This window comes from Chelon labrosus, assembly GCF_963514085.1.
Source record: "Chelon labrosus genome assembly, chromosome: 4".
NCBI lineage: Eukaryota > Metazoa > Chordata > Actinopteri > Mugiliformes > Mugilidae > Chelon > Chelon labrosus.
This window is the reverse complement of record NC_140340.1, coordinates 7,407,328-7,461,663: the sequence shown is the minus strand read 5'-3', so window position 1 is coordinate 7,461,663 and position 54,336 is coordinate 7,407,328. Positions and strand designations below refer to the sequence as shown.

Genomic DNA, 54,336 nt, shown 5'->3' with positions numbered 1-54,336 from the left:
ATCTTTAAGTAGCAGTCAGGGCTATTGCATACTGCAGCAGCTGTTTTCCCAAGCAGATGGGGAGAGAGGCAGGCTCAGGCTCAAGTCCAAAATGACTTGGTGTGTATAATAATCTGAGAACTTTCCAAGAACGGCCTGTTCTGTCATCCGCCGAGAGTTTTGGATGATTGAACTGTTTGGTTTAAAGGAGTCGCACACGAGCATCAGTCAGAAATGTTCCCAGAGGAAGCGCAGACGACGTTTTACAGACAGCTTTTTAATGTGTTTCACCGCAGCAACTAGATGATGCAGCATCCTCTAAGCGGCGTGTACACGTACCAATGTCCTGCATGCTGCACCCACTTTCATCTTTCCACAGTAAAGTCAAAATCCAAAGCTTTGGACGATCGTCCTGGCAGAAGTTGGCTGTTTTTCTTTTCCTCTTCTTCTTCTTCTTTTTTTTTTTTTTAAACAAAACCCACTTTCTCATTGCTTATGCAGAGCAAACAGATATTCTCTGACTCGTTAATCATCTTAACCATTGCAGAAATTACATTAGTACTGAATTAATCACAAAGAAACGTCACTTAAAACAATGCAGAGTGTTTATGGGAATATGGCAGAGGGATTTAGGGCATAAACATTCAGCAGATGGAATGTGAAAACACAGTCTGCACTCCGATAGGCTCCCGTCGGTGCACACACAGAGGACACAATACAGAGTTCTGGTTTTGGTGCTTTGGTGTAAGATGCTGTTAAAGTCTTTACTGCGACAGAAACTAGAAACAACCAGAAAACACTTTGTTTATCTATGAATTCATGAGGAAAAAATGTAGAAGAAGTAAATAACATTGACCATCTTGTGACAGTTCAATGTTCTGCTGGGAAACTTTTAGACTTAGCATTCATTCATGTGGCTATTACTTAGACGTGTACCACCCACCTAGACCAGACCAGACACCCCCACCCCATAGCAATGACACTCCTTGATGGCAGCAGCCATCCCCAGCAGGATGCAGCCTGACACAGACACACACACAAAAACACTTTAGGAACAACTAAAAAAAACAAAACATGAAGAACAGCACAAGGTGTTGACCTGGCTTCCAAATTCACTATATCCCAAACTGATCAAGTATCTGTGGGATGATCCACAGAGGCCCCTCCCCTCAAAGACCCCCCCACTAACAATATCCTGTTGCCAGACACCACAGGACACCCTCAGAAGGCCCATGTCCATTCTCTGATAAGTCACAAGTGTTTTAGATGCACAAGGGAGACCTACACAACATTAGGAAGGTGGTCATAATGTTATGCCTGATCGGTGTACATTCATGTGTTCACATTCTCATGTGTTACAGCAGACACTGAGCACCATCAGTTACTGTGGACCCCAAAAAAGCAGCTGAACTTTTCTTTTCCTTTCCTCCCTTCTCCTTCCTTTTTTTTTTATTTCTCTCTGCCAGGCCGATCTACAGCAGATGGATCCACCCATAAGAGTTTCAGTTTCTTCTTGTTAAAAGGTAAAACATTTTTCTCGCCACCTTCAACGCGGTGCCTCCTCAGGCGGTTTCAGACTCCGGGTTCTGTTGTGATGTTTCTGATTGTTATTGACGCAGTGTAAATAACATTTTACTGAATTAACCGCAGAGTTAATAAGAAAGAAACCACCTGTGGACATTTCGAAAGCAAAACCCCTCCATCATACGCTAAATTAAACATCCTCCGGCACAGACAGGCTCCAGCTCGCACAGTTTACACCCAAAGTCTGATGAGCTTCGGTTGTGCAGCGACGCCTTGGATCAAGTTGTGCGGGCTTTGTTTTTTTCAAAGATGCCATTCTTCAGAGATTATGAAACGTGCATAAAGAGACCTTTCACCCAAAATGTGTTTTGGCAAATAGTAGCTCTTTGGATGTTTGGCATTTGCTGTACAGTATCAGGTATTTTGCCCGCGGCATGTTTCTCTGAACTCAGTTCTGAGATTAAAGGCTGCAAGCAGGATTTTATCGTAATAGTCCAGAAGGCAGACCTGGCCTTATTGGCAACGTTGACAGCATTAGCTAAGTGAGAGCATAAATGGAATTTTTTAAGGACATCTAACCAGGTCACAGTGAAAACAAAGCATTTGTATATTCCAGGAGAAGCCTGGATGAGGATCTTTAATTCAGAATATTTTCTTTGGATGTGACACGTGAGTCTGTCCAAGTTCAGTCCACATCTGAGTGTGATTAGGAGGCTGTGTACGTTTGATTAAACACATCCTATCCTGGCATCGTGTGCGTACTGTCACGTCCTGTTGAAACTTAACGAAAAATGCAAAAAAAACACCCAACAATTGTTTATCTTATTACTTCCCCCACTTTGATGTATGTGAATTTAGTTCTAGTGCGCTATCTAGATGATCGCACCAGTTTTTATGAAGGAGGAGAGACTTTCCTACAATGTGCAGTACATATTGTGTGCATTATAGCCTTCTTTCATGTGAAGTCACAGTCTGCCAGTCTTTTCATTCTTCTCTTTCATCTCATCACTTGATACTAACATGCTAGCTAAGCTAATGTTGGCGCACCGATCAGCTGAATCGTTTTAAACTTAATCCAGATCCAACACTCGCTTTCCAAAGCTTGACAGACCTGCTATGCCTTCACTTGGACTCGAGGTTCTGACTCAGGACTTAACTTGGGAAGCTGGTCATGTTTTTAATGTTTAGATCTTGTTTTTTGTTTTCAATGCATACTGATTTGGAGACTGAAAGACTGAAGATGTTTGCACAGATGGATTCTTTTATAGACAAAAAAAAAAAAGGTTGTGCCCATGTGCCTTTATGAGCTATAAGTAGTACTGGTGCGGTGTGTGTGTGTGATTGTCCATATTGTTTTGGCTAAGCTGCATGTGTTCCACATATGAGGCTGCGTCTGTGCCCTTTGGTTAAATAAGGAACGTCTGATATAGATTCCATAAGAGGTCAAAACCCTCCTTTCACACGCAACGCACATACTTCATACTGCACAACGCTCAGCCTGGACCCTAAACCCCTCATCTCGCACCTTTGATCACTCCAACACAGCTCCCTCATGTCTAAATGTTTAGCCAGAAAGACGAGGAAAGTGTCATTTAGTGAAGTAAAATAGGAAGAAAAAACAATAGTCTGAATTATATTCCATTATCAGCTGTCTAAACACTGTCCTGTGAAAATTTCCCAGCGGTGCACCAACCGGTCCTGTGGAAAAAAACACCCTCAAGAACTGGGGTTGTAAACAGTCCCTTCCAGTATAATGACAAACTATGCGGTATCAGACAAATCACAAATAAACTAAATCCTTTTTATCGCTATTATGTGTGATATGAAGAGTCACTGTAAATAAAATAATAAAAAATAAAATAAAACTACACGCCACAGTTGAACGTCAAAGTTGGCGTTTGAACAGAAGAAAGTGTTTGTTGCTTGTTTCCTTGGCCGAGCCTACTGGTCTCAATAAAAGAAGATTTTGTGAAGATTATGTGTTCCCTGCCACAGTACTGAGGCTCTTTAGTGTAGGATAGAGGCCTTCATGTGATGTGTAGAGTTGTTCCTGCGCCGTGTGCCGATGACTTCATTAAACAGCGCAAATCCTCCTCAGACCTGAAGGGAAAGACAAGACAGCACAGTCAGCATCTGTGTCTGTGGGTGTTTGTATGTGGCTGCCTAATAGGAGGGCCTGGAGGTCTTAGTCTTGCTTGTAAACAGGCCCGTAAATGTAACTCACAGCTTCCTCTGTCATCGAGCCAAAACCACTAAAGCAACACAAGTCTGCGTTGGATTTAGAGCCAACCTCCTCGCTCGGCTACGAGCAGACTCGTCACAAAGCCGGGAGGTCCTGACATCTCTGTGTGTTGTATTATTGCTCAGTTTGAGTCACTTGGTCCGTCGGACTGTCCGTTAGTGTTGTTTGACACGTGTCTCGGCATCAGGAAACACACAAATCAGCAGATGAGTTACCAGAAGTGTAGCCTGTAGTGCCAATCTTCTTATTTGTCTGCTGCATGAACAGAAATTTATGCAATAGCTCATGTTAATCTGCTTTAGGTGGGCTATAGTACCCCAAGAACTGCAGCCTTACAGCTGAGGACACTGACAGTCTCCTCTGTCTTAGTCCCTAAAGTTGCAGGACTGGTCCTTAATCTACTTATTTTAGACTTTTCTCTAATCTTTACATGTTTTTCTTGTAATATTTTGCCATATTTTTCTGCCTTTTAAAGGAGCCCAGTTTCAACGTGGCCACCATGTCCCTATAAAAAAATGTTTTTCCTGTTTGGTGTTGAAGAACGTTCCCGCACAGATCTCTGGATCTCCACCTTTGAACAGATGAACTGGATTATGAACACCCAACACCACTCTTGAACCTCACCAACGCTCTGCCGTCTGAAATCCCTGCAGCAAGTCACACAGTCCAGTGCATGAAACCACGGCTACCTTAAGTTGGCAGTCAAACATAAATCCCTGCTGCTGATGTGGACAGATTCTCTGCCGCACAGACGAGAAGAGGAGCTGCTTTGTCTCAGCCTTTGGTCTCTGGGAATTCAATTAATTTTCATAAACACAGATAATTTGACTCGACCAATAAAGGGGGCATAGATCTGACTGTTACGGGAACTAATGAATACAAGCCATGGCCCGGGGCGACTAACCGTCCAATAACAGTGGACAAAGGCTATTTCATAGTGTTTCCTGAGACTGTAAAACTCAAGAGAACAACGTGTGCTGTGGCATTTTTTGGCCACTCATAAAGTTAACATTAGCTTTGTAACTAAAATAAAGTTTGTTCAATCCCCAGCTGCAAAATTAAAAAGGGTCGCTTTCAAATAAACTAAACTACTGACAGCTGGCATCAGATGTAATTTTTTGGCACCTGTGTAATTGCACAACTCAACATATCCAGCAGATGAAGCAACGCTGATCAATTCTGGATGGTGGTTGATTTAATATTCCCTCCCTTTACCACTATTATGATGTTAGGGTTGTGGCACACCACTGTTTGCTGGTCTCTAACTGTGTGAGGATCTAGTTTTTTTTTGCTGTGTGTCCCGTTCTGTTGTCAGTAGCTGGAACCCCGTCTGCAGACGCAGCATTTTGATTTGGCAGCAGAGAGCGATGGCGAGAGAGACCACTCTGATGCGATTATCATCTTGACAACCCGCACTGCAAGAAGAGAAAAGGAAGTCACAGAAGTAAATCAAAAGTTTGTAGGGTTCACTTCTTGTTCTTCATCTTCCACTCATCTGAAAGGACGAATACACAAATGTTTTCACAACAACATGATCGTCTAGATTAGATAAACTGTAGAACAACGGATCAGTGTGACGTCAGGGCCGTACATCGCTTTGTAGTTCCTTCCTCAGCCTGTAAGCCAGATGAACTTTCCCCATATATATTTGTTTGCAAAGTGGGTATGCTTCAGCAAAGATCTGCCGGGCCAATCAGATCATTTAGGCGGGCTATATGTGATGAAGGACAGAAGATATTTTTTTTCTCGATCGGTTGAAACACGGCCTCTGATGAAATCCAAGCGGCGTGTTGCCAGACTCATAATCCGATAGCTAGCTCTTCGTAGCTTCCTGGTTAATAGCAGCTCTTCTGGTTTCCACCTTTGAATGATGAATACAGAGTACTGATACCTGTTGGTATGACGTTATGACCGCTGACAGAAGTAAATATCATCTTGTGACAAAAACAGCATAGGTGTTGACCTGGCCTCCAAATTCACTAACTTTGAAGGAAAATGTAAAACTATAATCTACTGGTGAGCTGCACATTATTGTGATTATGAAAGTAAATGAAGGATCAGTTACCAATTTTCATATAAACTGGAGAGGCAAACTAAGGTTGGACAAAATATTACATACATACACCGATCAGCCACAACATTAAAACCACTGACAGGAGAAGTTAATAACATTGACCTTCTTGTGACAATTCAGTGTTCTGCTTGGAAACTTTTGGGCCTGGCATTCATTGGTGTGGATGTTACTTAGACATGTAGCACCCACCTAGACCAGACCAGGCACCCCCACCCCATAGCAATGACACTCCTTGATGGCAGCAGCCATCCCCAGCAGGATGCAGCCTGACACAGGCACACACACAAAAAAACGCTTTAGGAACAACTAAAAAAAAAACATGAAGAACAACACAAGGTGTTGACTGTGGGATGATCCACAGAGGCCCCTCCCCTCAAAGGCTCCCCAATAAAAACAATCTGTTTCCAGACACCACAGGACACCCTCAGAAGGCCCATGTTCATTCTCTGATGAGCCTGATGAGGTGCAAGGGAGACCTACACAATATTAGGAAGGTGGTCATAATGATATGCCTGATCAGTGTATGTGCTACACAAGTGATGACTGATCTCAACCAAAACTATAAAGTCACAGACTATAAAATCAAAACAATGAGCTGAAAGAGTTTCCCCAGCTCTATGAAGGAAGAAACGAACAGTCAGTCTTTCTTTACCGACTGTGGTTTGTCCGCCTGAGTCCATGAATAAGTCTTTCAGCTGCTCCAGTTCGATAACTGGAACCTTCTGGAAATGTTAACATCACTAAAACCTCCTTGATAGTAGCGAATGCAGCTCTAGTGAGAACCAAAAGATCTGACACTGATAGAAATGTTTTGTGCCGACAGAAAGTGAGTGTCTCGTGAGCGTCTCGACCTCTGCAGCTCTCAGCGTCGACACCGGGCAGAGCTTCCTAGCAGATTGTTTTGACTGGCGGTTTCCAATGCAGAGTTCAGTTCAGAGGAGAGGAACGGCCGGAGCTTTAATGATTCCACCAGTTGGAGTTTTATTCAGTCTTAAATGCCTGTAACAATAATCCCTTTGACTGTGAAACGCTAACATGAATTAGTGTTGTTCCTACAATTTAACGAGTAAGAACTCATATCGTCTGTTTAAATCATAAAAACATGGTCACATACCCCTCAGAGCTGAATGTCAAATAGTTTAAACACCAGTTGTTAAATATTATTTCACATTCCTTTTCTTAATCTTTGTTTAGATTCTCGTAGCTGAGCAGATGACTCTGGAATGATTACTGATAACAATGAATCCCTCAAGAAGCACCTTCACGTAGTGGTTCATGACTACCGTTGACGTACCAGGCAGCCTTTCAGGTATTAAACATCTTGCTATACGGTGCCTCCTTGTGCAGCATAAATCCCGCAGCCAGAAGACGATTCCTGAAAGACTTACACATCTGCATCTTCTTCCTCGGAGTTGGGAGACGCCCAGTGAGGATTCACTAATACAAGCTATGCGCCATATTTCAAATGTGGTTCCCTTTAAAATACCGCCGTTGTTGTTGCTCCTAATAAATCTGGATTTCATTTTGGATCCCGGCGCTTCACGGCTCTGAAAAGGAGGAATGCGGTAGAGGTCTGTCTTAAAGGTGGAAGCTTGCAAAACAGTAAATGAACAAAAATAAAAACTAGAATTAAGCCCTCAGATGTGTAAGCACGTTATCACGAACGGTAATTACATTTCTCTGAGAATGCGCCCTCTAGTGGCCACAGTGTGCTCGCAGGGAGGAGGTCAGGGTGGAGGGAGGGGTTGAGAAAACACCAGATTCTGACATGGGAAAACTGCAGTTGATTCATTAATGCAAAGATTTCTTTTAAAAAAATTACCCTTCTGTAACTTTAAGCATTTGAACCATAACGGCATCGCCTTAACCTAACCAGGGCAACTAAATAGAGCTTATGCCTGTTGGTAGGGGCACAGACAAAACACAAACAAATGAAGAAACATGTTCATCAGTAGATAAGATAAGATAAGATATATTTATTTATCCCACAGTGGGGGAAATTACCTGTGTTGTACCAGCACACTGTCCAAAAGGCAGTGCACACAAGAGATAAAAAAGTAAAACACCAAATAAATTCAAAAAATAGAAAATCAAACACAATAGTAGTTATATGTATGTGCTCTACTGGGTGCAGGAACATTTAAAAAAAAGGCTTTAATAAATAAATAATGAATAAATGCACATGCAGCATTTCTAATTTATAAATGTTGACAAATCGGTGCACGCATTTTCCTTATTTGCACGTGTTTTCTCTAACTGCAGTGCACTGAGCCACCGGTACACCGTACTTGTTGCTAATACTACATGTACAAGTAGGGAAGTATTGGTCAGAGCAAATAAATAAAGTGTCGTCATCAAGGAAAGTGACTAAGTACACTTCCCGAATTTGCTCCTTTGAGGCGCCATGATGTGGCTCATATTGTGTTTACAGCCTTTCAGCGGCAACATGGAACCAGTGAGTTTTTTTTCCTCCTGCTCGTCTCCTTCCACCATGACTTCAGAAGTATTCAGCAGACTACTGGCTGGTCGTCTCTGGAACAAGCTCACGCAGACTTTTATGGCTAGTTCTCAGCCGTCAAAGGGACTCTGTGTGGGTGTGTGTGTGTGTGTGTGTGTGGGTGTGGGTGGGTGCGGGTGGGTGTGTGTGCCTCCTGCTTCTGGTAAAAGTGTAAAAGCGGGTCCAGACATAACACAATCTGATCAGACCATCAAACACACACACGGCAGTTGTAAGACATGGTGTCACTCGGAAAATATAGTAGTGGATTTTGTAATGGTACAGAGAGAGAGAGAGAGAGAGAGAGAGAGAGAGAAATACTTAGTACAGAGTACAAAGTCTATAATGAGGTGGTAAGTACCTGTATCCCAGTGTTGCACACTTTGTCTCCTGGAAAACACATCTCAAGGAAACATAATTACGTTTTAAATAATAACGTAATTTAAAAGTCATTAGTTTTATGATTTATTTATTTGTTTGTGAAATATTACACAGTTTTATCTCTTGGAGCCTTTGGAAACTATCTGAAAGGAAATCTATCTATAAGTCAACATACAAAGTGTAAATTCGGTAATAAGTTATCAAAAATAGACATTGTTCTGCTTTAATGGCCCCACCAACCAAAATGTTTTGGGGTCCCTGTTGTAGGTAACAACCAGGAAATCTAAATTCAGTTTTATTTTACCCTTAAGCATTACACATTGTGCTCTCTATCACCATGCAAGTAAAGTAAAATAAATTCAGCTTTCACCATTCTTCTCATTAAAAGAAATGTTATGACATACACACCCTCTATATTAACTGCACTGAGCTATTCCATAATTACACAGCTCACAATTCTTATTTAGTGTTTTGCAATTATGAGGGAACCCCCTCAGCTCAGAAATGTTTGCTGCATACACCAATCAGCCACAACATCAAAACCACTGACAGTAAATAACATTGACCATCTTGTGGCAATTCAGTGTTCTGCTTGGAAACGTTTGGACCTGGCATTCATTGGTGTAGATGTTACTTAGACATGTAGCACCCACCTAGACCAGACCAGGCACCCCCACCCCATAGCAATGACACTCCTTGATGGCAGCAGCCATCCCCAGCAGGATGCAGCCTGACACAGGCACACACACAAAAACGCTTTAGATCATCACAAGGTGTTGACCTGTCCTCCAAATTCACTAGATCCCAAACTGATCAAGTATCTGTGGGATGATCCACAGAGGCCCCTCCCCTCAAAGGCCCCCCACTATCAACATCCTGTTGCCAGACACCACAGGACACCCTCAGAAGGCCCATGTCCATTCTCTGATGAGTCACCACAAGGGAGACCTAAACAATATTAGGAAGGTGGTCATAATGTTATGCCTGGTCACTGTATCCTCTAACCATGGGAAAAAAGGAGAAGTCACAATCATGAGCTCATTATGATTAGGAAGTACTGTTATTACGAGAGAAGCAACATGAGATTATAACAGTAGGCACTGCTTTGAGGGTCATTCTTTCATCCCTCATGGTCTGTGAGATGACACAGATGGTATTTATATTAGTATTTCATGTGGCAGGAAATTATAACTCACTCGGGTTTTGCAGATAAACACACTCTCTGATCCGCCTCAGACTGTAGCAGGCATAAATACATCTATTAACTCTACGTCAGCTGCTATCACCTGCTGCATAAATGCAGAGATACAGTAAGGGTGTTATAATTATAAGACACCAAATCGCAGCTATACATTAAATTTTCTTTCCAAATAAACACTTCCAAGTATCACAAAGCGCTCACTTGGAGAAATCTCTAGTTTTTTTTACCACCATCGGCAGCATCCACATTTTTCGCCACTGACATCTGTATCTGTCTACACAGCGCTGGAGCACGGCCACCGGCTCTACTCGATTGGAAGCTTCCTCCAAAACAAACTGTGAGATGACGTTAAGACGAAGCACAGGCCCAAGAACCGGAGCACACCAGCGCTGCACACAAGTGGAAGTCGAATCCTTTAATGCCGAGGTTTCGAGAAAGAGTCACACTGGACCGTGCATTGGGTTTTTTTTACACTTTATACACTACATACCTGCATTTTGTGGGTGCGTTTTGTGTGTCCTCGATTAAATTTATTTACGGATATTGTGTGGTAGACTGCGGCAGCTTTGAAAGTCTTATTTGGAGGTTGTTGCTGACGTGTCATCATCGCTGATGCTTATTAATATTCGTTGCCCATTCTGTGACTCATTTTTTCAGTGTAGATGCATTCTTGTCCATGCATATCTTACAAAACAATCTGATTTGTGTAATTCCACTTTCTATAAGGTGCAATGTGAATCAAATGCAAGACGAGACAAGTACACGGCATACGACGTTCCGTTTTATTTCTCTGCTTTAATGCACAAATCAGATTTCGTGGCAAGGATCATGGGCATCAGTCTTCAAGTAACAACATTTTATTAAAACAAAAAAAAAGAGGTTTACACATGTGTTAATACTTTAATGCCTCAAGTAAAGCGTGTTTCTTTGCCCAGCTGCGTGGCTGTTCAACATCTTCCAGCTATAACTGAGTCAGATTCTGTCACGGGGAAAAGCTACTGGATTTTGCCATTCGGGCGTGTTTTCCCTTTGCCCCGAAGCGGCTCAGTGTAACCAGAGCTCAGCATTCAGTGAGGTCAGAAACGAGACGCTGCTCTTGTTTGTTAATAACACACAGATGTAGCAGACTGATGAGGCAGAACTTGGAAAGGGTGGAAGTATGAGGGAGAGACGCTCATGGGACTGCGCTGCTGCTCTTTGAGAGCAGTTTTGATTGTTACTTTTTCGCATTAAATCACGCTGGTTTCGTGTTGAGGCCAAGCTCTAAAGTTTTCTCTGGCGTTCTCTGGTCTTGAGTCGTCCGGGTTCCCAAATCACGAGCTGGATATCTAGAGTATTTATTTCTATATATTTCAAATGTAAATACTTTGAAGCACACGCAGACAGAAGACCCAGTCAGGGGGCAGCTGCTCGTAGGACATTTTGTTTCCATCCAATCGTAAGATCTTGATCCTGGAATAGGACTGAGGTCCCACCTCTCTGCATAAACTGGGCACACTGAACTCTGCAGGGAACAGAGAAAAACAGACAAGAGTTTTTGTTTGAAAACGCGCACATTTACCTGTACGATGTCAACCTGGCTACTGCTGTATTTTTTAAGACGCTAGCCAGTATAGAGAGCTTTGATTACACATCACGTATCATGTGTAAGTCCTGTGCAAATACGGTGAAGCGCTGCAGTCACATTACGTCATATCAAAGCCGCTCTGTGCACCCTGCAAATGTCCCCCTTCCTCTCATAGAGTCTGCATTTACCATTAGACAGGTGCTGTGGTGAAAACAGAGGCAGAGGAAACCACAACGCCCCCTCTTGCTTTCTCTCTGACACTTCAGTCGTGGAGTTTCTCTCAGCCCGGGCCCTTGGCAGACAGGAACTGCAGTAGCCGAAGGCTTGCTACCTAGACGATGAGGTGTGTGTTTTTGTGGAAGTGTTCTGCTGCCCGTCTGTCTGACTGACTGCCTGACTCGCTGGTGCACCGTGTGCTACATCATGGATCAAGAAACAATAAATTCTTTCACTCTGCCAGAAACCGGGACCCAAAACTGAACACCAGCTCACAGCTGCTGGATGGCCATGTGAGTCACAGTTTGGCTCCTGGGTAAAGGCTTGCCGCGCCGTGATATAAGTCCCCTCTGTCAAAGTGATGGTGAGCAGACAGAGAGAGAGGAAAGGGGAGACTGAAGAGGGGAACAGTGTGTGCTTCTGGTTCATCTGGCACTCTTACTTCTGAATCCATCACAGATGTTCTCATACCGCTCTCCTCGCCTCCTTGCTAACCTACTTTCCCCTCTTCCAACCAACCAATATTCCCTCCCCGGTTCTCTCCTCCGCCCTCTCCTCACTTATTTTCTTTCCATGTCCCTCCTCTGCCTTCACCCACCACCCGCTCGAATGTAACCCCTCCCGTGTCCTTCCTGCAGTGTCCTGCAGCGACGGGGGCTGGAAGAGTTCCAAGAGGCCGGGTCTGTGAAGTTTTCCTGTCACATTTTCCACATTTCTACTTCTCCATCACAGGATCGTTTCTCCCACTTCCCCAGGTGTTCAGCCCCATAACTCACTAAGGTAAAATGCATGAATGTGTGCACATGTGTGAGAAATTAGGTAAAAAGTATGCTCGCACTTGTTTTCTTTTCGTATCTGCCCCTCACCTTTTATTTCATTGGCCTCCAGGTACAGGTACTGCAGAGTGGTGGGCACAGTGGGAATTCTGGTAAGTTTGTTGTAAGAAAGATCCAGCTCCACCAAGCTGGAGTGGTTGAAGGCCTGCGGGGGGATGCTGAGGTTCTTCAGGCCGCAGTGACTCAAACGAAGGTACTTGAGGTTGAGAAACCCCTCAAAACTGTCCTCAGCCAGTCCAGAGAGGGAGTTGTTTGACAGGTAGAGCTGCTGGATGGAGGGAGGTAAATGCCTGGGGATGGTTGAAAACAAATTTCCGCTGAGGTCCAACAGGTTCAGACTGAACAGGCCTAGAAGACGACAAGCAGACATTAATGCGCTCAGTCAAACATTAATGATAGAAATCAGAATGTAAACCTAATGGAAAAGAAAATACTGTAATTTTTCATGCTTTTAAATAGTTTTCAAGTAAGAGGAACAGTCATGTTAGTTACAGCAGAGATGACTGATACTGTACGTAATCATGCAACAATTTGAAGTTTCTAAACCAACTGAATGTATTCCTCATTATTATTAGATACCGACGCCAGGGTCATTGTATGTCTTTATAGGTATTAAAATCTTGTTTAATTGGCTCTTTTTTATAAGCACTGATCAGCCACAACATTATGACCAGGGGAAGTAAATAACATTGACCATCTTGTGACAATTCAGTGTTCTGCTTGGAAACTTTTAGACCTGGCATTCATTCATGTGGATGTTACTTAGACATGTAGCACCCACCTAGACCAGACCAGGCTCCCCCACCCCATAGCAATGACACTCCTTGATGGCAGGAGCCATCCCCAGCAGGATGCAGCCTGACACAGCCACAACTTTTTGGTTTACCGTCTAAGTGTCTCCACAAACTTCAACTGGTCCAAAACACTGCAGCCCATATCATCACCCTAACTCCCTCCATGGACCATATCACCCCAGTTCTTCAGCAGCTACGCTGGCTTCCAGTGAAATCCTGCACTGAATACAAGATCCTGCTACTTACCTTCAAGGCTCTTCACAACCAAGCTCCATTATATCTATCTGAGAGTACACTCACGTACTCAGATCCTCCTCAGCCACCCAACTTATTGCACCACCTGCCCGACTGTCTACAATGGCTTCTAGAGCACATAAAAACACTTTAGGAACAACTCAAAAAAACATGAAGAACAGCACAAGGTGTTGACCTGGCCTCCAAATTCACTAGATCCCAAACTGATCAAATATCTGGGGGATGATCCACAGAGGCCCCTCCCCTCAAAGGCCCCCCACTAACGACATTCTGTTATCAGACACCACAGGACACCCTCAGAAGGCCCATGTCCATTCTCTGATGAGTCTGATGAGGTGCAAGGGAGACCTACACAATATTAGGAAGGTGGTCATAATGTTATGCCTGATCTGTGTATTTAGAGCTTTTTCACATATTAAAAACCAAATTATACTGTGATCAGTGATTTTAAATAATTACATCACCCCTGATGAAAAATATGTTTGCCTTTCCTAATGGTAATTCTTTTTTTTTTTTAATGTGTCAATAGTTTTGTTTTCTTTGTGCTGTGGTCGATCATTTCCCATCCTCAGTCAGTTCTGCATGTGCAAAGAAAGGAAGTGACATATTACACCACCTTTGAGGTCTCCCTCTGTGATGGTTTGCAGTTTGTTTCCCTGCAGCAGGAGCAGCGTCAGGTTGTTCAGGTTCTGGAAAGCTCCTGGGGGGATGCTGCTGATGTTGTTGTGGGCCAGCCGCAGCTGCTTGAGTCCGGCTGGTAGATCCCTCGGCACCGAGCTCAGGTGGTTGTGGTTGGCAAAGAGGTAGAGGAGCCGGGTCTGGTTCTGCAGAGCCGCCTGCTCCAGCGTGTCGCTCTGCAGCTTGTTGTTGTCCAAGATGAGCCAACGAAGGCCGGTAATGTTGGCCAGGTCAGAGGAGGACAGGGACAAGATGTTGTTTCCCTGGGAATACACGGTAAAGTGCAATGGTAAATGGAAAACCACTATGGGTTTGTGGCTGACCACCGTTAAGACAACACATGCTCAGTGTCCGTGTCTGTGTTTTTCCCACCTGTAGAAACAAGTATTCAGTTCTGTCCGGCATGTGGTCAGGGAGGTCCACCAGGCCTCTGTGGTCACAGTAGAGCGCTGTAGGCCACTGGATGGGGCAGTCACACTGTTCAGGGCACGCTTCGGGGTTATTAGCTCGGAACCAGGCTGGGTCCATCCGGCCCTGCAGACTCAGCACACTGGGCTCACCCAGCAGGCGGTTAATCCACAGAGGAATGCCTCCGTAGTCCCCGTCGACCGCAACAGTGGTGGTGGCAGAACCAAAATCACATAGTAGCACCAACATGGCACAGCACAGGAGAGCCATGGAGATGACTGGTGAGATGATGTTTCCTGTAGAATAAATGTTAAGGCTTATCTGAGATTTTACAATTGCCTGTCATAAAACCAGCCAGGGCTTTGAGCGTGTGAAAGTCGTATCTTGTCTTTTTTTTTTTCAAGGGTCTTGGTGGCGTCTCTGTGATTTCCCAGGGTCTTGACTTGGGTTTGGGAATAACATGTTTTTAACCAAAACCTGGGAGATTTGAGGCTGGAGTCTGATGTGGGTATTTACCCATCAGTTGACAAGCAACAAAACATGTTGTGGAGGAGATTTAGGATCCATTGTGTCTGGAGTTTGACCAATTTAACCTCTGCTGCATTTGTTTGGACCTGCCACGGAGATACTGAAGAGCATACTGAACATCTCAACAACCGATATATTGTACAGATACTAATGTTCCACTGAGGATTACGCCGACTGGTTTTGACTGGTGATCCCCAGACTCTAATTCTGTTTCTGGATTCCCAGAAAATTAAGTATAAATATTGAAATCCACGTGCGTTTTTATTAAAATAAATGAAAAAACAGGAATGCATTTCAATATTTATATATTGGTGCTACACTTAGGCACTAACTAAACTCTTTGGGAACATTCCTGGGAAAGATTAGATAGTGACCTGCAGGCAACACGTTGCGTAGCGAGGTAACCAATTCCTTTCACTGTGCCAAAGCATAATGTCAGATCACAGTTGCTCACAGAAAAATAGAAAAGGGCCAATTATTGTCTGACTAGAGTTCTGTTTAATAAGCTCCATTTGCTGTTACCTGCCAGTAAATACAGTTTCTGCCAAATCATCCGGGGCTGAATGTTTAGAGATAGAAACTTTAGATTCGTTGTTACCATGGTGAACATTGCCTGCTGAACAACGTGCAACTTGAAGCACCACGCATATCTGCAAACGTTTAATCTTGTCAAATCTGCCTCCGAATGAAAGTGCATTAAAGTAAGCTCCTCTTTAAGGAGTGACCTGGACTTCAAGGAATTTTTGAAATTGAAAATGAAAAACTTTGCCCAAACATAATCATTGCAGTTTGTGTCTATTAAACAAATTCAGATGAATGGAAATGCAGCGCAGGTGCCAGCGACTGCTTTGGCATGTGCACGTGTTTGCTTTCACACTTTTGAATATCAGGGGAAGACCCAAAGACTTGTGCATGGAGGCACGCCCGCACACACACGCACACACATGCACCAAGTTACTGTATAACACACCAATTTGTAAGAAGGGTTTGCATAATCAGGAAGTTTGACTTGATGTTGTTTGCAATGCTAAAGTTGGCATTTCTCACTCACTGTGCCGTCTATCGGTGCATCAGCAGCAGCAGCAGCAGACTGTTGCCAAGAGATTACTGTAATTCAGCAACCACACGTTGTGGTTTTGATCATTTCCAGTTTTGCCTGCCTTGCAGAAAGAGGAAATCGAAGCAGACAAGAAACAAACAGCAAACTGGCACTTACCTGTTTGATCAGGAGCGGCACAACGTAGGCAGGTTGTCTTAAATTCCCAGTGAAACCCTCGAGAGCTGCACAGGAGTGTGTGTCAGTGTGTCTGCATTTGGATGTGTGTGTGTGTGTGTATGTTTTCCAGCTACCAGCAACGTTTGCCCACTGTCCTGATACATTCCTTTTCTTCAAACGCTGCCCACATCCCAGACCCCAGACCTCCTCCATAATCTTCCCTAACTCACTTCTTCCTTTCCCCTTCTCGCAACTCAGTTGAACACATTTGGTTGAAACATGTTTGCTTGCACAGTAGTGATGCACACACATGCACAAAAAAAAAAAAAAAATAGACCAAAAGACGGACGGGGAAGAGGTAGAAGGAAATGAGTTGCAGCTGGATTTGAATTGTGTTGATGCAGTGTTTTCAGGAAATCTGAGAATTTTTTGATCAGTATTCAAGTTTATCTTCTTGTGTGCGTGTGAATATCTGTACGACTGAGTGGAGAGTAGGTGTTCTGCCTGGAGGCGGATCGAGGCTCAAAGTACCTGGGGAGCCAAGGAGACCATTCAGTGTGTATTTGTGTGTCTGTCTGCATGTGTTAAACTGCATGTGTGTTTCTCTGTGTGTGTGTGTGTGTGTGTGTGTGTGTGTGCGTCCAGAGGAGAGGAAAAACGTTTCCAGATTCCTCTCGCCCCAAATCGGAGGGGAGCGCTGTGTGAAGAGAGGGGGAGAGAGGCAGGGGAGGGGACAAGACGGAAAAAAGTGGGGGTAATTATTTCCTGATCAGAGCTTGTGAAGAGCTCCCTCTAGGAAACCCAAAAAGAATCTCACCCACAGTGGAGTTCAAATTTATTATGAGAACTAGTTTTTGAGAGGGCAAGGAGGTGACGGAGCGTTTTCTTTTCACCAAAAAAAAACAAAAAAAAAACCACAAAAGAACATGTGTGCCCTCCTCACTTTCTGCATGTATGGCAAACTGCAGCACTTTAGCTTACAGTTTATGAAGTTATATAATTTAGGTTCAGGAACAAATCCACCTGTATAGGCAGGGGTAACCTCTCATGGCCCGTTTGGCTCAGTTCTCAAACAAGAATTCTCTCTTCATACTTTCTTCTTCTTTACAGGGGGCACACAGAGCCGAAACTTCCAGAGATATGCCCATACCCTGAATCTCACTCTCCGGGTTCCTCCACCCGAACATCAGAGGACCTTCATCGGTCTCTACATCTTCCTTCATCCCATCCCCTACCTTTCCCTCCCTCTAACCTGCTCAAAATAAGCTTCTTTGTACCTACTGAGGTGTGGTCCCATTAGTGAAATATCCGTACGGACCAGTATTGTAGATTATGGATTATATGTGTGTGTATTCCAGGTGCACATTTCACTGACGCCGTGTTGTCAAAAAAGCTTTTTTGACTGAAGCAGATTGGTGCGTGGCCTCGACGACGACGATAATGAGCTGATGCTAACCAGGTTTGATATTAAATCTCTTTGTTTAGCATGTTGGTGTGACAGTATTTACTAATTAGCTCTGATCGGTACTGAAGCTTAGGCACGTAGTAATGTGGTGCTATTTCATTAAATTGATATTTGGCCACAAAATTAACTACCTAAAAAAATTAAGAAGCACGTAAATGTCAGCACCAAAATGAATGGCTGTCTGTCGTCCAGTAGTTACCAAGTTCATTTCAAACATTTCTTATGAGTGAACAGTAACGATTTTACTTCGTAAACTGAAGTAAGAAACCCCCCTGGGTCTAGACTCTGGTGGTGATGAGATGAGAGGACTGCTGTGGTTTAAACTGAAACGACAGCTGACAACAGAGGACAAGCACATATTTAAAGTTTCATAGCAATAATTGTCTGATTGACATGAGGGCAAAAGTTGAATGGTTGAGCTGGAAACCTTTATGGTAAGCTGATTAGAGACGTAGGAAGAGGTAGAGAGTCGTGAATGAGTGAGGATAAAGATAGTCTTTGCTGAATATCAAACAGGTGGTCGTGGCACTAAAGGTAATTTCAGCAGCTCATCATCAGGATTTATCATCAGGGCAGCATGGATATCCAAATAATAAATCTGTACCAGAATACCTGGTACAGATTTATTATTTGGATCGTGGATATCTGTACCAGGTATTCTGGTACAGATTTATTATTTGGATCGTGGATCATCGCTAGGCAACAGGTTGCGTAGCGAGGTAACCAATTCCTTTCACTGTGCCGAAGCATAAAGTCAGATCACAGTTGCTCACAGAAAAATAGAAAAGGGCCACTTATTGTCTGACTAGAGTTCTGTGTAATAAGCTCCATTTGCTGTTACCCGCCAGTAAATACAGTTTCTGCCAAATCATCCGCGGCTGAATGTTTAGAGATAGAAACTTTAGATTCGTTGTTACCATGGTGAACTGATCAAGATACTTGATCAGTTTGGGATCTAGTGAATTTGGAGGCCAGGTCAACACCTTGTGCTGTTCTTCATGTTTTTTTTTTTAGTTGCTCCTAAAGCGTTTTTGTGTGTGTGTCTGTGTCAGGCTGCATCCTGCTGGGGATGGCTGCTGCCATCAAGGAGTGTCATTGCTATGGGGTGGGGGTGCCTGGTCTTGTCTAGGTGGGTGCTACATGTCTAAGTAACATCCACATGAATGAAAGCCAGGTCCAGAAGTTTCCCAGCAGAACATTGTACTGTCTTCTGTCAGCGGTTTTAATGTTGTGCCTGATTGATGTGTATCCTCTGCTTCTTATATTGTCTTTTTACATTCCTCCTCTTTCTTATTAATACGATTTCTGGTTAATCTATGTGATGTTTCGAAACTGGTTTCTAAGAGTACGTTGAATGTTTCTGGAAACATGAACAAGAAAGGGAACAATGTGTCAAAAGCAATTTGGCTGCTCCTCACATCATCCTACACACTGTGTGTTCTTCTTCCGTGTCTCCATCTGGTCATAAAATGGAAAAGGGAAAGGCCTGTTTCCCCCTTCTGTTGGCTCTGCTCCAGGGTAGCTCCTTTCAGTGCCTGAACACTTTGCTTTATGTGTATTTTCACTGTAAACAGTCTTTACAGCAAGAATAATGTTATTTCTTCTAACTGTCAAGTTGAAGAAGAAACAACTTGTACGGAGATGATTTTCACACCTTAAAAAATGAGTCAAACATTACTTCGCACAGTTCCCAATGTGCGAACGGACAGGCTCCAACTGCTTGAATCTGAGGATGCAGAAAGTGTAGGCAAAACTCATTTTGCATGTGATTAACAAAGAAGAATATCCAAAGTCTAACGCTCTTTTGTTCATGTCTCGGAAATCAGTGCGCAAAGAATAATCTTTTGTGCTAAAAACAGCTTCTGTGGAAACCCTGATTATAGATCAATGAGAAGAGAATCAAACCAGGAGCTGAGGACCGTGATGCAGTTATTTTAAAGATGCTAAAAAGCTCTGAAGACGTGATTAATTATTATATATAACCACTTTCAGGACCTCGCATTCATGCTTGCGTAAACGTTTCTGGTAAAAATCAAACAGTTTACATTGTGGAGACCTGCCTTATAGTATAAATGATCACGTTTAAAATTTGAGCATGAATGCCTGGTTTAAGGTCTCATGGAAATGAATGTAAAACAGATTAATGTACGTGATTTTTATTTTCCAAAAACAGCATCTAAGTGGATTCTTCCATGTCCTCTTTCCATCCCTCAACATTTCCAGTCACTTACACTAGAGGGCTCTGTTTCCTCATTAATCAACAGCACACACATTCTTGGGATATGAGCGAGACAATAATACAAATACATGACATAAACCGATTGTGCAAGGTGGCAAAAAAAAAAAAAGCACTGATGAGCTAAATCCTCCTTAGTATCATCTGTATGTATGTCTCTTTTTAAGCCGTACTCTTTCTCTTAGTGCTGAATTTCACTTCAGACTTCACATTTCATTTCTCTCTTGCCATCCATGGCTGGGGACGCTGCAGCTGCATGCATCTCAGACCACAGGATCGCCAGGACAGCCTTTAGTGTGAGTTTGAGGTCTCCCTTTTTAGTTTATCACAAGAGATTTGAAACTGGTCAAGTCATAAAAACTCAGACCCATAATTAAAACACCCTTACATAAGAAAAGAAAGAAAAAAAAAGTTGCCGCTTTCATCAGTATGAGAAAAAGATGAGACGCTTGACGTGGTGTAATCTTCAACATCTGTGTGTGATTTCTGTGTGTGTGTGTGTGTGTGTGTGTGTGTGTGTGTGTGTGTGTGTGTGTACATGGACATCTGCTTTCTATTGCACGGTTCTGCTGCCCCCGTGCCCTGGGGTGCCATGGTTCAAGTTACCTTCAGGAGCCACATTGTCCCATGACCACTAAGACCATCTTTCCTTCCAGTTCATCTCTTCAAGTTCTCCATATTACTAAAGTATTGGTGCATCCTCTTTATTGCTGAGTGTTTTATAGCATGTTTAACAATACGTAGGAGGGGAAAATTAGATTTAAATACATTTTGTTGCAGCATATGATGAGTAAACAGGTCACGCATACTTCATAAAAGCTGTTGATGTGCTGGTAGTTGCAGGGTGTGTGTGTTTGTGTGTGTGTGTACTTGCATAAATCACACTAAGGTGGTAAAAGTCACACAAGGTTTACCACTGGCTTCTGGTTAAGGTTTGTAAAAGAGCCGGGTAAGGCACGTAAAGGTTACGGTTAAGGTTAGAGTCCAGAAAATGAGAGGTGGACCGAAGCTGTAGTTAAATGAGAACCACTACGCGTCAAGAGCCGGCGGTAATTTGTTTGTGAATCTGAATTTGTTGATTGTTTCTCCTCTACATTTTGTTGTTGTAAATTGTGCTGCCTTCAAACGGGGTTTATGGCATTCTGCGGTATTCACAGCCTCAGAAGTGGAAGTTTTTCGACAAGGTTCGTGAGCTCTCTCCGTGCAAACAATCTACTTTTGGTTACAAGCAAACGGGTTTCCAGTATCTCGTCTCACTTAACCGAACTGTTTTTTGTTATTGCAAATGTATTATTGCCTTTTATGAACGCGTATGGCAGCCAGACGAGAGAACATCTGACTGCCATAAACACTTAATCAGTGTGAAACACTGCTCAATGTACACAAGCTCCATGCTGCGGATAGTTTGTGATACCCTTGTTTTTAGTTGTATCTGGGTCTGGCTCTTCTTCTGGAGCAGATTCCCAGGACAAACATTTCTTTGACATTCCTGCGAAAGAGTTCACAGCCAGAGCTGAAAGGGTTAGATCCTCTGATCTTGTGATCCCTGCCCAGCGCTGCTCAGGGGACGGGGTGGGGGACAGACATGGGTGGGGGCTAGATGAGTTTGCAGCTACCCAAAGTCCAGCATGGCCTCTTACTTTGAAGTCTAAGAATCTATTTCTCTCGCTCTAATTACTGCTGCACCTTTTATTCCTCGTTGACATCTCCTTGTGTCATTTGTTTACGCTGACACCTTATCTTTCTGTCCCATGCACAGTGGACTTTATCTGAGTAACGGTCTCGTAAAAAAAAAAAAGAAAAAAAGACAGGTCTGTGATGTTGGGTGAAGAATTAACCACAAAAGGCTCGTAACGACGCCAGTGAGGAATAAAGAGCTGCAGTTCAATCAGGTTCATTTCACAGGTGCTAAACTCTGACCCACACATCCCCTCTTATCTAAGAGAAATAAAGCCGCTTTGAAATAAAAATGTCTGCTGAGTGCTTTGCATGGACGGGCAGTGCACTGACAAGATCTGCTCTGCTGCATCTGGTGTCCACAGACGCCTACGGAAACGCCATCCTCCAGTGTGGACATCTGGTTGTTCCTTCTTCCCCCTTTTTTTTTTTTTTTTTTTAAGTTTAAAGCCCTTTATTGTCAGACGGCAGACACAACGGCTACAGTAAAAAACACTTTGTGGCATGTGTGAAGCACGCAGCCACGCAGACGTTTTCATTCAGTTCGTCCGGAGGCCCTTTAACAATGACAAGTGTTGACAGGGCCGCTCTTTGATCGTGAACAAAGATGGTGCGGATCTTGGTCATTTTCTGTGTTAAAAGAAAAGATTGATACCACTCACGGATATGTTCATGCTAGGACTCAGTTTGTTTAGCTCATCTTAGCATAAACACCGCTCTGTGAGGCCGAGGCGTACATTCTGCCAGAAAAACTTCTGGTGCTGTATTCCTAAAGATTCTTAGCGCAAAGAGTTGCTCCTAGTGGCCAAATTTTAAGAAAATTCTTAAAAATTCAAAGTTAAGAGTAGATCCCGGTAAAGATAAAAGGTATTCCTAAAGAATCTTAAGAGCTCTTAAGAGAACTCCTAAGGTGAGATCTGTTAAGAGCAGGGAGGAGGACTTTTATCTGCCGCGAAACTTGTTAATTTCACCAGTATTTTGTTATCGTACGGTAGTGCTATTCCCCGTTGAGAACTACTGCTATGGTTCGTCCACAACCTCAGAATCTGAAAAATATTCAGCCATGTTGCAAAAAACTAGCAGTAGCAAATTACAGGTAAACAAGCTGCCCGTCGCAGGTTCGCGCAGCACTCAGAGATGACATCATCCAGGGTCTGTAGGTCAATCTACAGACCCTGGATGATGATAACAGGTAACTCCAGACTCAACTGGGAATAGCACTAGCGTATCATAACAAAATATTGGTGAAATGAACGAGTTTCGCGACAGATAATGCGTTATTTAGAGGCTGCGTTTCGGTGCCCCAGTCATTCCCACTACATGGATATACGCTGATCTAATTATCTCCCGAATGACTACAAATGACACCAAAGTTATATAGGTGAGTAAACAATCATATTTTATGCCAGAAATAAGGTCCAGGTTGTAAAAACAGTAGTTCCCCTTTAAGTACCTTTTACTCAGGAAACCTTGCACAAGCATTCTAATGTACCTCTACTTTTTGTACCTATGCAAATGGCAATAATTCTATTCTATTCTATTCTATTCTATTCTGTTCTATTTGATCTCTGCTTTCCTTCATAATAGAATGAACTGTAACATTAAAGCCAGCTTTCACTTGCACCCTGGGACACAAATTGCCACATGTAGAGATCAGTTCCGTCCCTGCAGGGTTTTATTAATGTGCGCACCAGTGCTGCACATGTTAGCATAGTTTACATTAATGTGCACGTTTTCAGAGCCAAGAGGAAAGTTCCGAAGAAAACATTTACCACGCAGTCTGGTGTCAATCCTCTCGCTAAACTTTCAGGAAGAGAGGAAACAAGTGAAGTGGAGCAACCCACGGTTCCACGTTACATCGCAGGTTGAAGCATGCACAACATGCTTGTAACAATAGACTGTCTTGAGATCTCTTGGTTAAACTGTGGGGGAGCTGTGCTGTAGTGGTTAGAGGAGCAGTTTGGGACTGAAAAGCCACAGATTTGATGCCCTGATGGCCTGACGCAGCCAACTTATACGAACAACACAGTGACAAGGAGATGGTTAAAGACAAAATAGTCTTAACTCACAGCTGCTCGGAGAAAGGAAAGATAAAAGAGAGCACTGGTTCAGATGGAGGTAGAGATGGAGGGAAGATGCAGAGGCAGGAAGAGGCCCACATCAAGCCCAGACAGACAACATATGAAGACTGTCACACATGTTTTCATTTAACCCTTTACAAGATGTTAAGTTGTTGGAGAGGAACAAAGAGAGCTGGATCCACCCCCCGATTATTAAACTCTGTCTGGCACAGGGACGATGGCTAAACACCATGTGAATGACAGTCTTAGTTGTCTGTATATTCAAGTAATGATTTATCCTCCTACATATGTATGTTCATGTTATTTTTTTTTTTTTTCACACAGAAGCCTCACAAAGCCGTGTGCTGACAAAGGTATGCAAGTCTTCTACCCCAGCGTGTAGAAGACATGCATGCCTTGGTCTTCTGGCATGCTGAAAAAAATAAATACAGTTTCAGAAGTAGAACCAGACACATTTACCTGATTCCAAACAATGGACAATGCAATCAAAGGCAAATCTCATAATATTGAGTGTGGCTTACATCCTGCAGACAGAACAGCTATGAAACGCTGCCTTTTATTTGTGTTTTATCCTACAAACATGTTGTGTTGTGTGCAATATTAAATGTCCTTTAAAATACCCTTGTTCTGCACAGTCTGGTCTTCTTCTGCAGATTCTTACAAACACATTATCATGCAAATAGTGGCCTGTGCATGGAGTATCTTTAATATTGTCAGGAATGCATAACCTTCTCCCTCTGCACACATATACCTTCGGTGTTCGGTGTTAAATCTTGAGCCAGTGTTTCTGTTGATTGTCCCTGAGGTGCTTTAACAATAGCTGATGAAGTGGGCTGTTGTTTGCTGTTTTTTATTTTTTATACTTTACCACCAGAAATTCTGATGCAATGAGCCAAAGAACTCAATGGCAAAGGTGCAAATGTGTTTAATATTGTGAAGAAAGGTGAACATGGATGTGCACGCAGACGGGGGCCCGATCCCTCCCCCCCTCTCCACAGCATCTCATGTCAGCCACACTGATGGAAAAAGAGGCTCCCGAGTGGAGAGTGGGGTGCACTGGTGGGCCATTCCTGAACCAGCACAATGGGGAGCAGGCGACTGGACAAGGGGGTGGAAGTAATCAAAAGCAAAGGAACAGAAAGAGGGGTGGAGAGGGGGCTGGCACAACGGAAAGGAGAGCAGGGAGGGAAGGAAAGAAATTTTTGTCAGAGTCCCCTCCAAGTCTTGAGCTCACTCTGAGAAATAGAGAGAGAGAGAGGGCACAAAGAGGGCCAGTCTTTCTGATCAGGTAGGTGCGTGTGTGTGTCTGTGCATGCATATGTGTGTGTGAATATGTATCTGTCTATAAAACCTTAAAGAAGGCGAATGAATGACGTGATGATAGTCAGATAGAGAGGTTTTTTTTTTTTTTTTTTTCAGGTAGAGGGTAATTATTGAATACTTTCCCACAATTACCAGACAGTAATGAGAAGCATCTACAAAACTTGCATTCATGGCAGATCTTTCCTTGCTCCCCGTGGAATAAGAGCCTCAGGAATGTGCCTCTCTGCAGGCAGTTACATTTCCAAAACAATGTCGCTCTGCACTTAAAATTCGACTGAACCTTTGAAATCAGTAGGATTATGGGAGAGGTCAAGTTTGAGGGTCTGGGGAAAAGTAATTCCTGAAAGACAAGAGTTTGTTACGTAAAAGCGGGATGGAGAGTTGTGCTTTTGCAAAATGAATTTTTCAAACTTTATTTTTAACCTCTGTATAGTATCACAGCATGTAAGAGATGACTTTGCCAATAATACATTCATCTATGTGTGTAAAATGTGGAAAATAAATAATGCTGTTTCCTATTTTGTCCTTCACGCCACTGTCTCTCTGTGTTACAGTGAAGATTTGTGTGACCATGCGTCCGGTGCTTGTCTTCCTCTTGTCTGCCCTGCTTCCACTCTCTCTCTCCCATGGAAACGACCCCTTAGGCTGGCTGTATGGCCGGTGGGGCCATGGATACTCTTTTGCCTCCCTGCAGGCATCCTCCTCGGGAGGGGAGTGTCCCGAGGAGTGCGACTGCCCCCCCGGCTTCCCTGTTGCCATGTACTGTGATGGGCGGGGTCTGACAGCCATGCCAATCATCCCCTCCCGTATAAAATACTTGTACCTCCAGAACAATGCCATCACGACTGTGCCTGATGCGGCTGTGGCCAACGCAACTAGTCTGGTGTGGCTCATGCTGCATCACAACCAGCTGACATCTGAAGGCATTGGCAAGAAGGTAAACCTACATCTGGTCAGGGCAATGTGGAAAAAAATGTGGGTTTGATGATGCTTTGCTTTCTGTCTACATATAATTAATTGATTTAAACTCGACTTATTTAGATAAAGTAGTATTAAACATACCTGTTGAGTGAGACAGCAACTGCTAGATTAGAGCCACAGATTTTGGAGTTTTATTTGTCGTCTTCAGATACAATATTAATAGCACATATGTCACTTTAGACCAATTAAGTTATGCTTCTATATGTAGGAGAAATTTGAATCCAGGTAACGGGCTGTATGATGCTACATGTCCCATCCAAGAGTTGGATATCAGCATGACGTGCTGCCCTCGCTAATTTAAGGTTGGATCTTACATTTCAGATAAATAGAAAAGGTAGCATACACAAGAAGGATTCATGCCACGAACGACATTTATGTACACTGCTCAGATCTGTGTCAGTAAAAAGTCAGCAGACGGCAGCATAACTTCATGTAGTGCAAAAAAGCAACTTGAAAAGTACTTACTTAGTAAACGAGAACTAGTTCAAAGTTCAGTTCGTACAGATAAAAGTGAACTAGTTTGAGTTCTTGTTCAATAGAATCTCTGACTGACCTGCCCATCCATTCCCAGTCTTTGACATTTTTTTCCACCAGGATCTGTGCTGCTTTTTTGAATAACCAATGACTGTATATACTAGGAAATAACTCAAATGTTTGGGTGGATCAGTTGCTTCAGCAGTGCCGGAAGCGGCTTCTCTTTCAGCTGCACCAGACATGCTGTATGCCGTAAATCGGGTGACAACTGTTGTAAAACTTTTTTCTTTTCTTTTTTTTCCTGAACGGGGGGTGAACGTCGTTATTTCCCTCCAGACTGAGCGAAACTCACGTCTACGTTCACAGTTGGAAAAATGATACGTCCAGTTCACAGTTCATAAAAATATGAACACATTCATTGACAACACTGGATAAGACTTATTCAACTTCATAGTTAGCATTCTTGCAGCAGCTGAGGCAGCATCCTTCAAATGCTGAGCTTAAAGAAGTTATATTAGTTTTAGCTCGTCAGCGTCACAGAAAAATTATCGTTGACACATATTTTATGTCTTCGTTAACGAAGCTAACACTGGTGCACTGCCAACATAGGTTTGCATGCTACATGGCTAATTAGCTCATCAGCTGCTGGACAATATTATTACTTTAATTTATAATTTATTATTACTTAGTGGATGAAATCTGGGCTGTCTGCATCCATATAAGCCTCTCCTACAAAATATGAAGCAAATTAATTTTGCTATTGGGCTATCAGCGTAGCATATCATTTGTAACGTTAGCTAACTTTCCATTGGGAGCTAGCAAGTGGTATCAGACATAAAACTAGCAGTTAGCTATCTAATGCGCTGATTTGTGATTAGCTGTGCATGGCTAATCTTAAATGAAGTACCCAAACTTACAAAAGACAATACTTTATTTAAGCTTACTTGATATGCAGTGCACACTTTTAACCATTTAACCACAGGTTTTGCGGAGCTTTTTTTTTTTTTCGGAGAGGCAGTTGGTATATGATAAAATATCAGTTTGGAGCCAGTAACCGTTCTTCTTTAAATACGGCACCTGTCAACACAGCAAGATGAAATTTTGATCACGTTAAGTGAGCGATATCCTCCTATTCTGCTCTTGTTTTGCCTCCAGCTAACCACTGTGACGTAGTTGTGTTGAAGGACGCAATTGGTCTATACTGGCCCTGCTAAAACCACGCTCTTCACCTACGTATACGATACACGTTTGGCTAGCTTGTCCGTGTTCTCCTGCTGGAGCTCAAACACAGACAATGACATGCACATCTGATCACTTCAGGGGAAATTAGTATTTTCCAGAGACCCATTTTCTTTCTTTCTTCAATAATGAAAATTAGCGACAAGGGTCTTTTATAGTTGGTTTCATTCTGGTTGACTACTATGCGGACGTTTTTTGGTTCTCCACATAAACTTGTAGGTGTTTCTGAAGTTGGAGGGACTCGAGCGTTTATATCTGCAGCACAACAACTTGACCAGCATTCCTCCAAACCTTCCTTCCTCCCTGCGAGACCTGAGAATCAACCATAACAAAATTGAAAAGGTAATGTTTAACACACTTTTATATTCATGCACCATGTGTTAGTTGCACAACAGGAGAGGCATTACACTTTAACCCTATATAAGGCACTCATTAAAATACCTGGAAATTCAAAAATTTCCACTCTGGAGTGTTATTTGCAGGGTATACGAAGACTTTTTTACTTTTGGGACATTTTTCAAAAAAATCAAAGACAGTGACGCTACTATATATGGTTCCTTGCCCTTAAGTGGTAAAAAGACCATTAGAACAAAAGTGCTGATTCAGGCACTTGTCAACATTCACATTATCACATTAGACAACATTAGGGCACACTTCTTCGTGGTACCCAATAAACACTCAGCGTTCATGCAGAGGTTAGGACCTTGCAGACCACATTTGACCTGAGAATGTTGCCTAGATCTTTGCTGACTGTCTGGATGAAAACCACATGCCCTCACAGAGAGGCACGGGGGCACAATTTAAAATGCGTGCTGAAGTTAGCAAATATGGTTCCATGCTTCCATCCATAAAGAGCTAAAATTATTGCAACCGTTGCTTAGGTGACACCTGCAGACTTCGAGGGAATGGATAACCTCACCATCCTGTATCTCCACGACAACGCCGTCTCAGACATGGGTTCGTCACTGAAGGCTCTGAAATCCCTCACTCTGCTTGACATCAGTGGCAACAAGTTGACAAAGGTAATCGTGCGTGTGTGTGTGTGTCTTTACAAATGCCCCTGTGAAGCAAATGTGCAAGCATCAGTGACAATGTTGTCCACTTTCGCAAACTGTCCCAGATTCCGGATGGTCTGCCTGAATATCTGCACCAGCTCTACGTGGAGTTCAACTCCATTGACTCTCTACCCGAGGGCTTCCTGGGCCGTTTCACCCAGCTGCAGTATGTGAGGATGGCCCACAACCAGCTAACAGACAAGGGCATCCCCCCGAACACTTTTAACGTGACCGGGCTGGTAGAGCTGGACCTGAGCTTCAACAAGCTAGAGAGAATCCCATCCGTCAGCACCACACTGCAACATCTTTATCTGCAAGCCAATCAGATCAAAGGTTCTGACTTGATGAAAACAATCATAAAATATCACAATTTCTGCTCAATTATGTTTGGAGTAATTTCACTGGAGTAGTTACTGTACTGCTGTTGGATTTATACCTACATTAACTTCACAATCCCCCTCTTCTCTGTCCTTTGTCTGCAGAGTTCACTGTGGGCAGCTTCTGCAGCGTTGTGGACGTGACAAATTTCTCCAAACTTCAAACTCTGCGACTGGATGGGAATGAGATCAGCCGCCTGGACATCCCCTCAGAGTCGTCCCTTTGCCTGCGCCAGGCTTCCTCCATCGAGGTCTGACCGGGCACGGGACACACAGTTTGTGGCAATCTGCTTACACGGCTCAATTTACAACGTACACCCACAGTGTGGCACATTTTTCTTTTTGTGACTATTGCAAAAACCAAATCACAGCGAGGCGATGATATGGTTTACTGCTGACTGCAGGTGGCAGCAGTTCTTATTATAACACCCTCATTTTACACAATAGTGAGAGCTTCATATGTGACAAAGCTGTCCTTTAAAAATAATATGTTTTGATCTGATTGGTCAAGTTATATGAGCCTTTATCCATCAAAAAATAAAACCACACATGACCTTTCTTGGACCCTGATCCTACTTATACTTTGCCGTGAGGATCAATGACCTTTATAACCAGTGTTTGTAGTTTGAAGCTATTCTTTTTTTCTTTATTTGTCTTCTTCTGTGCCTTTTTTTTTGTTTTGTTCCATAAATTGATGATTTTTTTTTTTCATCATGTATAATGTGAATTGTGTCATTTCATATCAGAGTCAGATAGAACACTATAACACTTTACAATGATGTCTGCTGCATGAAAATATCCTAGTGCAGTCGGATACGTTATTTTGTCTTGGTCATAACGATGCTGTGACTTCTTGTTTCTGTTTTCTCTGTGCTCGGAGACTTTGAAAATATCAAGTGAATACAATCTTTCCATCCTGTATTGCTGTATGCATTGCATGGACTGATTATTATACAGACAAGAGGGTTTTATGAGCCTGTTGCAGAATAAATAAAGGTTGGGATTTTTGAAAGATCCGTGCACTTTTTTGTCTTATTTATGATGCGTTGCACATGTGGTCCTCTATTCTTCGTGTGGTTCAAGAATTTCATGGACTGTAAAATATTTAGAGTAAATTAATTCAAAGAACTGACCTGCCACAGCAAATTATTATGATTAGGAGGATGCCTTTTCTACAGACTAATCTACAGAAACATGTACACTTCTAAGAGGAATGCTCTTAAATGGGCACAAAGGAATTAATCAAGGCAGAAAATAAAGAAATTCCCACAATGCCTTTACAGTTATGTGATCATTTTAGCAGTCATTGTGCGGTTGTTGCTCCAACTTCTTTCAATCTCTCTTTACAACAGAAAAAACACATCATCCTTTTTCACACCGTGTCTCCAGCATTTCCTTTTCACTCCTTCTGAATGATAATTTTATTTTTAGATAATGTTTATTGGGAGTTAACTCTTTATGACCTCTAGACATACTTGTTCTGAGATGCATCCGTGCATATGTTCATGTGAATAATGATGCGCTGTTGCATCAGGGCCAAACTCTGTATGTGTCACCCAGTTAGTGGTGGGAGGGTCAGAGGAGTACACAGGATGTCTATATTTATAATTTTTCACTGTATCATTACGGTGTGTCATTACACATGGGGAATATTTTAGTGGTTAGCCTGTGGTCAAACGTCATCTGCCACAATAGCTGAGGACACGCGCTGAAGAGCATTGAGACACCACAGCTGCAATGACAACACCGTGCAGAGATGAAGTCCCAGGGCTGTCAGAATAACTGTGCAACACGGGAGGGGGATACAAGCTACAAGCAAGGGAATGATTAAAAGGAGGATTTGTGTTCAAATAGGGTAAAATTCATCTATACCAAAAGTAATTCAACTCCCTCTTCATTTGTCATATGTTCATTGCCACATTCATCCATGTAGGAGCCAAGCACGCTGAGCAGGGATGTTAAGGCTCATAGATAGATAGATGGAGCATTTAATTATTCCTGAGGGGAAAGGGGAATTATTTTACTACCAAATCTTATGGTAACTGATCACTAAGAATGAGAAAAGGTGCAGTTCTGTTTGGCAACACATCCAGTAGAAAGGTCAAATGTGCTCTTTGTGACATGGTAATTACTGGAAACGTGAACAAGTAGTAAAAAAGTGTCAAACTAACCTGCAGGTAAATCAGTCATTAACCAAGGCTCCATCTGATGAACGAGTAGGGGAAATTTACCAGTTTCAGTACAGAAACTGGAAAAACACTGGTCACCGTTATTATGCCGCTAACGGTATCCATCGCCAACACAGTGGACAAACACCGATCAGGCATAACATTATGACCACCGTGTGTCTCCAAAACAGTTGTGACTCATCAGAGAATTTACATGATGGGCCTTCTGAGGGTGTCCTGTGGCGTCTGGGAACAGGATGTTGATAGTGGGGTGGGGGGGCCTTTGAGGGGAGGGGCCTCTGTGGATCATCCCACAGATACTTGATCAGTTTGGGATCTAGTGAATTTGGAGGACAGGTCAACACCTTGTGCTGTTCTTCATGTTTTTTTTTTTTTAGTTGTTTCTAAAGTGTTTTTGTGTGTGTGTCAGGCCGCATGCTGATGCCATCATGAAGTGTCATTGCTATGGGGTGGGGGTGTCTGGTCTGGTCTAGGTGGGTGCTACATGTCTAAGTAACATCCACACCAATGAATGCCAGGTCCAAAAGTTTCCCACTGAATTGTCACAAGATGCTCAATCTACTGTTATTCACTTCTCCTGTCAGTGGTCATAATGTTGTGGCTGATTACATCACAATTCAATAACAGCACAGACCACCGCCTCCGGAATGAAAACACAGTCTAAACAACGGCTCTCTCAGATATTTTAAATATTTTAAATGCTAAATACCATGACCTTTAACAGAGATAAGATTTAGTGCAGCACTGTTACATCAGAATGTATTTGTTTTGTTTTCACACGTGTACCTCATTCATTAGCTCATTAAACATGAGTAATAGAGGATAAACCATTAATAACACCACTTGTAACAATCTGATCAGAGCAGAGTGGACTTTTTTTCTTTGTCACCACAGGGTTGTGGTCACATCACGAGGCTGTGATTACAGGGGATGCAGACGCATGCACGCCGGCGGTACGCGGTGGTCATTATGAGCAGGTGTCACTGACCAAAATTAGTTCAGCGCCCCATCCATGACAGCAGCGGCATTAGGGAGTAGCAGTGATGAACAGTTTACCGGCGCAGAGTCACTCACCTGAGTCACAATCACGCCACTCGACACTGACCAACACTCACAGCTCCAGGGCTCCTTGTGTCAGTCGGTGCAGGCTACATAAAGATATTGAGATGAGGCTGAGGAGAGGACTCACTGTGTAGGTCTATTTCAGCAGCATGACATTTTAGGGATGGAAATACTCAGAAACCTGTTCATCGTAAAGCAACACTCACCAGATCAGGATGAACGTACGTAGGTGAGTCATTATCAATCACTAACGTTATCAGAAGGGAAACTTCCTTTATCTATGTGCATTGTGTTCCTGTTTAATAAGAGAATAAGACAGACTCAACCACCTCAAAGGGGAGGATCCAGGCAGACGATTGGCTGGGAAACATTCCTCACTTGTCTTTGGAGGGGTGGGGGGGGCTTTATAACTAACCTGCAGGAGTCATTTGAATTGCTTGTGCAGACCTTAAACACGCAGGTGAAAGGACATGAGGAAGTACGGCTGGAACACTTTTAAGGATTTGATTTTCAGAAATCCTGCTGTGGTCGAACAGGTAGGATATTTAATGAAAATAACCGCTTCTCTGTGCTTCAGATCACAACTCCAATGTAAATCAGTTTAATTTAAAAAAACAACAACAACAACTTAATAGGAAAGTTGTTTCTCGTGACCGGCTGCTAAAATATAAAGATGAAACTAAATCTTAATTAAATACACAACAGCCTCAAGCGTGAGTTAGTAATGATGGAGATTCTCTTTGAAGACTGAGCAGGTGTTTCTGTTCCCCTATACCGAAAGTAACGTACCGATGCTTGAACATACTTCTCGAATCATTGCTCAGGAACCGACTCTTCTAATTAAAAGTTGTTTTTCTGAACGTCTTGACCGATTTTAAGCGTTATTTCTGAACTTCACAATGAGCAGGACCCAGGTGCGGACAATGGGGATGAGAATACTGAGCGAGGGAACTGGGCCAGCAAGAAGGAGTACATCCTCTCTATGATTGGCTATGCTGTCGGTCTGGGAAATATCTGGAGATTTCCATATCTGGCCTACAAAAATGGAGGGGGTAACTACATTAGCATTTGCTATCTAATTTATTTGATGAAACTGTTACACATATATACGTTAATATATATTATAACCAGTCTCTTTATGACATTTCTTTTGTCCCTGCCCACCATGATCGTTCGCTCTGAGCAGGTGCCTTTCTCATCCCCTATTTTTCGATGTTGTTTGTGGCTGGGATTCCTCTTTTCTTCATGGAAAGTGCCATGGGCCAATTCAGCAGTCAAGGTCCCGTCAATGTATGGAATGCAGTGCCCCTATTGCAAGGTAAGAATATATTCAAGTTAATGGTTAATGGTTAATGGTCAACAATTTAACACTGACCCCCTGACCCTATATGCATGTGTTATCTGGTTTAGTGGTTTAATGGTAGTCACATTAACGTACGCTGACGGGCGGCAACAGTGGCTTATACCTGTGTGTTATGGAGATGATACGAACTAGGGAAGCCTTGAATTTTGACTATGTAGAGCCAATAGAAGCTAGAAACACAGAGGATCAATTTAGATTTATAAGCAGATATGTAGGTACAGGAAGTAGATAGATAACCACCATAAAAACAGCAAACTACAGTTTAATGTGGTTTAATGTGGTTTCTCATAAAAATAATATTATCTTTTATACTCCCTCTGCCTCTCCAGGTGTTGGTGTGGCCATGGTTATGGTGACTGTCATAATATCAATTTACTATAACGTCATCATCGCCTACAGTCTGTACTACATGTTCGCCTCTATGCAGTCTCCTCTGCCGTGGTCCGGCTGCTTCAGCTGGGCCAACAGCAACTGCAGCGACACACCTGCAGGTGCTTATATCTGAAAAGCACCATTTGATCTGATCTGATTCACTCTTGGATTATTATTGGATTAAAAAAAAACAGTTCAGATCAGTTCACTGACTGACGAACCTCTCCTCTTCCAGGGCATTGTAATGTAACCGATGTTTCGATAGCAAACTCAACTCACGAGAACCAAACTTGCCCTTCATTCAGCAACGTCACAACTCAGCTGCAGAGTCCGAGTGAGCAGTACTGGGAGTAAGAATCACAAACTCGCGAAAACGAGCACAAATTCACGCACTTGTCATGCAGCCGTGGTACAGATCTCTGCTCTTTCCTCCTTGTCAGGCGTGTGGTTCTGCAGAGGTCCAGTGGTCTGGATGAAACAGGGCCGATAGTTTGGCACTTGGCTCTCTGTCTGCTGCTGAGCTCCATAATTGTGTCCGCAGCGCTCATCAGAGGCATCAAGTCATCAGGAAAAGTAAGTCCGCCTCACATCAGCTTCGTACAGGCAATTCGTCCTGCGTCGGGGATTGTGCACAAATGTAGTTTTGTCTGAAAATCTGTCTTGCAACGACAAATACTGGATATGACTGCAGTCAAAAAATATGCAAAAAACAGAAACATGGAGCTTAGTTGGCTCAAGAAGGTACAGACGGGTTCCTATTCTCATCACTATCTGTCTCGCCATCAGTTATGTGAATGTTTCAGATGAAGTACCCCGTCCTACACTTATTGCAAATCAACTGAGTATCTTATGCTCACTGTCTGGTCTGTGATTAAAAAAAAAAAAAAAAAACCCAAAGAGCACAAGTGGGAAAACATGTTACTGCTTTGGGGGTTAGCGTTTCAGAAGCGATGTGTTCATTTGGTTGGTGAGTTCAAATATGCAGTCTTCCACAGGAATTTGTTTTATGTAAGGTAGCATGCTGGACTGTATCTTCACTAGAACCATTCGTCAGGAAACCTGGAGAGACTCCAGGTGTGGTTACTGGGTTTGGTCGAGAAATATTCCAACAGGGAAATGGTAAATGGTTTGAGAATAGATTAACTTGAGGTATAAATTGTTAACTTGGGAGTTTTGGATTGCTGCGGAGTGATTTTAAAGTTCACTGTGGGGTCTGTCGCCATCTTGACTTGGCTCCCATTTTCGACCAGCTAATTCAAAAATGGTGAACGAAGGTGAGATGGAGGGGTCGGACACCCAGAATCCACAATTCACTCAAAGCGGACCTTACACATAGTCATGCATAACTTTAAGCTTTGGTGTAATTTAAGCCTGTGAACATTTCTGCTGTTAAATTGGGAATTTTAACATGGAGGTCTGCGGGGGCTGACTCACACATGGCCACAGTCTCCAGTGGTCATTTCAGCAACTAGTCGAGGATTGGCGTCGTATCTAAGTAGCGCAATTTTCAGCTTAATAGAAATATGTAAACCTGCTTTGTTTAACTTTATATTAATGTGTATGAACAGTCAGTCTGGAAAGATGCATACAGATAAACACTGAACTATTCCCTTTAGCAAGATTATAATGTGCACCTGTCATCATGCTCAGTGTAAAACTAGATACCCTTGCAGCAATTCTAGAAAAAGGCAATTATTTACTCTTTGCCTTTGTCTCTGCAGGTTGTGTATTTCACAGCTACGTTCCCTTACGTGGTGATTGTGATCCTGCTGATCCGAGGTGTGACACTAGAGGGAGCTAAAGATGGGCTTGAGTTCTACATTGGTTCCAAGTCCAACCTGACTAAGCTGACTGAAGCGCAGGTAAGAGGGTTGTCACTGTTCAAGAGCAAACACACCACACTGCTGCTCTGAATCAAGGAAAATGAAATGCGTCGTTGATTGAAAGCATATCTGTGTGTTTTAAGGTGTGGAAAGATGCTGCCACTCAGACCTTCTACTCTCTCTCTATTGGCTGGGGTGGAGTCATGACTCTTGCTTCCTATAACAACTTTCACAACAACGCGTTCAAGGACTCATTTGCTGTAACGCTCACTAATGCCGGTAAGAGCCTGGCTAACTACGTTAATCGGAAACAGGAAGATGAAAAATAATATTTATCCGAGTCTGTCTTTTTTCTAGGGACCAGTGTGTTGGCAGGCTTTGCCATATTTTCCATCCTGGGCCACATGGCTCATGTCTATGAAAAACCTATCGATGATGTGGTGAAGGAAGGTGAGGCAGATAAAACATGATGGCTAGTTAGCAGAAATGTGGAACACCACCATGTGACCTGTGATGTCTCTTTTTGTGCAGGATTCGGCCTGGCATTCATTGCCTATCCAGACGCTCTGTCTAAGCTTCCCATTTCCCCGCTGTGGTCCATTTTGTTCTTCTTCATGCTTTTGACTGTTGGCCTGGACTCTCAGTTTGCAGGAATAGGTCAGATCTTAAGCTTCCCTTGAAACGTCGTATAAGCAGAGCACTGCTGTTAGACTGTACAGTATCCTGAAACCTCTCCTCTCTTCATCAGAGGTGATCACCACTTGCCTGCTCGACACTTTCCCTAAACTCTTCAAATCCAAGCATGCCGTATTGACTCTAGCGACGTCTTCCATCCTCTATCTCCTGGGCTTGCCGTGTGTCACACAGGTAAGTCTGATTTAGTCAAAGTTGTAAAGACTAAGTTGCACGGCTTATATACTGCACAGTAAAATACACTCTATATATCCGTGTGTGTGTGTTTGATTAGGCAGGGATATTCTGGCTGACTCTAATGGACCAGTTTGTTGCCAACTGGGTGCTGCTATTTTTGTCTCTCTTGGAGCTCATTGGTGTCTCCTACATATACGGTAAATATGAAATTTGGAGGCACGTGCATATAAAAGTGACCAGTGACCTCAAACTCCAGCTTATGTGTATAATTCTCACACTCGACAGGATGCAACCGTTTTATTAAAGACATTGAGATGATGCTCGGAAAAAAGAGTTTCGCTTTTTGGCTTTGGTGGAGAGGGTGTTGGTTCTTCATCAGCCCCTGCGTCATAACGGTGAGTACTCCACCACACAATCTTTCTGTTTCCTCATCTTTAGGGTTAGGGTTTTTCTGCATGCACATGTTAATGAGTGCCAAACAATCAATAATTCTTCATGCCCTCAAAGTGCGGAGTCACTGACCTTGTATTTTACGTCACTGTTGTCTAGGTGATCTTGGTCTGGTCCGTGATAACCTTTGTCCCTCCTGCCTATGGAGAAATCCTGTACCCAGACTGGGGCTTGGCTCTGGGCTGGTGCATGATGGCATTCATCCTTATCTGGATCCCTCTTGTCGCTGTGTATAAGCTAATAACAGCGAAAGGAAACCTCTGGAAGGTGTGTACGAGCGCGTGGATCAAAACATTCGTTTCATTCTGCGCTGTACAAATTTTCACAGCTTTGATTTTCCCATCGACTGCAGGAATCCATTTGCAGTAAATAAAACGTGTTTCCAAATTCCTTCTTTTTGCTTTCCACAGCGTCTGAAGACACTGTGCTCTCCTTCTGAAGAATGGCATCCCTACCTGGACGTCCACCGAGGGGAGCGCTACTCAGCAGAACGCCTCCAACGTACGAACAAACTGGAAAAGAAACCAGAAGTTAACGTAAACGTGATCACCAGCGCCTGGCTCTAATATTATTATTATTATTTTTTTATGTGTTTACCTGTTGTTGTTGAATGCCTTGTTCTGAAAGTTAAAGCTGCATTAAACATGTTTTGACCTCTAGGAGGCGGAGAGTGACCCAAATATACAAACTGACAGCAGGTTACGAACTTCTTAATGTCACACTATGCATCCCGTTGCAATATCCCTCCTCTCGTGTGCCAATCTAATATTCATTTGTGTTGTAATTGTGGTTTGCTCTACCAGCTCCTCAGAAAATGTTTAAGATCATGTGTTTACACAAAAAGAAAGAGGCTAGTGGAAATGTGGCTGAAAGCTGCAACTACTGCTGTGGTGTGTTTTTATTTTTGTGTGTACTTTTATTTATAAAATACACAATCAGTTTTACGTATATGTAAAATAGGACTCAGTGGTGTATTAAAACCAGGCAATGTAAGTGATACATTGGCTTTTTATATACTTGTTTTTTTAATGTGAAATGTTGTTGTAGCGGTTGTGTGTCTGTCAGTAATGATGCTTGTCTTCATGTGCAAATTCTGTTTCTCATTCTATTGCAATAAAAAACATTTGACTAACAAAGACCACACCTTTAGTGACGCAAATGCGTTTGTTTGTAGGCAGGTCGTGAGACAAACAGATGGAGAGATGAGAAGGGTTGAAGGTTGTGAAAGGGGGTCAAGGGGATGGGATGAAAAGGGTAGAAAAGGGGTCGAAGGGATGGGATGAAAAAGGGTCGAGGGGATGGGATGAAAAGTGGGAGGAAAGTGTAGACTGATGATGGTCTTTTTATATGGACAACATTGACCCAAATGTCTTGTTAAACTCAAAAATGGGCGAAGAGCTTACTGTGTCAGTCTTTTCTCTGCGCAATTGAAATGTAATTTATTGAAATGTTTCTTCCTTCATGAGGGAGCCCAAACAAAACTAAAAGCGTTATCCGCTCCTGTGTCATCAACTTTAATGTCACTTTAAGCTAAATGTCATAGCACTTTATATTTTTAACGAGTGAGTGGGTGTGTGCGCACGAGTGAGGCAGGGAGGTTAATTGTACGCGGATGTGAAATTTATATGCGGTTTCGGGGAAGGAGGTGCAATTCATGTTAATGTTTGTAGTATTTTTCCATTGTAATTTTGTTGTATGTGGACATTATGGCAACGACGGTAAAAGCCTTCTGTTTCTGATTCTGATTCTGATTCTGAAGGAGTCACAGCTCCGGCAAAAGCTGAAAAACCAGATAAATGGATCGTGTCCGGATATGACTTAGACAGAGAACCACAAGTAAAAAGAAAAATAGGTGAAGATAAAAAGTAAAAATAATAATAAAAAAATTTAATATAAAATAAACAGAAAATGTATAACATTTGCATATGAACACATGTACAAGAAGTAGAGACAGTAGTAAATTTATATTATATACATGGGAAGGATTAAAAAGGTGCAAAATGTGCATTAACATGAATAACATGGAGTTATCTGTTACAGAAAGGTGAGTTGTTGTACAGTTGGATTGAGAACGGTATGAATGACGTCCTGTAGCGTTCACTGTGGGAGCAGAGATGACTCAGTCTGTTGGAGAATGAGCTCTGCTGCCCCTCTATAGCCCAGTGAAGTGGGTGTGACGGGTTATCCATAATGGAAAGCAGTTTGTCCAGTGTCCTCCTGTCCCTCACTGACACAAAAGTCTCCACCTCTCTGCCAATACGTCAATCCTATGCATATGAATGTGTACGTAAGATATACAAAAGCATAAATGTGTAGTAAATGTGATTGCTTTTCACCAAATATTCAACAAGTATTTGTCCTTAAACTGCAAGTATTCCTCTGAATGGAGAGTTTCTACGTAACATCCGTTCATATGTACAGGTCTCACGGCCTGATCATTATAAAAGTTGTAGTATTGAAATCAGCTGTTGATGAATACTTTGCTCTGTGTGCCGCCAGTTGTGTGACGCACTAAGGTTTAGACCCACCATGTTGCTCTTATTACAGCTTCAGTATTCACTGTATGCTTTCAGAGTCTCGGCATGACATAACTGAGCAAACCTGCTCAGGTGATTTTTCCTCAAGCCTTATTTTAACCTCCAGACACGCTCACAGCACTTTGTGAGTCGCAGCAGCGGCGGAGGTGACAGAGAGAAGAAAGTATGACCAACGTACAGTCCTAACACCACAAGAGCTTCACTGGATGCAGCGTAAGTTTTTTATGACTGAACTTTCACTTGCATGTAATTGTTTTATTTAATTGTGATGTGACGACCCAGTACTTCATCCAGCACTGCTTACAGATGTTATGACAGCAGGCAAAAAAAAAAAAAGTTTAAAACTTAGCAGCTACACTGGACATGGTCAACATTTCTTACAATAATAACGTGTGCAGTAATTTTTAAGCAACGCGAGTTACGTAATTTTATATAGTTTAATATGGTTCTTGTGTTTGAGGCTGTAACATGGATTAATTTACCTACTACCCCCCCTGGCAGCAAACCTGTCTCTTACTTCAGTGGCAAGAAACCAGTTTTTTTGTCAGTTGAGATATTGAGGCAGTTTGAATTTCGACAAACGACAAACCATCAGAAGCTGCAGAAGCAAAATGCTGAACTGCGACTCAGACTCTCCCAAGGATCCGCCTTCTCTTGCTAGTCAGGTAGGACTGCAGACATCCATAAGTCCGTTTTGTCTTTATTATTAGTGTCTTTTCTGTTTTGTTTATGTTAAACATCTTTTTTTACGGAACGGTGTCTTTTGCACAACAGGTGGTTACATTTAAAACACAGGTGTCAAACATATGGACCACGGGCCAAAAGAGGCCCGCCAGAGGGTATAATCTGGCCTGTGGGATGAATTTGCAAAGTGCAAAAATTACATTGAAGACATTAACTGCTATTCCTGGGTTTCACACAGTTTTAGTAGGAGTTGTGGACATAACACAACACTGAGACCTAGAGCTACACAGAAATTGCACTTCTTTTTCTTGATCCGGTTAGGGTTAGGGTTGCATGTTTTGTGCAGTTCGTTAAATGTAAACACTTTCATAATGAACTTCTTTGCACTAGAACAAAGGGAAACATTTAGAGTTGTCGTTATTTATAGGCTAATATGCTGTTGTGTTACTTGTCCGGCCCCCTTGAGATCAAATTGGGCTGTACATGGCTCCTGAACTAAAATAAGTAAACGTGTCTGGCAGGCTTTAAACTTTGACTTAATGAACCTGCTGCCAAAATCATTACGATACGAGTTGGATTGTCTGCACTTCTTCAGAAATAAGTTACCCTGATGTGTCATCATTCTTTGGTGTTAGGCAAAACGTTAACAGGCATTTGTGTAAATGTTTGCAGACAGTTTTGCCCTGAGTGACTGCACACACACCTTTCATTTGCTGAACACACTGACCTCCCCCAGTGTGTGTAAATACGGTGGATACAGCTTTTTTCTCAGTTGCTTCAGTGCATTTCGTGACTCATCAAATACAGCAGACAATCAGCTCCCAATGGATCGACTCCAGACCAGTTCTTCATGGCAAAAATATTGTGGGCTGGGGATTGTCCGGGCTGTGTTCTGTATCAATCCCATTAGTACAAAGTTGTGTTAGTTGCTCAAGCTATGCGCTTGTGGCTGAAGAAACCAATCAGCATTCTGTGAGGAACTACCAGTAGGCGACCAGCACGTTTCAGTCATGACTCCTAAGAGTCACTTTTATGCGGAAATTACTTCAAAATCCCTACAGATATGGCCACAATCAACTTACGTGCTAACTACTCTGCTAGTGTTGAGGAAAGTCCTTTATTCCAAAGTTTGCTGTAGTGGGGTGTTTATTGGTATACAAGTATACGTTGAGCTTACAGACACAGAGTGAGTCTGGAAAGGTAAGCTGACCCAGAACAGGGTATGGCGATGCTGCTGTGAACAAAGGATGGGTTATGGATTTATATGTAAATGGAAGGTCTTGTAGAGTATTGCCCAGAAACAAGAGGCCATGAAATCAAAAGGTAACAAGATCAAAGGGTTAAAACTCTAGGGGGTAGGAGACAGCCCAGACATTACTAAGTTACCTTATTTATTAAAGTCAACCCTCTCTAGACAATAGCAACAGTGTAAAGAACTTGTATTCTTCATCCGAGACGGACTTGAAAGTGGTGTTCTTCTTCACTAGCTACACTAAATGCTTCCTAGATTTTAAATCTCCTCAGACCCTTGATAGATAGACATAGATGATTCGTTAACTCACCATCTGGTATTTTCTTTTTCTAAAGTGCCTGTCTTTCCAAACAATGTCCAAGGACAGCTTTTCAGGGTGGTGCAACCAACCATCTGGCGCATGTTATAGCGATACACAAAAGGAAAAGACAAGACTTGCAGCTCGCAAGTAGCTAAGCACACGAGTTTTATCTTATATTTATCTTATAATTATTAATCATAATCATTGTGCGAAACCTCACCCAGTTGAGTGGGTGCCCCATTAACTGAGGCTCTGGTCCCCATTACATTGGTATAGGTACGCTTTGGCTGCATGTCGCCTGGTCTTTCTACCGTGCCTTCACGTTCTGTCTCTCTACAAAATAGCTATAAAACAATAGATAAAGAGGGCCAAAAGAACTAACAACAACAACAACACTTGATGAGCATGTGAGTGTAGCTCCTTATGTGACACTGTAAAAACTACATCACAGTAGATGCTTGCAGTGCCTGGGTAACGTGGATGAATTCCAAAACAGTAAGCAATAATAGTACACTATAAAACATTACAGCCCCATTAAGTTACGTGAATGTTTTTCTTCTCTTTAACTCCAGTAGTCATGACAAGTTTTTGATATTGAACTCAATTTTATAAGTTTTCAAAGATTAAACTTAAAGTAATCCATTGACTGGACTTTGTAAGCTTTGTTTGTGTGGTCAACGTTCATTTAACTTGCGTCTATAAGTTTTGAGTTGGAAAAAAAGCAATAGTGCCACCATTTTTACACTTTTTAATGAGAACTATTGCTATAAAATAACGATACCATTGAAACAAGGTTCTACAAAAAAGCACCACCCTTTTTGGGGCAAAGAACCATATTTTGTAACTTCGGCACACATTTTAAATTGCGTCCCCGTGCCTCTCAGTGAGGTTTAGAAGCATGTGGTTGTCACTCAGCCAATCAGAGACGACCAGGGCAACATTCTCAGGTCAAGTCAGGGCCTAATATGGTTTGCAAGGGCCACCTCTTCATGAACATGTCTAATGTGATAATGTGTATGTTGACAAGTGCCTGAATCAGCACTTGTGTTCTAAATACATGTTTACATTTGTTTACCACTTAAGGGCAAGGAACCATATATGGTAAATTCATTAATCTTAATTTTCTCCATGAAAATTACACGGACATGTTTGAGCAAACAAGATTGCTAGGTAAACTTTTAAACTTGTAGAAACAACTAAACCTCTCAACTTAAAATGGCACTTGATTTGAATGTAGAAAAAATTACCTTAACTTGGAAATGTGAGTTGAATAGTGAAAAACTGTGAGTTCATTTGACAAGATAAAACGGCTAATGTAACCTAACAAGTTGTTTTAACTCATTGCGTCAGGGTGAACGAAAAGAGAGTTCAAAAGAAATGATCATTAGTTATGACAGGGCTTTTTGAGGTGAAACAGAGGTTTTCTTCAAATTGAGTTTAAAACAAACAGCTCAAAACAGCTGACACTTGTACATAACCAGTTTCATAATGCGGGAAGAGTGACTAGATGGTGAACAAGTAGTTTTATGTATTTCGCTTTTGTTCTCCAAAGGAAAATGGTGATCAGGAATCTCTTGTTGATGGTGCGGTGACTTCCGAGCGCGCAAACTGGTCCAACAAGACAGAGTACATACTCACTATGACTGCCTACGCCGTTGGTCTGGGAAATATCTGGAGGTTTCCATATCTAGCTTACAAGAACGGAGGAGGTATTTATATGGCATCAGTGTTTAGAGGCACACATTTGATCACAGTGTTGCAAGTATTTATAATTTTCACTGTTTTCATCCCTCTGAGCAGCCGCCTTTCTCATCCCCTATTTCCTGACGTTGATTTTGTGTGGAATTCCTCTTTACTTCTTGGAAAGTGCGATCGGTCAGTTCTGCAGCCAAGGTCCAGTAAACATCTGGAGAGCAGTGCCAATACTTCAGGGTAAGTCTGAAAGAAATCATTGTTGTGGACCCCATACTTCTGACCAATACATGGAATAGAACCCTGTTTTTCATGATGATTCACTGGTTGTTATTGCACATTATGGAAGGAAATATCTCATATCGTTATTGCTTAATAACTTACTAAAACTGAATTACAACCTATTATCTTCTACAGGGGTTGGCGTGTCCATAGTTATACTGAATACTTTGACTGCAATTTACTATAACGTCATCATCGCCTACAGCCTGTTCTACCTCTTTGCCTCCATGCAGTCTACTCTGCCGTGGTCCAGCTGCTCCAGTTGGGCTGACGGCAACTGCAGCAGCACGCCTATAGGTGCTCCTGCGCTCCATCATCTTTATTTCATTTGCACTGATGTTCTAGGTCAAGCCACTCACCTGTCACATCTCCTCTTCTAGTATATTGTAATGTAAGCGGTGTTCTGATAACCAACTGGACTCAGGAAAACCAAACTTGTCCTTCATCCGACGTGATCACTGTTCCAGTGCAGAGCCCGACTGAGCAGTACTGGGAGTAGGAACGCACACGCTTTCATGCAGTCATGTTTTCATGCAGTGTCTGTACCGATAGATGTTTCTTCTCCTTCTCAGTCGTGTGGTTCTGCAGAGATCCAGTGGTCTAGAAGAAACGGGAACAGTAGTTTGGCACCTGGCTCTCTGTCTGCTTCTGAGCTCCACGCTTGTCGCCTCGGTGCTCATGCATGGCATCAAGCTATCAGGCAAAGCAAGTCAAGTTTATTCGTTTTGTGAGATTTTTTTTCTTGCATTTTGTGAAGACATGCATTATGGTACACACCTACTGCACTTTTTAGGCATTTCACCAAGCTCATAGGTTCATCGTATGAATATGTGGCATGTGTCTCTGCAGGTTGTGTATTTCACAGCTACATTTCCTTTTTTGGTGATTCTGATCCTGTTGATCAGAGGAGTGACACTGGAGGGAGCTAAAGAAGGCATTGACTTCTACATCGGCTCCAAGTCTAATTTCACCAAACTGGCTGAGGCAGAGGTAACCCAACCAATACTTCTTACAACCCTCTAAGGCTGTGTCCAAAATCACTTCCTGTTTTCTAGGTAGTGCCCTCCATTAAATGTCTGGTATTGCGTACAAATCTGAGAGTAAAACTATAGTATATCCCTTATTTAGTGACATTTAGTAATTATCAACGAAATGGAAAGAAAAAGTAATGTGCATAGCATGGAAACTTACAGACAGCTGTGCAATGGGCACTGCATTTGCAATTCACCCAACAATCGTTCAAACATTTCCATCCTGGATCAAAGTGATGGCCTGAGTGACCCTTACCATCCCATCCACAAACTGTGGATTCATTTTACAATATATAACCTGTCCTCGCTGTCTTGTTGTTGTTTGTTTTAGATCTGGACGGATGCAGCGAGTCAGACTTTTTTTTCCCTATCCATTGCTTGGGGCGGAGTTGTGACCCTTTCTTCATATAGCAACTTCCGCAACCAAGTGTTTTGGGACTCAGTTGCTCTATGCTTCATTAACCACGGTATGAAACACACTTTCTTGCTTAGTTGTGCACTTAACTGTGTAAATGTTGAAGCCACTTTGTATACAATTTGACAACTAATGTTCCAGTGGGTCATTCATTGGTGTTTTATTTTCTGTTGTTAGAAGCTTTCTTAAACTATATTACGTTTGAAATCATTGAAAGTATTGTATGCCTCAACTAACTGGTCCCTGTGGCTATTTCCATCCCCTTCTAGGGACCAGTGTGTTTGCAGGCTTTGCTATCTTTTCAGTTTTGGGACATATGGCTTATACCAGTGGAAAGCCTGTGGATGAAGTGGTGGATGAAGGTCAGACATCTTAAACACCACTTTGTTTTGATTCAAAAGGCATCTGTGTGTTCTCTGATGTGAGTTGTATCCTTTTTTTTTTCTTTTCAGGGTTTGGCCTTGCTTTCATTGCGTATCCAGAGGCTCTGGCCACACTTCCTGTTGCCCCACTGTGGTCCTTTTTGTTCTTCTTCATGCTTTTGATTGTTGGTCTGGACACTCAGTTCACATTCATAGGTGAAATTGTCATTTGCCCTTGTAGACATACCAAGACATAAATGGTAGATGGTAGATGTCAAACAAACATATTGTTGTTTCACTGACAAGACCACACCTCAGAATGGGGTAAGGGATGAAGGGGTGGAGGGGAAGGGATGAAGGGATGAAGGGGTCGAGAGGATGGGATGAAGAATGGTGTAAATGAATGAATGGTGTCTGGATGTAGGGACTGGATAAAATTCAAAGTGAGGACATATCTCTGGAGGCGTCGCCTCCTTGTCTCCCTAGTTCCTGCAATGAGATTGTAAAGGTTATGTTGTAAATGTGTAAATGTGAAGATTGAACAGAGGGTTGGGGGGGTGGGGTTGAGAACTGAGACAAATAGGAGAGGAGTGGCGCCTATATAGGTGTGTGCGGGTAACTGAGGAGTGGACTTGTTCCTGAACCTAAGTTATATAATTTAAATTTAAAGATCCCTGTTGACCAACATCATTGACTGTTACCTCTCTACTTGTCATCAGAGGTTATCATGACCAGCCTGATAGATTCTTACCCTGAGGTCTTCAAATCCAAACGTCCCTTATTGTGCATTGGTGTGTGTCTCATCGTCTACCTCCTGGGCCTCCCATGTGTGACAGAGGTACGGTAGGACTGCTGAAACTGACTGAATTGACCGATTTCAATCATTACCCCGCTCACCTGCTATGTGTGTATTTGTGTGTCCGAGGAAGGCGGGAATATACTGGGTAAATCTATTGGACCACTATTGTTCTACCTTTGTGGCTCTTATTTTGGCCGTCCTGGAGATCGTCGGCTTCTGCTACATATATGGTAAACAAAAATGTTAGCCACAATGTAGGGTACACTGTCTGTACTCATACCCCGTATTAACGTTCATCTGAATATGACCTAATAAAATCCTTCAGAATAGACAAAGACAAAGCTAGCATGGCAAAGTACATCTATTTCTCTGTTTCACCTCATGGAAATTTAAATTGTGACCTGATATTGGTAGAAGATAAATGCCAGGTGGTACATCATTTCAGTTTTTTCTGAGCCTGGACCCAAGCGGCGGAATGACCGACCAAGCTTAGGAATTAGCATGTCGCTCATGGACTACTTTCAGCTGCAGATATGGCGTCTCAGAGAGTAATGCGGAGATCAGGGCTGTGTATGTGGGTTGTTGGACAGTATCAGTGCCACAGAAGCAACGTCAGTCTTAACCCTTTACATGGAGGGGAACCATATTTGGTAACTTTAGCACACATTTTAAATTGCATCCCCGCGCCTCTGAGTGAGGTTTTAAAAGCATGTGGTTTTCACCCAGACAATCAGCAAAGATCAAGACAACGTTTTCAGCTTAAATGTGGTCTGCAAGGTCAACCTCTGCATGAACACTTAGCATACCTGCTTTACTGGGTGCCATAAAGACATTTGTTTACCACTTAAGGGCAAGGAACTCCAGACAATGACCTGATAACAACCCCTTCTCTCAGTTTTGCACAGATTCTATAGTATGCCTACACTAATTAATATGACGTAAGACTGCTTTCTGCTGCTTTCACTTAAACATGTTCTTTTCATGCACAACAGGTATTAATAATTTGATTAAAGACATCGAGATGATGATTGAAAAACAGAGAGTCTGGTTCTGGGGGTGGTGGAAAGCTTTCTGGCTGGCCATCACCCCCCTTATCATATTGGTGAATATGACTTTTTTTTCTTTCTTTCCTAAATTATTATTTTTTCAATATTGTGCAACATTTAACAGACACTCGACATATTTCAACTCCTAACCTCTCAACTTACAACGCTTGTATTTCATACCAACATACTGTAATCGTGTATGTTTTCGTTTGTTTTGTGCTGAAGTGTAAAACAAAGGTAATATAGAAAAATATATTTGAGCAAAAAGTATGAAATTTGACTATTTAAATCTAATGCATGACCAAAATAATGACATGGAAGAAATCTCTATCTATATTTTGTATTTTATGAATACAGTAGATTGCTGTGTTCAGCATATGTCTGCTTGTGAACCAGCTTGTTTTGCTCTTGTTAAGATCTAGATAAATACATTTTATACAGACTACTTAATGAAAAGCTTTAAAAATCGTTGAAGTCCAGTCAAATGTTTACGCCATGGTTATTGTAGTGGTTGTACAACTGGCAAAACAATGTTATAGTCCCCATATAACAAGACTGAAGTTTAATTTACTGTCATTACATTATGCAGGCAGACATTGTGTTATGTTTATGTCATAGTTTTCATTATGTCTGCAAGTAATCTAGGTATCCCATCGATTTCCTTCTTTATGTTTGTCATGTTAGGCACAGAAATACCACGATCAAGAGCTAAGTTTTCTGTAGGCTGCTCTATACGCCTCCCCAAATATGACTCGATGCTCTGTTTACCGTTGACTCTAGGTGATACTGGTATGGTCTTTGGTGACCTATACAGCCCCGACCTATGGAGATGTCGAGTACCCCGCCTGGGGTTTGACCCTTGGATGGTGCATGATTGCGTTCATCCTCATCTGGATCCCTGTTGTTGTTGTGTATAAGATGACAAAAGCAGAGGGAACCCTCTGGAAGGTTTGTTTTTCATCTTCTATAATACAGCAAGTGTTAAAAAAAAAAAAGTTTTATTTTGGTTCAATTTTAGGCTGCTTTGTCTTACTGAATTTTAATTGCACCATACTTTCTACAGCGCTTCCTGTTTTTGTGTAATCCATCCGAGAAATGGCATCCCTACTTGGAAATCAACAGAGGGGAACGCTACTCGGAAGACCAATGCAGCCAAAAAATTATGTTAACAGAAATTAAGAAAATGTAAATACAACAATTTACAAGGTGATATTTTTTTAATATGTTGTATTGTAGATTCATGAAAAAGGATTTGCATTGTTACAAGGTTATGTTAACAATAAATCTGGATACAACTCACGTCAGAGAACACACATTCTGCTCAGAGACTCCAACTTAACTATTTACACACACGTTAAATAAAGTCATCCAGCGTTTGCACTCCTGAAAAAAACAAAAACAATCATAAATGTAAAGGTTTTGACACGCAAAGGTTGATTCTGTTGGCTGAGCATCTTTGATTCTGCTGGTTCTGTCCACATCAGCTTTGAAATACATTTTGCCATTTTGCTACCGTAGAAGCTCATGCTGGGCAACCAGAGAGCAACCGTCGGATCGAGTATTTACATTGTTATTAGATGCTAATATCTTTGGGTTACGTCCTGTAATTGTGTGGTTATAAGTTGTCTGGGTGCATAAATAAATTATGCTCTTATTTGCGTAGAGCAGAGGTCTTCAACAGGGGGTCAGCGAAATTTTTTTTCCATAAATTTAAATGTCTTTAAATACACATATACATAAATAGGGGGTCCCCACTCCATCTCTCCATCAGTTTGGGGGTCCTTGGCCTGGAAAACGTTGAAGACCCCTGGTGTAGAGTATTTAAGGAGTCGCTATTGAGTACTACTGTCACGGTAGGCGTTTGTAAAGTTTTGGGCCGTTTTTGCTCTATTGATTTCAGTGTTACTACCTTACTTTTTAACATACCTTTGGGCTCAATTCCAGCTCTGTGTCTGCAGTTTGAACTTGGTCTTGTTTTTCATGTTTTCAATTCTGCCACCACCAAATGAACTCATTGTGAAATGCTTTAATATCTAACCGTAACATATCAACATATCAGATGTTAACTGACACCAAACTTAAAGGGCTCGTCATCTCTACAAGAGCTCTACCTGGTGGAGACTACAGAGAGTTCCACGTGTGTTCTGTTCAATGATTGTTTTATCACCCTTTTCTTTAAATGTACCTCGTTAAGTCTGTATCTGTTCCATTAATAATAAAATAGATTTTATCCAAGGTAGTAGTGTGTGCATATGTTTCAATGAGAATACATACTGTAGGTGTGTCTGTGTCTATTTTGTGCTTTTTCATTAATCTAATATATTTACACAACGTTCATTTTCAAGGTGTCATGATTTTACCTGACTGTGACTAAACTATTATCTACAGTCTATGTTATTCTGTAAGAAGAGTGAACACATACATGCAATATATTATATATTATATATATTATATATTATATATATATTTGGCTGCTGAATTTTGAAAGGTAGGTACATGGGTAATTATCATAACTTCATGTTGCATTGCTGGATTATGGTTTTGTGATTTTACTGAATATGATCATAAAAAAAAAATAATAATAATCAGAGCTCCAAAGTTGCTTTAAATAATATTTTTATTCAAGTCAGGTCAGCGACAGGTGTTACAGTGCTGTTTTTGAAAGAAACTTGCTGGATGGTCTACGTGATCGGTGACCTATCTCATGACTGACAAGAACAAGAGGTATGGAGTTTAACTGTGAACTGTTTATGCCCAGTTGCAGCACTTGCAGCTGTCATCGAACACCAGGCCGGCAGCACAGTGCTGGGAGTAGGTCTTTCCTTGGTCGCAGTCATAGAAATGGTTCTTGTTGGTTGGATCAGGGTAGAGTCCGTTAGTCTTGCCAGCACAGAAGCCAGAGCCTGCGCTGCCACTGCTGCTGCCGCCACCACCACTGGGTTGGGGCTGAGGCTGGGGCTGGGGCTGGCGGGTTGGCTGAACTGGAGGGAGTGGGTGAGTGCGAGCACTGCAGGCTGGAGAGAGAAATGACATTAGTTCAAATATGGAACCGCCCTCAATATGTACATTACTGAAGGATGTGTGATTCATGCGTACTGGTTCCAGTTCCCAGTCCACTCTTGATGGTGTTGATCAGGGGGTATGCTCCCTGGCCACAGAAAGTGCCACTGAAATCATCCAGATCCAAACTCCACACCATAGCTCCACCGAAACCATTCTGCTTCAGCCATTGAATCTATACAGCAGAGCAGAAATGAAACCAAGTGTTCAATGAGCTTAAAACATCAACATTTATGCCAGGTATTTAAATATCCAAACAAAACTTCATACCTTAATCTGGAAGCTCTTAACATTGTCATATCCAACCCAGGTTCCCTGGTTGTAGGCATAAGGCACATTCTGAGCGGCGTCCCAAGCCTGTGTGGCTCCTTGCTTCAGGAAAGTGCAGATCTGATGGAAGGGAGAAATTTAAAGTAACACGCACATAGATTACATTAACACACAGATTAAGTACATACCTCATAGTATGCCCAGAAGCCAGCCTGGCGGGTGAAAGTTCCTGCAGCTCCAGGTCCACTGGCGGGAGCTCCCACAGACGTGGCAGAGGAGGCCAGACGGAAGGTGTGTCCATAGGTGGGGAAACCAACTAGCAGCTTCTCAGCTGGGGCACCGTTGCTCTTCCAGTAGTTCATTGCATAGTCCTGGAAAAGAAAAAAAGAGCACAGACTGGTGAGAACATTTGATTTTTTAATTATTTTACAATATTGTGTACCTAATATATAGAGAGAATGATCCTCTCACTGACCACATTGAAGTAGATCATGGATCCCTGGTCAGCAGGGCCCTTGTAGAGAGGGCTGTTCTCTCCAACATTATGCTCCCAAGATCCGTGGAAGTCATAGGTCATAACGTGGAAGTAGTCCAGCACACTGCCAAACAAACAAAGGTTTAATGTTTAGTACGGACCACAATCTCACAAAAGAGAGAATGCATGCACTTCATGTACTTACGCTCCAATCTGGGCAATCTGGTAGCCAGAGTCAATGGTTCCCTTTCCAGCAGAGACAGCAGCAGTCAGCATCAGACGAGGACGATTGGTCTTCTTGCCCTCAGCCTCAAAGGCACTCATCAGCTCCTACAGATGGTGTAGGAGAGAGAAGCACTTAGAATTGCTGTATAATCATAGCTTATATATCCCCGATCAGGCTGGTGGCTGGTTTGTGTCACAGTCAATACTACAGTATTACTTTAAATTCACATGCATTTGTCTGTTGTCAAAAACAGAAAAGCCATATGACCAACCTGGACCAAGACTGTGTAACGCTCCTTATCCTCAGGTGGGGATCCACGAGAGCCAGGGTACTCCCAGTCGATGTCCAGACCATCGAACTGGTACTGACGCAGGAAGGAGATCACGCTGTTGATGAAAGTCTGACGATTGGCAGCAGAGGAAACCATGGCTGTGAACCTAGGGACAGAAAAACAAAGTGTTTCTACTCGTGCTGCAATGGTCTGTCGGTGAAAGTGTTGACCCTCAGTTCATTACTACTTACTTCTGAGTACCAAAGTTCCACCCACCAATTGCGAGCAGAGTCTTCAGGTTGCTGTTCCTGCAAGCAGTGACAACATTCGTATTAACCTTTCACACCTTGTTCTGAGTTCGTCCATGCATGCCTCTATATACATTTGTGTCTTTTTGTGCGTCCCTCTATCACTATCAGCATTTGGTTGTACTAACTGGTTCTTCAGGGCCTGGAACTGTCCGTAGAGTTTCTCATCGTCCCACTCGTAGGTCTTGATCATGTTGTTGTCCATTCCAGCAAAGGCATAGATGAGATGGTCACAGAGACATGGGTCAACGTTGGTGGGGAAATACTTTCCTGCTCCGGGACGGTACTGTCCCCAGTTAGTGAAATAACAGGAGAGGATGTAGGATGATCCTGCAACAGATCAAACAGTTCTTTTAACATTATGCCACCTCATAAAATGCATCACCAACAGCTGAGTGAATAAAATGCATTGTTACCAAACTGCACGTGCAGCAGGAGAGCCAGTCCTACAGAGAGAAGAAACGGTGAAGAGAGGGTGAAGCAATGGTAGGTTAGAAAGTCTTAAAATTTTCTGAGCAAGAAGCTCAACTTACCGACGCAGATAAGTAGCTTGCCCATGTTGTCTCTGTACAACGAACTAAGGATCTGCAGAAGCTTTTATAGTTCTCAGATGTTCAGCATATCTGTAAACTTTATTTGATCTAGTTTGACTTCTCAGCAAAAATGAGAAGTCATACTCATTCAGTTGTTTGGTCAAGACCGGAGTATCACGGGATATACTGAAAGCACTGATAACCTTCAAGCACCCTTTGATAATGATATGGTATGGTTAAATTAGATGTTTCCAAGGTAACTTTTATTTACACCTTAGTAGTGTCTAACAGATGTTCTTAAACATACACTTTGTTTTTGTTCTTTTGTACGTATAGCCCTTACCTGAATATTTATATGTCCAGTAACTTTAATAAGTTGTAGTTCTTTCTGATGAATGTAGCATGAATTTCACAGACGCAGCTAAATTTGAGTTTTCCATTTACACAAGTTGTCTGATAGTGATGTTTGCTTGGCTGACCATACGTTCTCTATGCCATGCCTTATCATCCTCAGACATGATTTAATATCAGTTAGAAATGCAAGGCTGCAATTTAAACTGGAAAAAAATGACTTTTGCCCTTTCCTGTCCTTGGAAGCAGATCATTTGGTTAGTGAATACAATGTGATGTGGAGTCTGTAATAATAGTTAGTTGATCCTTTTTGTTACCGTGGAACATAAGGTTGCCACTATCTGCTTCCATTTGGTCCTATCCTGAACAGCATGCTGTGTGATAGGTTTGCCGTCTTCAATTTTGAGGTCACAGTTCTCCACCAGGTGGTTTTTGGCCTCCCTTGTTTCCTCTTTCCAGGTGGGGTCCATCTCAGGGCTACTTTGGGAATGCAGTCTTGGTCCATGTCCGAGCCATCTGAGCCATGTGAGCCACATTGTGACAGTTCGTCTTTTGGTACAGGTCTTAATTGGAGATCTTTTCTGGCCAAAAAATGTGACATATTTTCCGGAGACACCCATTGTGGAATGAGTTGATCTTTCTCATGTCACCCTCAAGCCCTCGCCAGCATTCCGAGCAATACAGCAGGACTGACTTAACGTTGCTGTTATACAGCTGGATCTTGGTTTTGAGGCTGTACTGGTTCGATTTCCAGATGGTCTGAAGGCTTGCAAATGTGCTGCGAGCTTTTCCAAGCCTTATACAGATGTCCCTGCTGCATGAATTGTCCTTACTGAGGAGACTTCCCAGGTATATAAACTCCTCAACATAATCGAGAGTTTTACCATCCACAGTGATAAGTGAATGTGGTGTTGAGTTTATGCACATCACTTGGGTTTTGGTGGTGTTCATGTTCATACGCTGGATGCCTGGGCATGTCTGAGGTTGTCTTATGCATGGTCCAGTCAA

At 42.4% G+C, this 54,336-nt stretch overlaps 5 protein-coding genes across 6 annotated transcripts; 3 read left to right on the top strand and 2 right to left on the bottom strand.

The window, feature by feature from the left end:
* Nucleotides 1–10,586: 10,586 nt before the first annotated feature.
* On the bottom strand, nucleotides 10,587–16,634 carry LOC311487391 (lumican). The gene is made up of 5 exons (XM_084543647.1): nucleotides 16,397–16,634; nucleotides 14,617–14,948; nucleotides 14,183–14,507; nucleotides 12,548–12,865; nucleotides 10,587–11,402 (listed from the first exon to the last, which is right to left on the bottom strand). Exons 2-5 carry the CDS (start codon nucleotides 14,920–14,922, stop codon nucleotides 11,251–11,253), a joined length of 1,101 nt encoding a protein of 366 aa, XP_084399773.1. The 5' UTR covers nucleotides 14,923–14,948; nucleotides 16,397–16,634; the 3' UTR covers nucleotides 10,587–11,250.
* An 8,461-nt stretch (nucleotides 16,635–25,095) lies between these two features.
* On the top strand, nucleotides 25,096–30,581 carry fmoda (fibromodulin a). 2 transcript variants are annotated; one of them, XM_084542336.1, is made up of 6 exons: nucleotides 25,096–25,143; nucleotides 25,733–26,115; nucleotides 28,092–28,214; nucleotides 28,754–28,894; nucleotides 28,993–29,260; nucleotides 29,410–30,581. In XM_084542336.1, the coding sequence occupies exons 2-6, from the start codon at nucleotides 25,750–25,752 to the stop codon at nucleotides 29,559–29,561; spliced, it is 1,050 nt and encodes a 349-aa protein (XP_084398462.1). In that variant the 5' UTR covers nucleotides 25,096–25,143; nucleotides 25,733–25,749; the 3' UTR covers nucleotides 29,562–30,581. The 2 variants fall into 2 exon arrangements, with proteins under 2 accessions (XP_084398462.1, XP_084398461.1); XM_084542335.1 differs by lacking the exon at nucleotides 25,096–25,143 and having other exon boundaries at nucleotides 25,607–26,115.
* A 2,444-nt stretch (nucleotides 30,582–33,025) lies between these two features.
* On the top strand, nucleotides 33,026–38,773 carry slc6a14 (solute carrier family 6 member 14; the record flags this gene model as incomplete). The annotated part of the gene is made up of 15 exons (XM_084542175.1): nucleotides 33,026–33,091; nucleotides 33,463–33,607; nucleotides 33,742–33,873; nucleotides 34,248–34,409; nucleotides 34,526–34,640; nucleotides 34,731–34,863; nucleotides 36,012–36,152; nucleotides 36,257–36,392; nucleotides 36,471–36,563; nucleotides 36,645–36,770; nucleotides 36,862–36,980; nucleotides 37,081–37,180; nucleotides 37,269–37,378; nucleotides 37,533–37,700; nucleotides 37,844–38,773. 15 exons carry the CDS (start codon nucleotides 33,026–33,028, stop codon nucleotides 37,997–37,999), a joined length of 1,902 nt encoding a protein of 633 aa, XP_084398301.1. The 3' UTR covers nucleotides 38,000–38,773.
* Nucleotides 38,774–40,581: 1,808 nt separating this feature from the next.
* LOC311487504 (sodium- and chloride-dependent neutral and basic amino acid transporter B(0+)-like) lies at nucleotides 40,582–49,733 on the top strand (the record flags this gene model as incomplete). Its single annotated transcript, XM_084543801.1, has 15 exons — nucleotides 40,582–40,635; nucleotides 43,775–43,916; nucleotides 44,008–44,139; nucleotides 44,317–44,478; nucleotides 44,562–44,676; nucleotides 44,754–44,886; nucleotides 45,031–45,171; nucleotides 45,544–45,679; nucleotides 45,897–45,989; nucleotides 46,080–46,205; nucleotides 46,709–46,827; nucleotides 46,919–47,018; nucleotides 47,781–47,890; nucleotides 48,615–48,782; nucleotides 48,898–49,733. 15 exons carry the CDS (start codon nucleotides 40,582–40,584, stop codon nucleotides 49,021–49,023), a joined length of 1,857 nt encoding a protein of 618 aa, XP_084399927.1. The 3' UTR covers nucleotides 49,024–49,733.
* A 562-nt stretch (nucleotides 49,734–50,295) lies between these two features.
* Nucleotides 50,296–53,002, bottom strand: LOC311486332 (acidic mammalian chitinase-like; the record flags this gene model as incomplete). The annotated part of the gene is made up of 11 exons (XM_084542145.1): nucleotides 50,296–50,848; nucleotides 50,931–51,069; nucleotides 51,165–51,284; nucleotides 51,353–51,535; nucleotides 51,640–51,763; nucleotides 51,845–51,969; nucleotides 52,137–52,302; nucleotides 52,388–52,444; nucleotides 52,573–52,774; nucleotides 52,861–52,890; nucleotides 52,978–53,002. The coding sequence occupies 11 exons, from the start codon at nucleotides 53,000–53,002 to the stop codon at nucleotides 50,583–50,585; spliced, it is 1,437 nt and encodes a 478-aa protein (XP_084398271.1). The 3' UTR covers nucleotides 50,296–50,582.
* Nucleotides 53,003–54,336: the final 1,334 nt, after the last annotated feature.

Coding starts and splice junctions, on each gene's coding strand:
- LOC311487391 (XM_084543647.1), bottom strand. CDS start 14,922: ATGGCTCTCCTGTGCTGTGCCATGTTGGTGCTACTATGTGATTTTGGT. Junction 14,508..14,616: donor CTGAATACTTGTTTCTACAG/GTGGGAAAAACA, acceptor GTGTATTCCCAG/GGAAACAACATCTTGTCCCT. Junction 11,403..12,547: donor GGAGGCCAATGAAATAAAAG/GTGAGGGGCAGA, acceptor TGTTCCCTGCAG/AGTTCAGTGTGCCCAGTTTA.
- fmoda (XM_084542335.1), top strand. CDS start 25,684: ATGCTGTTTCCTATTTTGTCCTTCACGCCACTGTCTCTCTGTGTTACA. Junction 26,116..28,091: donor CTGAAGGCATTGGCAAGAAG/GTAAACCTACAT, acceptor ATAAACTTGTAG/GTGTTTCTGAAGTTGGAGGG. Junction 29,261..29,409: donor GCAAGCCAATCAGATCAAAG/GTTCTGACTTGA, acceptor CTTTGTCTGCAG/AGTTCACTGTGGGCAGCTTC.